The following is a 72,089-nucleotide window of genomic DNA, read 5'->3' on the forward strand; positions in this document are numbered from 1 at the left end:
TTTGCCTTTCTTTTTTGACTGATTTCTCTGATTCTACTTGACTATACTTGAGAACAGTACAAAATTAGGCCCTGGTTTTACTGCACCATCCTCTGCTCCACAACTGCTAGTGTCTCACCTGCTCTAGAAAATGTCTTTATTTTGTACATACTTCTATCTTTATATGTTGTTTTCCCTATTAGAATATAAGCTCCTTTAGGTGAGTGACTGTCAACTTTTGCAGTGGTATGTATACTCGCCTTTTAGCATAGCGCCTGACTTATAGGTGATGAGGAAATGCTTAAGAGCCTATTATTTGTCAGTCACTCCCTTTGAGGAGGCCATGTTTTCAGAAGCAAAATCCTCAGTCCTTTCATCATCCTTGCTAGAATCCTTTTAGCTAACTATTCTAGAGAATTGCTATAATGGCCAGTGTAGGCACTTAAATGGTTTTTTGAATTGGTGGTCAACTCAGAAATTATTCCTCTTCTCACTTTAGTAGCACCTTTGCAAGCCTGCAGATTCATTTGATAACTCCTTTTCCAATCATATATATGTCCTTGACATTTTATACTTTTACCCAAAAGTTATCTGTAATATGGTGGACCTACATTGATCAAGAATGCTTTTCTACTTTCCCTTTTGGGCAACCTGCAATTCTGACACTTGGTAGTTCAAGTTGTTCAATAAGTTAAAGCCATCAATTAATCTCTCCTGTTATCCACTCATAGGGAGAAAATGTGGTTCATTTTCTCCAGCGTGTGTCAGTCCATTGGCATTTGGGCAAAAATCTCATGATGAATATTGAGTTAAATAATCATTTATACTCTTAAAACTATATTTTCCTCTGTCCCCTTGAAGTAGTAGGAGTTGCGCAGGTCTGAGGGTCATTTTATATTTTCTCCCTTCACTTGTCAGCAAAGCCAGAGGATTTATTATTTGGCTCTACACAGATGGGAATGAGTCTCTCCCTCTGTACTTAGCTAGAATGGTCCTCTGATAGTAGTTATTACCTGTTTCTGGTACCATACTTAAAGCCTTTCCATCTTTTAAAACCAGCTGTAGTTTGTACACAACTGGCATAGTTGAGAACCTAGTTTTGATTACTTTAATTATTCTTTAAAGTCAGAAAGTGCTATATGAAAGCAAGTGAGAAAAGAGAAGACTTGACTCCATGTTGGACAAAAGACCTGAATTAGCAAAGTGACCTTATTAGCAGTATCAGCTAGAAATTGTTTATGAAGCAGAACATACTGGGAACTATTCTTCTCTGTTCCTTGATATGCTGCCAAACCCCAAAGAATGTTTTAATTGTTGTACATATTTTTCTTATTGATAGAGTAATTCACACAGACAGCAATAAGTGTATGTAGGCTCTGCATAATTAGAACAATAGTCAGAGCAATCTGCTGTCTCTGCTTGTTAGCAAGTAAAATCTGTTTGGCTTGTGATGGATCTTGGTTTGCTTTCCGGTCACAAAGAAGGTGGTATTTTGATTTACAATAATAAATATGCTGAGATACACAAAGGTATTTTACATGTAGGAAATCAAGACACAAGCAAGAAAAGGAAGCATAATTGTATGTGATGTCAGGAGTGCTCTCTGGCCAGCATTCTTTCTTTCAGGCAATTGGGGTTAAGTGACTTGCCCAGGGTCACACAGCTAGTGAATGTTGTGTCTGAGGCTGGATTTGAACTCAGGTCCTCCTGACTTCTGGGCCGGTGCTCTATCCACTGCGCCACCTAGCTGCCCCTGGACAGCATTCTTATAGAAAACTTCTTAGAATATTCTTAATTTACATGGCATATAGTAAAAACTACGTATTAAAATAAGCATGTAGGACATTTAACCAATTTCTTTCTCTCAGTTACTAACTAAACTGCCTTTATTTAGGATTCCTACTTCTGGAAAGATATAAAGTAGATTGATGAGACTGAATATAGTACAAGAAAAGAGTAACTATAAAATAAAACAAGGATAGCAACAGGACAGAAGCTACCTAAAGGTGACAGATGTTGCCTGGCACCTGTGATGAGGTGACTACCATATCTGGGCAATGGATTTGGGTTAAGTTTCTATCAAGCCAATAAGCTCATAGTGTATAAAGAAGTAAATTTTCTGGCTTTCATAAAGTTACAAAGAAAAAATAATAGTTTATAAAAATAAGAACAAGAAGGCATAAATTTTCATGTGTTGATGCTATGAACCCATGAAAGAAATGAAGGTTCTCTTTAAGAATTTAGAAGAAAAAGGAAACAATATATTTATGCTGAATACAGAATTATTTTCCTTTTCTTGCTAGTGCCAATTTCCAATGGATGTTTTGACTACTCTAGATACAGCCTGTTTTTCATTTCAGCTACTGTAGTTTCCTGTGACAAAAGGACAAATGGAAAACTTATCTAAAATATCTTCAGTTTTAGAATGAGGAAATATAAGAATTCTTATATTAAGATAGGCATCATTAAATAAGGTCAAGAAAGATGAGAATGTGCTTTTGTAAAATAACAAACTATATTCTACCATCTTATAGTTGTAAAGTTAACATTTTGTACCTAAGTACAAGACTTTATATTTATCCTCACTGAATTTCATGTTTTGTGACTTCTGCAAATTTGATGAATGTATCATTTGTCTATAAGTCATTAATAAAAATGTTAATGAGCAGTGAGGCAAGTACACATCACCAGAGCACTCAAGTGGAGATCTCCTGCCATGTTGACACAGAACCATTAGAAACTACTCTTTGAGTCTGGAAATCCAACCACCTGACTGTATCATTATATAATCCCTATCCGTGAATCTTCAAAAAGAATAGCATGATTTACACCAAAAATTTTGCTGAGGTCTAGGTAAACTACTACTATAGCATTACCTTTACTGCAATTTTAGATGTTAATACAGACATTTAAAAAAAAAATCTTAGTCTGGCTAGGAAAACCTTGATATCCAATGAATTACTATGTAGTACAGAGTCTTAGCTTTTTAAACTGTGGGTCAAACTTTTGTAAAGCTTTTATTTTTCCTAAATTCTAATGCCTATATACAATCTATATTTCCCATCTTAAAATGAACATATAAAAGATTTATATTTTGATGTTTTTCTTGAGGTGGACAGTTTTACATATGATTTGTTTGCATATTTCTTGACCTAAACCAGAAAAAGGCTTGTCAGATTATATATCACATTCTATTCAAAATATTACATCATCTTTGGGTGCTTTAGCAAACTGCTTTAAAGTCTATTGGCAATCTTTTAATTTTCCTATATCTTATATCTAGGACAGCACACAAAACACATGTAAAATGATAAAGATGGCATTGGAAAGGACCTCAAAAGTCAGTGTCCAACCATCTCTTTTTACAGGTGAGGAAAATGAAGCCTGGAGAGGCTGAGTGGTTTATCAGGGTGACACATGAAGTACTAGAACTGGGATGCAAAGCCAGATTGCTTCACCTCTGATTCATTTTTCTTTTCACTGAAGATTATACAGACTTACTTGATGTATAAAAAACTATTTTCTGGATATAAATTTATAAAACTTTGGATGTGCATTAATATAGGCTATTAAGGTGCTATTCTAAAATAGTTGTTTCAATATATAAGTATAAACTACATTTTTTTTAAGCAACTTATTTCCAGAAGCTTAGCTCTAGGGCAAGAGTTCTGGAGTCTGTGAACTTGTTTATAAAAAATTTTGATAACTATTTCAATGTAATTGATTCCCTTTGTAATCCTACATATTTTATTCTACGCATTTGAAAACCTTATTCTGAGAAGGGATCAATAGTATACCAGAATGGCAAAGGAGTCTGAGATTAAAAGAAAAGGTTAAGAACCCATGCTTTAAAGTATCCAACATGTCAATAAACTAGCCACTGCTACTCTTCACTGCAGTTGTCCCTTCCACATTGGGACTTTTCCCATCTTAGTTTCTATATATATTGTGGGTTGGCATAAGAAATTAAATAGAAATTTTTGGGAGAGTTTTGTAGAAGAAGCAGTTGACACGTGAAGGTCAGCAGACAACTCAGAAATGCCCAAAATATATGTATAGTTTTGTATAATATCAACATATTTTATCTTTTAATACCATAATACCACATCTTCTCTGGTATGAAGGGAGGGGAGGGCCAAAAATTTTTATGCAGATTTTCCAGACCATAGAGGCACTTTGCCACTAACCCCTATGATATGGAAGGGATAACTGTATTATAAAAAACAAAAACAAAAACAAAAAACTGAGTAGAAGGGAAGGTTGATTATTCTTTTTATAAAATTTGGCTTAAATTTTTATAGATTTATTTGGAACCAGCTATTGGTCTAAGCAGGCACGCACAGAATTGGCTACGTGGTAATAAAAAGCAGGGAGACTGATAACTGATTCTGTAAAAAAAAAAAATAAAAGATTTGTCTGTTTTAAGAATCCCATTAGAACTGTAAATGGACATTTCTATTTATATAGTTTTTTACAATTCTTAAGGATCATAGATCTTGAGATGGGACTTCAGAGGCTATCTAGTCTAACCTCCTTCATTTTATAGATGAGGAAACTGAGGCCCAGAAAGGTAAAGTCCCTTGCCCAATGTTACATGAGAATTGCATTGAAAGAAGGATTTGAACCGAGGTCCTCTGACTGCAGGGCTATTTTTTCCACTAATACCATACTGATTCTTTCTGTGACAGTTTTAAGTATGTCTTAGAGTATAAAAATGTCACTCTTCTATTTTCAAAGATAACTGTGAACAAAAAAAAAGGTAATGATATAGGCTGCTGCCAAAATTAAATATTAACTAGAAAAGTCAAACTAATTTTAACACAAATTATTAGGATTATATTTATGTTAATAAATCTGAACAACAGAAGACGTTCTAGAATTTTTGAAATCTTGATCAGTGTATAAATAACATCTCCGCTTATTTTTTTCACATTATCACTGGGAAGAAGAACTGGATGATTGTGGAACAGAGTCTCCCAGTACAATACTGCTTCTGTCACTTAGAGTTTTGATAACATTTGTAGCTGGAGCCTGAAGCACTTTTCGTGAAAGCCTCATTCTCCCATCAGCAGGGTCACGTCCAAAGTATTTCACCTGTTGTGGATAATGACAGAGATTTACTCTTGACTTAAAAAACATATTTTCAAATTAAAGAAGTTAAAATTTAAGAAGCCTTAGATAAACATGGTATTCTAGAGATAGTGACTTAGGTGTTCTACAAATGAGTAATTAGATTTTATTATCTTCTATTTCTAGATTAGAGCTTTTCCTTATTCTTGTCTCCTCTACTAAAGATATAGAAAAGTTCTTATTTGTTCCTGTCAAATGGTTCAACTTTAGAAACAGAGATGATTTTTATGAATGGAAATGACACTAAGTTAGATGCATTCCTGGTAAATCTCCTTTGTGAATATAGTGGGGGACCATGGCGCTTTTCCATCTGGCTTGAAGATGAAATCACTCATTTGTGTTTTCTGTGAACAACTTGAGAGCGGGATTGTCTAGCTTTTTTATTTTTTTCCTCATTACTTAGCTCAGTGTTCTGCATGTAGGAAATATGCACTGAATGTTTCTTTACCTATTCATTCATTTTCTACTTTCTCTCAGACTCCAAACCTAGTCATTACTTTGGGATGTAGTCTGGTTTAACTATATTATGCCCTTATCAGACTCTCAGGCTTTCTACCTCAGTGGAATGACATAAGGCTTGATCAGGAAAGTCATCTTTATCTTAGGTCCCATGGTCTTCTAGCCTTTGGCTTGGTATTGCTTCCCTTTTACTAAATTTCCTTTATTATTATGGAAGGAATAACAGAAATATACTGTCTCAGGTGCCATATTTCTTTGAGGGTTGCTAGGTAAATTGTGTGGCAAGGATGTATTTACCCAAAGCATTATGAAAAAACCCAACTATAGACTTGAACATGTCATGTATATTAATACCTATCCTTTGTCAAAAAACTTCCAATAGTTTCCCTTTGCTTACAGAATAAAGTCCAAATAGCCTGTCTTTTGAGGACTTTCATAATCTAGCCCATCACTCTCCTACTAAACATGTCAAAGCAGATTACATATTGTCCCATGAGTATGTTTTGTGCTTTAAAAATTCTTCCAAGCTTTTGCTCACATCATTCCCCTTGTTAACTTTTCTATATCTGTCAAGGTCTGGCTCAGTTCTTCTGTTCCATGAAAATTTTCCAGGTCATGGAAGCCTAAAAATGAAATTTTCCCTCCCTAAATGCATAATACTCATTGGATAATTAATTATGGACTGCCTTATGCCATCTTCTTTTCTGGTATTAACTCTCATACTGTTTTATTTTTAAAGTGTTAATGCCTTATTTCTCCTACTAGATTATAAATTCCTTGTAGGCAGGGAATGTTTATTTCTTATTTGTTTGTATCCACTTGAGTACCTTGAACATAACAGGCTGTTAATAAATAAATGAATTATGTTTATTTGATTTAAATACAGGCTGTTCACATAAATACAAAGAGGATATACACATATACTATTACATATAATAGATATATAATTTAAAGAAAAATCTGCAGGAACACTGAATATGAATAATATCCTCATTTTCTCCCTTATCCTTAATATTTTTTTTTAGTTTTACTTTCTTGAAAGTAAGAGGTGTTATACATATGAGTTATAACTTCAAGACTAGAATGGCAATATACATACCTGAATTTCTTGACCAACTTCTAATCCCAAGGCACTTGGATGTTTAACCTGAAAAAGAAGTCTTTGTGTGTTTAATTGTCAATATAAAGTTGTACTGAGGTTTAAATGGAAAAAAATTTTTTGTCTCAACTTAGTGAAAATAAAATAGAGTTGCAGCTAGGTGTTCTGGCACCTGGCATGCTTTCTGGGTTTGATGTCTGTCTGTTTTACCTAAAAGGATACTTGGGATCACACCCATAACGTGGATATGCATAGGCAGTAAGTGTTGGGAATATAAGCACGTTTTTCCGTTAGCAGCACTTCTGCCTTATTTTATGTACATTTTCCAGAGGTATTCAGACAAAGTGTATGAATGATAATAGCCCCCATCAACTGGCGCCCCCCCCTTACCTTTCTTTGATCAAGCTGGGTATTATGAAGGAGTACTGCAGTCATATTTGGATAAAGTTTTATCATTACTCCTGTCTCTCTGAAAAAAAGAACCAAGCTGATTACAATATTGTTTTTTTGTCTGTTAACTGAAAATGAAATGGGGGCTTTCCAAGGGATAATCCTAATCTTAAAAAAAAAAAAAGCAAAGCTTTTCACAGCATACTTTGTAAACATCTTGGTAGTATGTCTTCAAAAACTTAGTTTATATATGAAAATTTTTTAAAGGACTCTGTAATTTGCCATTATTTTTTTGTGAAGCAAAGGAAAGAGGGAATGGATCCCATAGGAAAAGCACAGAGCATCAACGAAGGCTTTCAGAAATATATTCCTGTGGTTTTTTTTTCTGTTTACCTTTACAATAATATGCTTTTTCTGGGAAAAAAAATCAAATATAAGAAAATTATTTCAAGAAGTTGTACCTTATAAAATTAACCTCCTTATATTTAATATTTTGAAGTTTAGTGTAAGATTATGAAACCTCACATTAAAAAAAAAATCCCACTTCTTTCCTCCATTCACCCTCTCACATTAAAAAAAAAAGATAAGAACAATCTCAACTCTTCATTTGGAGAATGAAGTATTTAAAAAGGATCTTTTATCACTCATTTAAAATACTTTTAAGTAAATAAAATATTGGGTTTTACTTAGGTGCTCTCACTTTTCCAATTCTCTTACAAAAATATTCCACATATAGGTATTTAGTAGTTAGTACTTGGAAATGTTGAGTGCTCTTTGAGTTATGCTCGCAGACAAAGCACAAACATTTACACACAAAAAGAGAAAGGAAAGCAAACTCCATTATGATGAAAAGAGCTATTGACAGCTTAAATGTTCCAAATGCCTTAATATTCAAATTCATAAAGAAAAAATTAATTGAACTACAAGAAGACAAAGACAGTACTATAATACTGGTGGAAGATTTCGGTGTTCCTCAGTTTTGGATATGAAAGATAAACAAATGGGAAAATATCAAATTGAACAAACAGCTGAAGAAATTAGAGCTAAAAGATTTATGGTGTCTTCCAAATAACATATATATATTTCTCAGTACTGCACTGAGATTGTTTTACAACAAATAACCATTCTGATGGGCAAAGACAATACATAAAGTGGTGCTGGCAAGTTGGGGAAGGGTATTCCTAAAGTACAGTTTAAGTTTTGAGTAGAAAGTAGGACCACAGTGAGGAGGTGGCTTGGATGGCATCAAGGCCTAGGCCACAGCAAGATGAAAATATTTACCTATGAAAGTTGGGGGATGAAAGTGTGAGTACAAGTTTTGGTGGATTAGATAACTGTTAGTCAGTTGAAATTGCTCTTTTCAAAGTTAAGAATGATGATCTGACAAATCAAATGGCCTTAGTCTTTATCCACGTTGACCTCTCTGCAGCCATTCCATCCTCTGTTTTTGACACTGCTTTCTCCTGATTCTCCTCCTGTCTGACTTCTCTGTCTCCTTTGTTGGCTCTTCATCCAGGTTATGCACGCTAACTGTGAGAATTCCTCAAGGCTCTGTCCTGTACCCTCTTCCCTTCTTCCTCTATTTCTTTTGGTGAGAGGTGAGATATTTCTCTTATTAGCTCCCATGGATTCAATTATTATCTTTATGCATACAATTTGCAGATCTACTTGTCCAGCCCTAATCTCTCTACTGATCTCAAATCTCCAGCTACTTATTGAACATCTTGAACAAAGTAGCTTATAGACATCTCACACTCAACATGTCCAAAAGTGCACTCATTATCTTTTGCACTGAAATCTTCACTCTTATTAACATCTTTGAAATTACTGCGAAGGGTACCACCATTCTCCCAGTCACTCAGGCTCAAAAACTAGGTGTCATCTTGACTCCTTTCTTCCTTTCTCTCTCTCATCCCTCATATCCACTCATTTGCCAAGTCTTGTTGATTCCACTTTCACAATACTTCTCCTTTGACATTGCCACCACTTTGGTGCAGGCCTTCATCACCTCATACCTGAAGGTGCAGCAGCCTGCTGGTTGGTCTCCCTGCCTCAAGTCCCTCTCCACTTCAGTTCATCCTCTATTCAGCTATGTCAAACTGATTTTCCTAAAGTACAGGTCTGACCAACCCCCCCCCCCCCCATCTTCTCGACATACTCAATAAACTCTAGTGGTTCCATGTTATCTCCAATATAAAATACAAATCCTCTGTTTGGCATTCAAAATCCTTCATAATCTGTCCCCCTCCTAACCTTTCAGAATTCTTATACTTTGCTCTTCTCTATGAACTCTGTGATCCAGCAAAAATGGCCTCCTTGTTGCACATAACACTATCTTCAGAACTCTGGATATTTTACTTGATTTTACCCTATATCTGGCATTCGTTTCCTCTTGTTTCTGACTTCTGCCTTCCCCCAAGTCTTAGTTAAAATCTCATCATATACAAGAAGGCTTTCCCTGTCATCCTTAATGTTAGTGCCTTCTTCTGTGATATCCTGTATATAGCTTGTTTGTATGTAGTTGTTTGCATTAGACTGTGGACTCCTTGAGAGCAGGGACTCTTTTTTTTTTGCCTTTCTTTGTATCCTTAGTGCTTGGCACTGTGCCTGGCACGCAGTCATAAATACTTGTTGACTTTACTACTAATAATGGTATTAAGTACTGCATTGAAAGCAAGTCCACAAATTATAATTAAACATTTCAGAAAACAAGAAGTCAAAGGTCAAAATAGAACTGGATATACTAATACTTTGTAGGGAACTCTGCTATTCCTTGTATCCTTTCTGCCTAAGACTTCATGGAAATGTTTAAAGAACTATAGAAATTCATGCTAAGACAGTATCCTGACTCTTTTGGGAAGATTAACATTTAAAGAGATAAATATAATCTCAAGTGTGAAGGAATGCTATTTGTTGTAATTATTTTTTATTTTTTAAATCGTGAGTTTTACATATGAAAGGAACTTAGAAATCAAGTCATCCAACTCCCTATTTTACAAATGAGTAAAGTGACTTAGACACAGAGTAAGCAGCTTTGTCTGAGGTCATAACACTGGTCTGAGACAGAGCCGAGCCTGTAACTCAAGGTTTCTGGATTCCCCATTCCATTCTACTTTCTAGTACATTCTAATCTTTCTAAGAACATTCTAATTCTTTCTACTACATGACAGTTGCCTTTACAACCAAGAACCAGAGGTTACTAAAGCTTTCTCTATTAATTTCAGTTGGCTGAGTATAAGGAACAAACCTGTAATATATAGAAGCAGAGAAGAGCAAATAAACAATGTATGCTAAAAAATATACAAAATACCTCTGATGTCAGCATGTGGACTTTTCTCCACAAAAATAGATCTCAAATTGTTACTTAGTAGGTAAGTCCTGGGAGTTGCCTGATGTATGAACAGGTTAAGTGACTTGTCCAGAGTCATGTAGATAGTAAGTAACTGAGGAAGGATTTGAACAGGTCTTCCTGATTCTAAGCCCAGTACTCTCTCTATGGTCTCATGCTACATGCGCACACACAGATATTGCCATCTGTGTACATATGCACACACATGTCTAATATATGTAGAATATCATGGACTATAGTTAAAGTAATGTAAAAACCACCATTCTGCATAATATTACCAGAGTGACTTACCTAATTTCAGTTATTGTGGCAGTATAAACTGCTCCAAATTCCAACTGATGCTCTTGCTGCAAAAATAAAATAAACCATAAAGATCATATTCACAAAGTAAACAAATATAAAGTATATAAAATAAATAAAAAAGATGGAGTCTTACATCATCTTTGCAGATTTCAGTAATGAATTCTCTTGCTTCATTCATAGCACTAGGTGTTGGTGCAAATACTGAAAATGTCTCTTCATCCACCTGACTAACAGTTACCCCTTTCATAAAAAGATGAAAAATTGAACACTTCAAAATAACATTGAATTTTTTTTTAAAAGCATAGTTTAACTGTTTATGTTAGTAAATGCCAGTCTGCTAAACAGAGCAGAGTAGCAGGAATCCAAAAGGAGTTAGGCATAGTTGGGACAGTACTGTAAAGTGTATTAGATGAGAGAAAAGAAACTAGGTGGGTGGCAAGCTATAGTTGTTATCAATCAGTAACAATCAATAAGCACTTATTAAATGTTTATTCTTTTTAAACCTTTAATTTCACTCTCCTACTGAATGATTCAAGAACTTCTACCTTTCCCTCTTGTTTCTCCCTCCCTCTTGCCCACAAAGTGGTGAACAGTCTGGAGAGGGGACATGATCAGGTTGGTACTTAAAACCCTCATTTTAGTAGCTCTTCTCAAATTCTTTCCTTACTCATATACAGATTAAAGGAATCTCAGGTAGGTGGCAAATTGTAATATATTAAATATAAATAATCTTGTATTTTTTTAGATGTATATACTCTTCTCAAATAGGATAACTTAAAATAATCTTTAAATGTGGGAAAAAAAGCAAATTTAATGTCACAGTGAAAAAAATAGTAATATTTACCAGTAAAAGAAGAATTCCATGGTGGTAGGATAACTATGTCAGTTGTTAATATTCCTTCCCTCCCCCCGCCCTGGCACTCCTCTCCCCAAAATCAAAACTTAAAACATCCAAAGAACGGTCCACTAAATTGAACGATAGAAGTTCAACATCTTTGGAAACAGTCCTGAAATCTGTTATGGCTAACCAGCATTTGTTATTTTGGGATACTTCACTATTATAATGAAAAACATACAGCAAAGAAAACTATTTCACATGCCACTTCTCTATTCTTTCATTTTCAAAATAGAACAGAGATTCAAAGAATGAAATTATACTCCATAACATTTAAAACAGAAAACAAGTATCTTACCTGTTTCAGCCTGAAGTTTTTTTAAGTTATATCCACCTGGTCCAACAAACTTGGTTCTTTTTGATAAAGGCACCTGAACTGTTTCTAAAATGCACAGCAAATACAAAATACAAATATTCCAAAGACAAAAAACTAAAGGAGATCTAAGTCATTTCATTTTACTGCAAAGATAGGTAAAAAAAATTTAAATATAAAAACAGAAAAATGTTTTATTCATTGTTTAAGAAACAGGCCAGTGGTGTTTTCCTAAACAAATTACCTCTTAAGGCTTATATTTTAAGTCATAGAACTGGAAAGGTTCTAATGTACTTTGGTGGAAATGGTTCTAATACAGAGAGTATGCCAAAGAAGTCACTGAACCTTTATATATTCATGTAAAAAATTTCTTAAAATTCAAGGATACCACCAAATTTTATGTTACCTAAAATAAAGTGTAAAATGTTTTCATTAAAAAATTTTTTTTCAATCTTTTAATTCAGTGAAGTTTGGTATAACAGTAAAAATATTTTCAAAGTAAAAATTACTCAGAATGTTTAACATGCTAATATTAACAGTAAAAGATGAAATTAATATAATTTTTGTATATTACCTACAACTGGTCCATTTTCTTTTCTACTTTCTCGAGGTTTTGAAATTGTCTTGTTCATAATCTGTAATATTTCTCTCTTTGCCACTAAAGAGGAAAAATAAAATTATAGTATTGCAAAAATGGGTGCAATTTCCCACTGATATGTTTAGGATATCATATATAGGATTATTATTATTATGTATAGGATAAAGTCCAAATTACTCAGGTTTCCCACATTTTGGCCTCTACCTGCTTCTTTGGTAACATGATACAGTGGGCATCAAACCTGCCTGAAGGCAATATGACCTGGGTTCAAGTTCTGTTTCTGACGCAAACTGGCTGTGACACCAAGTCACTTAACCTCTCAGGGTTCTACTAAGCAAATCTCTAAGTTGTAGAAAAGGTGCTTGGGGCAGCTAGGTGGTGCAGTGGATAGAGAACCGGCCCTGGAGTCAGGACAACCTGAGTTCAAATCTGGCCTCAGACACATAACACTTACTAGCTGTGTGACTTAACCCCAATTGCCTCATGCAAAAAAGAAAAGATGCTTATGCACATTGGTAGGTAGGCATTTCCTTACATGGGGGTTCCCAATGATCAATGAAATTATAGGTTTAGTTCTCATCCCTATCCCCTATTTCTTAACTTAAAACATTTTTTAAAATTAATTTTTAATTTTTTTTCAATCAGCAAAAAAATCACATTTTCTTCCCCCCCATTTGCCCCTCTTCCATATTAAGAAAGAAAGAAACGAAAAGCCTGTTATAGTTAAGCAAACCAGATTTTCAGAATGGTAAAAAAAAAAAAAGGTTCATTCTGCTATAAATATATTTGTATATTCTTAGAGTTTGTTTTGCTTAGGAGTAAGCTCTCCCTTAATGTACTTTCCTCTTTGTTCTCCCTTTTCCCTTCTGTTTCCTTGTTGAGTAACATATATTTATTTCTGTACACTGTATGCTTCTCTTCTTTGACCAATTCAGATAGGAGTGAGGTTCAAGTGTTACTACTCTTTCCTTCTTGTTTGTCTAGACTTCTACTTGAGCTCTCAGTTGAAGAGATAATTTCCCCTAACCTTCCGTTCCCATTTTTCTTTTAAAATCTTTAAGATATAATAAAAACACTCCTAGGCTTTCTGTCTAATCAGATTTTCTCTATAACCCCTGATGATGACGGGATTCAAAGGGGACACATCTATCATCTCCCCATATTAGAATGTAAGCATCTTGTACTTCTTTATTCTTTTATCATTGTTCATTTGTGTTTACCTTTGTATATTTCTCTTAAGTCTTATGTCTTCAGTGTATTTATGCAGCTCTGGTCTTTTTAATCAGGAAAACTTGGCAGTCCTCTATTTCATTAAAGGTCTATTTTTTCCTTGTAGGATTATAATCAATAAGTAATTTTATTCTTGGTTGTAAGCCTATAGCTGTTGCCTTCTGGAATATTGTGTTCCAAGCTCTCTACTCCTTTATGGTTGTAGCTGCTAAAACATGTGTGATCCTGACTATAGCTCCTTATTATTTGAATTCTTTCTTTCTGGCTACATGTAGTAATTTTTTTTTGACTTGGGGATCTCTGGATTTTGACGATAATGATGTTGGTAGTTATTATTTTTTTCCCCAGGAGGTGACCAGTAGATTCTTCTATTTCTATTTTGCCCTCTGGTTTTAAGAACTCTGGGCAGTTTTCTTTGATAATTTCTTGAAATATGATGGCTAGGCTCATTTTGGTCATGGTTTTCAAGTGGTCCAGTAATCTAAAATCATCTCTCTTCAATATATTTTCCAAGTCAGTTGTTTTTACTATGAGATACTGTACATTTTCTTTTATTTTTTTTAGTCTTCTGAGTTTTATTTTTGGTCTCATGAGCCATTAGCTTCTATTTGCTCCATTTTAATTTTCTGGGAACTTGTTGCTTAAGCAAGCTGTTGTACCTCTTCTGCCAAGCTGTTAATTACCTTTGCAATTTATTTTTTTTTGCAGTTCTTGTTTCTTTTTAAATATTTTCTTCTAGCACTCTCATTTCATTTACAAAAATATACTTTCTGGACTCCTGCTTCATCTCTTCCAAGAATTCTACTTAAACCTTGTGCTCAAGCTAAATTTTCCACTGAGGCTTTGCTTGTGGGTATTTTGGAGTCATATACTCTTCTGGGTTTGTGCCCTTTTATGGTGGGATTCATATTTGCTTGCTCATTCTTCTAGCCTACTTTCTGACTCTGATTTGTTATAGTCAGGCTCTGGGCACTTCTGGAGGAAAGGTCTGGGCTAGTCCTGTTGCTTCTTTTCTTGAGATATTGAGTATTGTGTTATTTCTGGATCTCAGGTTCAGGCTAGAGATCTGCAACATTTCAGTGATTCTAAAATGGTCCAATCCAAGGCAAAGTGTGATTGCTGGCCTTCTAATCTGAGCTCTGAAAGGTCCTGACCTGGCTTGGGGTCTGAGCAACAAACCTGTGGGCTTGCCCTATTTGGAGTTTCAGTAAACTGCTGTCAGCCAGCTGGAAAGCTCTGCAGGTTCTTTTTTTTTCTTTCCAATTCTTTTTGTTTGTTTTTGCTTTTTTGGTGAGGCAATTGGGGTTAAATGACTTTCGCAGGGTCACTCAGCTGGTAAGTGTCAAATGTCTGAGGTCACATTTGAACTCATGTCCTCCTGATTCCAGGGCCAGAGCTCTATCCACTGCGCCACCTAGCTGCCCTGAAAGCTCTGCACGTTCTGAGTGAAAGAACAGGCTTCTTTTTAGTTTGGGATTCCTGCTCTGGTTATTCTTCTATGGGCTTCAGACTGATACAGAAACTGGGAATGAGACCCTGCTCCACTCTTGGGGTTAGAACCACAGGGCTGCTGCTTGCATCTGAATTTGCTCCTTGCTTGGTACACAGCCTAGGGTCTGTGACTGCACCTCACCTGGAATGCCCCCTTAGGTGCAAGTCCCCTGCAGTCTGCCCTGGATCTATGACCTGAAACTGGCTAGTGAGTGATAAAGTTGCCAGTTGGTTCCAGCACCCTACACAAGTTTGGAACCCTCTATGTTGGATCTGGGATCTTTTCTTGTCCTGGGATGCAGATTTTTCCTGAATAGGAATTCTTTATGTGTTTTCCGGCCAGAGCCCGTCCTCAGTGTCCATAGATTTCACTGTCTGCCTAGATTACCTCAGGCTGGAAAAATGACTCACAATTCTTTGTCAATTTCCCAATAGGGATTCAATCTGGTGCATTTTCTAAATCAGTTTGGGGGAGCTGGGAGCAGGGGGAAGCTTGCTGAACTTCATCTTGGCTCCACTATCTCCTAATTTTTTTAAAAAAACATTTTCCATCACTCCTATATGTGACTTTTGATTTGGACAAAGTACAGGTTGCAGGGACTGTTTTTGTCTTTGTATCCCCCAAACCTAGAACAGTACCTGCCAAGAATAGTTGCTTCATGATTGTTTGTGAACTGATGAACTATTATTAGACTGATACTTCAGGGAGTTATCGTCACAGAAATCAAGTATTCCCTTAGCTTACTTCCAACCATAATAATAGCTAACATTTACATTACAATTTAAAGCCGGGGAAGTACTTTTCAAATACTATCTCATTTGATTTCTTTCAACAACCCTAGAAGGTGGGTGCTGTTATCACCACTTTACAGAGAAGGCTAAGTAGACTTGTCCAGGGACACACAACTGGTAAGTATTTGAGGCCAGGTTTGAACTCAAGTCTTCCTGACTCCAGGTCCAGTGTACTATCTACTGCAGCACTGAACAAACATCCAATCTGGGTCTCAGGCAACTGGCTGAAAAGTTTTGCAGTGGGATTTGATTATGTTGTATTGCTTGCCATTCTTATGCAGGATATCTATGCTTTGGTTAGTATCTGCCATGCCAAGCCCCAGATCCAGTGGCAATGGTGGCAGTCTCTCTGTGGGTCTGCTCTGATGCTTTAATTTGGAGAGTTTTTTGGGGGGTGAGGGTGGCAGGCTGTGGAGTACAAAGAGAGAGCACAGTACTGTACAGTAAAGTTAACATAGGGTTTTTTTAATGCTAATATCTTTCAGAATTCTTTAGGTAAAGTTGAATTTATATAATGTGAATTTACATAAGGTGAGAACTGTCTATAACTCAAAAATTACTTACAATGAAAGCATTAATACAAGCAAGAATTCCTCTGATGAGTCTGCTTATTAAAACCACGATATATTTTCTATTAGTTAACTCAAAACTGAAGAACAGATTATCTAAGGAGAGTTACGGAGAGCACGTTACCTGTAGCTTGTTGAATTGCCTCCATTACAATTTTTATTGGTATTCCTGGTAATTTGATATCAGCCTGACATAAAGAAACCAGAAAATTTACATACATATTGAATCAAGTGACATCTATCACTTTGTTGAAATGTTTCCAAAATTAATTTTAAAAAAATACCTGTAATGCAGTTATTCCCTTATTTGTTCCAGCCATTTTGAAATCCATGTCACCATTATAATCTTCAATTCCCTTAAAAAATTTTAAAAGTTATATTTTGAAACAAAATTCATAGTATAGTCATAGAAGTTTAAAAGAATAGTTTTACATGTGTCCTCTGAGAATATGCCTCCTTTACCTTTCCTTTATTAGCTGTTGTGTCTTAATGCCTAGGCATTGCTATGAACCTTTAAACTCCATATATTTTCACATAATAAACATATCTTCACTCTAAAAATCTCATTCTCCTCTCAGATTTGTTACTGGTAACTCATTACTTGTTTATAAGTACATTATGAGAAGTTATACTATTTATGCTATAAAATTTTAGTATAATTTAAAAAATCTAAGCAAGTCTTCTAAATAAGTACTTCTATAATTTCCTAAATACATTTTAGATATCATAAAGGATATTTAACCTTCACCAATAACACTAAATATTTCAAAAATTCATATACTTCCTATACTTGCCAGGATATCTGTCAACAAACGATAATCTTCAATTTCACCTTCTTTCTCAGAACTGTTTTTGGCAATCAGTCCTATTGCCACACCTGCAACAGCAGATGAAATCGGAACTCCTGTAATTAAAAAGAGAATTCATAAATATGTATGTGTATCTATAAACACACAGTGACTCCATGAAAACACATATTAGGTGAAACATGGTTTCAGAGGAGTAGTTAGTTCACACGTGGGATTAAAATGGAAAGGAGTGGACCTGTGATTTCATTAAGGAAACCTCTACCAATGCAGATCAGCACTAGCTCTACAACTTACAGTTTTAGGGGGTTGCATGGGGCACTTCCAGAGGTTAAGTGCCTAGCCCAGTAGTTACTAGCTGCACATATGTCAGAGGCAGGACTGGATCACAGGTCTTTCTGATTCCAAGGCCATCTCTCTATCCATTATACCACATTTGCTTTCTCCCCCTGTGTTTCTATCAATGCAAAATATTAAAGGGTCTCTTTTAAACCAGGGGTTCTTTACCTGGGGAACACGAACCTTCCTCCCCTATTATGATAACTGCATTTTAATAGAATTAAGTTTCCTTCACAATCCCATGTTATTTATTTTATGAGTTTAAAAACAGTATTCTGAGGAGGGGTCCATAGGCTTCGACAAATGGTCAAAGGGGTTCATGACACATAAAGATTAAGAACCTCTGTTTTAAACTGTTCAGGAAAATTAAGGAAAATAAATGGTGAAATATGCCTATGCATTATACACTATCTAGGACAATACATACTATTACAATGTTGTCTATTCTTTATCACATATGTATATTATTTGTAATGTGATTGGGGTTTTTTTGGTTGTTCAGTCATTTTCAGTTGCAGTTTATTCTAAATTCAGTGTACACACATATACAAACACATACGGGAAATATATACATTTAATATGTTAATAACACAATACATATTAATATATAAACATATTATATATAAACATGCACATAAACACACACATATAAATAAAAGAGAAATACAGACTATATATCACATCTCTGAATACGCACATATACTTAGATACACATATATACAGTATGGCACAGCAGATAGAAGGCAGGCTCCTGAGTCAGGAAGACCTGGGTTAAATTCCTTCTCTGAGACATTGTAAGACTATAATGTTGCAGAGGAAGAGCTTATCTGTATTTGCAGAGGAAGTTCTTTACCAGAAACCATCTACAATGACGAAATTATAAGTACAGTGAAAAAAAATGATAAAGTTATCAATAAGTATTTATTAAGCCCCTACTACTATGCACTGTGCTAGGAAATATTGCTGCAGATAACAAAAAAAATCCTAAACTAGTCCTTATCCTCAAAGAGCTCAGATTCAATTAGAAAAGACAAAATGTACACACACACACACTTTCCTGAATTTAGAGTAAACTATTCAACTGCATTAAAAATAACAGACACATATTCAAATAGGATTGGATGGTTTACTCCAAAATTATTCAAATTGAGGACATTATAGACCAGTTTAAAAAAAACATATTTTTTTATGCTCATTAACTAAAGAATGCCAGATACTACGATTTTTCACCTGCATCCATTAGTGCTAAACTTCCACCACATGCAGAAGCCATAGAAGAAGAACCTGCAGAAAGAAAAATTTAAGCTAAAAATTTAAGAATATCCATTTTAATTAAAAAATCTGTCATAATACTCATCATCAAAGGTTTTTTAAAATTTTGAAACAAACCAAACACAACCTTAACCCTCCCCAACAAGGCTGACTTTTCTAGCTTTGAAGTATAACAAGAATTATAATGATTGCCAGAATCATCAGGGAGGTCTGACACCTCTACCTATGCCTCAGGCACTTAGAAACTAGTAATATTTTTGAGGCTGTATTATCCCAACAGCAGTAAACATCCCTGCTGGCTCTGGCCCACCCACCACACTGCATAATTTAAAGAGAGAAGAAAGCAAACAGACTGTGCAGGACCAGATGTTAATTGTATGTCTTTCTTATTTTGGGACCCCCACTTCTGATTCCAATTTGTTGAAATATAGACCCCTTAAACAGAAGAATCTTAAGACATGCCCAACTCATCTTGTTTTAGCAAAATTTCCTAGAGTTCTCTTATTTTTGGGACTGGCCTTTGCCAGATCCTTCCTACTCAGCTTATCTTTATTTATTCTCACCATCCCTATTCAGAAATGACAGCTCCCCCAGCCTTAGTTAAAGACACTTCTTAGGTCCACTCTCCTGGATGTGGACTCTCTAAGGCTACAGATCTGGTGTCACAGGGATGCTGACTGAAAAGTTAGACTCTAAGAGATAAACTCTGTCTTTTGCACTAAGAAATAAAAGAAAGATCAGAATACCATTTGACTCCAGAACTTCAGATGTAACTCTTATTGTAAAAGGAAAATCTTTGGGAATAACTGGATACAAAGATTTTTCAGCAAGTGCACCTAAAATACAGAATATAATAAAACATTATTATATTATATGTAATAAAAATAGTAAAAAACCCATTAAGAATAGAGCATATAAGGTATTTTTGGAATAATACATAAATATAGTTTTCTTACCATGCCCAAGTTCTCTTCTATTCACACCACTGACTTTGCCAGTTTCATTAGTTGCATAAGGAGGAAACTTTAAAAAAGAAAACAAACACACAAAACTAAGAAATTCCTAAATGATATAATTTAATGCTTGTATATTTTTCACTTTTATAAAGCAAGCACTAAGAAAAAAATTCACAGAGTTCTCCAGTACTAAGTACCTAAGTCTTTTTGCTATTGGTCCACTGAATAATAATCTAATATTTAAGTATCTTGTAGGATGAGCTTACTAGAAAGGTGAAAATGTTTTGTCAATCCAGATATTTTAAATAACCAGATGTCCCAATTCTTTAAGGTAGGAACTGATCTTCCTTCCTAAAGCAATGTTTTGAGGAACACCTTATCTGCTATTCAGATCTCCAATTTTGTTTATGAAGTAAAATATGCAGTTTTAGATTACAGCACCATTATCTTCCTGTTTATATTTCTGATACATAAAATAAAACTTTAGCATTAAAGAATTACCTTACCTCATAATGAAGCATGAAATTTTTCTCCTTTATTCCACTAAAAATTAAAAAATATAGTCTTAAAAAAAAGTCATGAAATGTGAATACACTTGTTTCAGCATGTTATCCCTATCCTCCTCAATCCTACCCACCAAAGTCCCACTCTAGATCTACCCATCCTCTTCCACTGTATCCTCTGGAAAACTTGCTCCACAGTTAAGAAACTTACTTTCATCTTAAACCTTTTCCCTTCTCGCTCCCTATATATATTCTGACTCTCATTGAGACCTGGCTCCCTCTTGATGATAAAGCTTCCCTGGTCCCCCCTTTCCAGCTCTGGTCACACTTACCCTCATACCCTAAGACTCACTAGTCCCTACTTAACCCCATGCTTCCCAGTGCTACTTCCAAACTCTCTTCTACCACCATCAGTCAGTAATCTCTCCTCCCTTGAGATTCCCTATGAAGCTTCTAGTAGTTATTTACTGACTCTTCTTCAAAGGGTTCAGTACCTGGCTCATACTCTTCCTTTCTTCCCCAACTCCTGCCCTCATACTAGGCGATTTCAACATACATATGACCCTCCCTCAACCATCCCATCTTTCCAATTCCTTTATGTACTCATTACCCATGCCCTACTCCTTCATCCACTTTAGCTAAATACATATATGGTTATATTCTTCCCATCAACCACAAGCTAAATCCATAGCCTTGAACATACTCTGCCAAGCCCCAAGCTTAGATTATTCCAACTATCTGTGGCCTTTGCTCCTAGCTGAGTGCTACTGAATGGAGTTGAAGAAAAGTACAATATTGGGGCAGCTGGGTGGCGCAGTGGATAGATCACTGGCCCTGAAGTCAGGAGGACCTGAGTTCAAATGTGACCTCAGACCAAACACTTGACACTTACTAGCTGTGTGACCCTGGGCAAGTCACTTAATCCCAACTGCCTAAAACACAAAAACAAACAAACAAACAAACAAACAAAAAACCCCACAGTATTGTGCTGACTGGGTAAAGTACAAATTTATTTTTTATAATCGAAACTGGGCCCTCACTGGGCCAGCCAATCCTTTTAACTCCTCCCTAACAGATTCACTACACCACCACTCACCACAGTGGATTTTTCATACTTTTTCATTCTTCTTCAAACCTCCCAGTGCTTCCCTTCTTCCTCAGGGGGGTGGGGAGAGAAGAGAACAAGCATTTATACAGTGCTTACTACATGCCAGGCACTGTACTAAGTACATTACAAATATTATCTCATTAGATTCTCACAACAACCCCATGAAGTAGATGCTATTATTATCCCTGTTTTACTGATGAGGAAACAGGGGCAAAGAGAAGCTAAGTGACTTGCCTAGTGTCACACAGCTAGTAAGTGTCTGAAGGCAAATTTGAACTCAGATCTTCCCTACCTCCAGGTTCAGCGCTCTATCCAATGCGCCTTTTAGCTGCCTCAACCTGACACCACTTAGATGCTGCCTCCCACTATCTCCTCCTGTCTAATTTATCTGTCTCATATAAAAGAGTCTTTGCCAAGGCAAACCTCCCTACACACACGTGATCTAATTCCATTTTCATCTCCTCTAACAGACTGCACCCCCCACTATCCCTACTCCTTCACTGATCTTCAATCTCTTATTGTTACCTATTGCCTAAAAACACACTCATGTCTCCCCCATCCTCAAAAACCTCTCACCTGATAAGTCTATCCTTACTTGCTATTTTCCTTTATCTCTTTTCCTTTTCGTGGCTAAACTCCTTGAGAGGCACCTACAACTGGTATCATGACTTCCTTCTGAGTTTTGTCTGAACTCCTTGCAATATGGCTTCTGATCTCATCATTCAACTGAAACTGTTCTCTCCAAAATCATCAATGATCTCTTAAATGCTAAATCTAATGGCCTTTACTCCATCTTTATCCTTGCTGACCTCTTTACAGCTTCTAACATGGCTGATCACCCTCTATTCTTTGACCCTTTATTTGCTCTAGGTTTTTATGACACTGATCTCTCCTGCTTCTCCTCTTATCTGCCTGACCATTCCTCAGTCTCCTTTGCTGGATATTTGCCTCTTTAGTGTGGGTATCCCCCAAGACTCTCTCCTGCATCCTTTTTTCTTCATGTATTCAGTTGTCATCTTTATGTAGATGATTCTCAGATCTATTTGTCCAGTCCCAACCTAACTCCTGATCTTCACTCTCCTATCTCCAACTTCTGTTGACATATTGCATAAACATCTTAAACTCAACACATCCCAAACTGAATTTTCTTTCCCCCAAAACCTTCCCCTCTTCCTAACTTTCCTGTTACTGTCAAGAGTACCATCACCCTCCTAATCACTCAGGCTTGAAACCCTGAAACCTTAGTGTTACCCTTGTTTCCTTCCTTCCTATCTCTCACTACTCACATCCAATCAGTTGCCAAATTCTATTGATTCAAAGTTCATAACATTTCTGCATTGACAATGCCACCACGATGGTGTAGGACCTCATTATCTCATGCACGCACTACTTCAGCAGGCTGCTGCTTGATCTGCCTGCCTCAAGTATTTTACTACCCCAGTCTATCTTTTACTCAGTTGTCAAAGTGATCTTCCTAAAACACAAGTCTGACCATGTCACTCCCCCTATTCAGTAAATTTCAGTGGTACCTCATCACCTCCAGGATCAAATATAAAATCCTGTTTGTCTTTTAAAGCCCTTCATGACATGGCCCCCTTCTACCTTTTCAGTCTTCTTATACCTTACCCTCCCATTTCTCATCCTCCCAGCCCCATACCTCTTCATGGCACTGGCTTCCTTATTATTCCTCTCTTATTCTATCTCCTAATTGCAGGAATTTTCAGTGGCTGTCTCCCATGCCTGGAATTCTTTTGTTAGTCATCTTTGTCCCCTGGCTTCCTTTAAGTCCCAGCTAAAACCCCACCATCTATGAGAAGCCTTTCCCGATTCCCCTTCATGCCAGTGTTTTCCCTCTGTAGATTACCTCCAATTGATACTGTATATATTTTGTTTGTACATAGCTGTTTGCATGTTTTCTTCCCCGTTAGACCGTGAGAGCTCATCAAGGGCATGGATTGTATTTTACCTTTCTCTTAGCACAGTGCCTGTCATGTAGTAGGCACTTAATAAATCCTTTGCCTGATTGACTACTTAGGCATGACATGGATAATGAATAAGTAAGAGGGACTGAGAAGTAGCCAGAAAGACCCATGGAGCTCTGTCCAAACAACAACATCCACAGAGAAAGCATCCAGAAAGAGAGGATAGTTAGCATTGTCTCACACAGCAGAGAGATTAAAGCTTAAGGATTGAGAAAACTCCACTAGATGTGGTAATTAGCAGATAACTGGTAATTCTGTGAGAAATTTCAGCTGAATGATGAGGTTGGAAGCCAAATTACAGAAGGTTTAGAAGAGAGTTAGAGGAGAGGAAATGGAGACAAAGATTGAAAATTTTCAAGGAGCTGGGCTGGGAAAAGTAGAAGTGATACATAATGATAGCTGGTACAGACAGTGGGATCTAGTGAAAATCTATTAAGAATTGGGGAGACCTGGGCAAGGTCTCCCCAGGGAAGGGAACCAGTCACTAGGGAGATCCTGAAGATTAGAAAGAGGGGATAATAATGAGGGCAATCTGCCTGAGAAGATGAGATCAAAGGACATATTAGGAGGATTTAGTCTTGTTGAGGAAGAGTCACCTCTTCACACACTAAAGGAAGAATAGTGGAGGATGATACACAGGGGTTATGACGTAAGGAGGATCAAAGAGAGGGAATCTTCAACAAATAGACTCAATTTTCTTGGTAAAGTGTGAGACAAGAACCTCAGCAGAAAGGGTGAAGAGAAAGGTGTGAGGCTTGAGGAGAGATAAGAACTTTGGAACAACTATTATGAACAATGGGACAGAAAATCAATTAGGAAGGAGTAACAGGATTGCCTTTCTGTATCGAGGACCCAGATGAAATTAGATAACATAAATTTGTAGTGATTTAGATATAAGAGTTATTATGACTTTCTGCAGTTCCATTCAACAGCACCCAAGAAGGAGTGGAAGAGATGGACAGCAGGAACAATACAGGGTTGGGAATGTGGCAAGGCCAAAGAGGTAATGGGAAAAGTGATAAAGGGATCTGACAGCAGAGGGTAGTGCAGAATGTTCACTAAATGGTCAAGACTAGGAATGAAGGAAAGGGGAGCCAGAGCAGGAATAACGGTCTGACAAAATACTGAGGGGTGGAAGAACTAGAGCTCAAAGTGAGGATAAGGAACGGGTTTAGGAAAAGCAAGGTATGGGGAGAGAAGGAAAGATAAGCAATTATGACTGTTATCAGACAGAGCCATTAAATACAGAAATTGATTTTAAAATAATGTCTTTTAGTGCTTTGCATAACTGCACATGGATGGCCCTGTATTGAGTTGCTTGCCTTTTCAATGAGGGTGGGTGGGGTGGGAGGAAGGGAGAAAATTTGTAACCCAAAGTTTTAAAAACACATGTTTAAAAAAAAAAGTTTCCACATGCAACTGGGAAATAAGAAATACAGCAAATGGGGTACAGAAATCTATCCTGCCCTACAGGAAAATAGAAGGGGAAGGGGATAAGAGAAGGTGGGGAGAGACAGAAAGAAGGGCAGACTAGGGGAAGGGGTATTCAGAATGCACATGCCATCTTGGGGTGGGGGGAGGGGCAAGATGGGGTGAAAATCTGGAATTCAAAATCTTGTGGAAGTAAATGCTGAAAACTAAAAATAAATAAATTTATATATAAAAAAATGTCTTTTATATCAAGGGCCCCACTGAATGATGATGTACCTCTCTTCTGAGATACTTCACTTGTTATACAGGAACAACACATCTTCCAGCTTACCTAATAGCCGTTGTAATGGGATCAGACTTCACACTGGATTCTAAAGAATCAAATGTAACTGTACAAAGTACCTAAAAAAAACCAAAACATGATCCTGCTATTGATATGCTAAGTATACAGACTAAAAAACATCTGAGAAGCACAGTAAGCAACCAAAGGACACATCCTGTGTGAAGTAATTCTGTATGAAGTCTACCACTACCATATGTGCACTTAATAATGAAATCACTAATACATTCAACAAATATTAACTGAGCTCTTACTATGTTAAGGTACTATTCTACTTATGGGGGAGAAGAAAGGGAGCAGATAAAAATGAACGCAATCCTACAAATGACTGCAAAATCACTTAACCTCTCTAGGTCTGTTTCCTCATCCATTAAATGATGGAAAGAGACTTAACAATCTCTTAGATCTCTTCTGGCTATAAATTCTGTGACCCAGATCACAATTCCTTCAGTGCCTTAATAGATAATTCTCTGGTTGATGAGTCCAAAATCATTTATTACTTGTGTCAAGATTAGGAGACACCCTGTCATCCAGAGCTAGGGCTCAAAAGCAAGCTGTGCCCTGAGCTGGGCATAACAACAATCCTTTGTATTCACCCTCTGGATGATTTTGCCCTCTAGCAAAATCATATAATTACTATATTGTTTTGACCAGCACCCAGGTGTTCCCTGAGCTTGGACAAGCACCTACTGTGACCATGTTCTGATCATGAAGTTGCACTATGAAATCAAACTTGCCTCACTGTTGCTATTGTCCCTCATGTCAGGGCTGCAGCTCACTGTGTAGCCATTGGTGTAAGTATTGAGATCTCCCCACACTGCCTTGAATTCTCCCCACTAGTGGTGAGGACCCAGTACATGTATCCTTGCTTTCAAGATGTTTCCCTCACTTTGAAATTAAACTTATGTTTGATTCCTGACTCTCCTGTTTCTAGCCTTTTCTGAGTGGCTCTGGACACCCACAAGTTAGAGGCTGGTTCTGTCTGGTTAACACTCAACGGCTTACTTTCTAGTGATGAAAAAAGTAAGATGAGGGACTGGACCTGTTACTGCATTGTTATATACAGAACTCTTGGAGAAGGAAACTTTCTCGTACCATTGAAAGTAAAAGTCTCTCTTAGGAAAGTGGTCTAGAGCATTGAGAGGGTAAATACCTTGCCCAGGTCTTTCTGACTCCAAGACTAGCCTTTTATCCATTGTGCCATGCTGCCTGTCACTTACTGGTGAAGCTACATTGATGAAGTTGTCTTCATTTAGCTAGTCTGGACAGTCCATCCATATTTAAATTCTTTCCAGATTGGTTGGGCCTATCAGAAAGTTTCACTTAGTAGTCAGCCTTTGAGAACCCAAGGCCATGTCTATGCCAAAATGATGCACAGGATTAGGACTTTAATGGAGGTAATTGTACATTAGTTCTTTGAAAAATGGTAATATATAAAATTTAAAATATCTATCTAATAATCAGAATAATTAACCAGACCCCTCATTTACATAAACAGAAATTTATTAAATGCATCCAAATGATAACAATAATAGGAATATGAAGACACACTCATGTACTGCTTATTAGTTTCAGCAATCAGAAGGGATGATGGGATATTACTTTAATTTTAACTTTTCCAGTATGATATATGACAAATAACTGAAAAATATTTTTGAGCTCTCTGACAAATCCTTTTCAATTTCTTTTGCTACATCTTTGTTTAGGTCATACCCACTAATTGCACGTCCTCCAAGACTCTGTCATAGGCCACCTTCTCTTCTCTCTCTATATTATCTCATTTGGTAATACTGTCAGCTCATATGGGCTCAATTATATGACACAGATGATTCTCAGATCTATATATCTAGCCCTAGTCTCTCTCCTGAGCATCACCAATAGTCTTACATCACCAACTGCCTACTGAATATCTTGAACTGGATGTCCCACAGACATCTGAAATGCAACACATCCAAAACTTAACTCATTCTCTTTCCCTTTGAGCCCTCCCCTGTTTTCTACTACTGTCAAGGGTACCTCTATCCTCTCGGTCACCCAGGCTATATTATAACCTTGGTGTCATCTTTGATTCCTTACTCCAACCCATCATATACATCTGATCTGTTGCTGCCATTGTGGTGCAGGACTTCATAGTCTCTTGCCTGGATAACTGCAATAACCTTCTATTTGGTCTCCCTGCTTCAGGTCTCTTGTACTCCTGTTTTCCATCTACTCATTTAGGAAGTGATCTTCCTAAAGTGCAAGTCTGATCATGTCACTTCCCCCATATCTCATGCTCAATAGACTCCAATGATTCCCATTACCTCTACAAACATTTCTGTTTGGCTTTTAAAGCCCTTTACAACCTGGCCCCTTCCTACCTTTCCAGTCTTTTTATACTTTGCTCCCCCTCTCCATGTATTCTACAATCCAACAACATTGGCTGTGAGTATATAGGCACTCTTTGTATACCACACTCCTTCTAACTCTGTGCCCTTTCACTGGCTATCTGCCATGCCTAGAATGTCATTCCTCCTTACTGCTGCCTCTAGGTTTCCCTCAAGACTCAGTTCACCTTCTATAAGAGACCTTACCTGTCCCTAATCCCCCTACTAATGCCTTCTCTCTGAGATGACTTCCCATTTACGTTTATATATCCTACATGCACATAGTTGTTAGAATGTGAGCTCCTTGCAGAGACTCTTGTATCCCCAGAACTCATTATCGTGCATGGCACTTACTAAATACTTGTTGACTTGACTTAATTCACTCACACAGACAGCTGATTCAGTCCCAGTTCCCATAACCTTAAGGAGTCCTTTCCTGTCTGTCAAAATATAACTAATTTTGAGGTAGTGTGGTATAGGGAGAGAGCCTCACTACAGGAAACCCTGGGTTCACAGTCCTACCTCTGTCTACTGTTAGTAAGAGTCTGGCCAAGTCACTTAATGTCTCAGTGGCCTAGGAAAGTTTCTAAGACTGTAAGTTGTAGAACTGGCACCAATTGGCATTGGTGAAAGGAGTTTCCTCATTAAGAATACTGGTTAAATCACAAGTCCATTAAAAAAAATACACACATATAAATAGATAAAATCATTTTCATTATATGTGATGTAGTTCAGTGTTCATTATGTCCGACACCTACCAATTCTTCTTTTTTTTTTTTTGGCTAGGCAATGGGGTTAAGTGACTTGCCCAGGGTCACACAGCTAGTAAGTGTTATGTATCTGAGGCCGGATTTGAAATCAGGTCCCCCTGACTTCAGGGCTGGTGCTCTATCCACTGTGCCACCTAGCTGCCCCCAATTCTTTTCTTTAAAAAAGTATTTACAATAAAAAGGTGTGTATATTCTGTGTAGCCTACAATTGTTCAGCCTCTCTCATTCCTTATTTCTTATCCATGATTTGACATGTTTCTCACTTATCCTTACCTTTGTATTGAAGTTGTTGAATAGCAAAGTGCGTGCTGATTTAATATGGAGGGTCTTATTGACATATAAAATATATGTAAGTATTATTCCTGAACTCTGCCATTTATTAACCTGAATAATCAGGCAATCTTTTAAAACCACAAGTTGCACAGCAGGGGAACTGCATTGAGAGAAAGCTTCCTCTCTGGGAGTTCCCTATATCAGTGAAGTTAAACAAACTAGTGTCTTCCCATCAAAAAAACAAAAACAAAACAACAAACATCACCACCACCACCACTACCACTACAGAATATTAGAGATGGAATTAGGGTTCTCAAAGATTATCTAGTTTAACCTCCTTGTTTTACAGGTGACCTAGAGAAGGCAAAGTGACTTGTCCTAAGGCTCATGGCTATTAAGTAGAAGAGATGAAATTTTCTGACTCTCAGCTCAGGGCTCCCTAAACTAGATTGATGCTGTCTATGGAATATGTGCCAAGGGACAGACAAAGAAGAGACAGGTAACTGCTATGATGGATTTCTGCTTGAATAAAGTAATCATAAATGAGAAAACATCTGCAGTGATTTGCAAATTTTACCTGTGTTTGGCCCCTCTGAAACAGTGCTGATCCATGAAGGGTTCTGAACAGGTCCACTTCACAACTAAGATCCCTGAGTGATGTCAAATCTCGTCCATCACATCTATGATAATAAACAAAATGAAGTATAAAGCATATGAAAGTAGGAAAAAGTCACATTCATACAAGATGTCATTCTCCTCCCCTCTCTGACTATCATGTTCTCTTTCAGAAGTCATATAATAATAATAATAATTTAAATAATAACTATCACTTATATAGTACTTTAAGGTTTGCAAAGCATTTTGCAAATAATATTTCATTTTAGCCTTACAACAACCCTGGGAGGTAGGTGCTATTATCATTCACATTTTGCAGAAGAAGAAACTGAGGCAGAGGTTAAGAAGTTACACACAGCTAGTTAAGTATCTGAGGCTGGATATGAACTCTGGTGTTTCTGACACCAGGTCCAGTGCTCTATTGACTCTGCTACTCTACAAGTATGAAATAAATATCAGCATTCTTTCCTGTGCACTTAGGTAAAAAAAAATTACTCACTTTAGACATATCACAATTTTAAAGTAATAAAAAGTTCAGGTACAGAGACACTATAAATATATTTTATTTTCAGGGAAATGATATATTTACCTTCTATATTCATTCAAGACAATATTTCTAAAAACTTCTTTTGAAACAACGTTGAAGGATTCTATTACTTCAAATGGATCAGCCTCTGGAAATTTTTCTGCAGGTGAAAGACAAATCAGAAGAAAAGATCTATTCAGAAGTCTGGGTTTCTGTAGGTAGATCATCTGTCAAAACAGGATTTTATTTTCCCAACTCAGAAAGTATGCTCTGAACATGAAGTTCTCATGCCAACCTCTCTTTTCAGTTTTATTTAACATTATTTCCCCTCTATTGTAATGTCCATGAGACCAGACTGCTCACACCCTGTGCATTTCTGTACTGTCTTCTCTCTGTAGCTTTGCTCATAACACTACCCATACCTAGGATATAAATGTGAATGATGAAGTGCTAAATGTTCTAGGTCCTGTCTGCATTTTTATGTATTGGTTCCTGGGAACTTGCACATGTGTAAGCTGAAAAATGCTGTTTTAGGGTTGCCTATGCTGTGCTACTTACCAATAACTTCTACTTAACCATATTATGAAAAAGTATTACTAGTCACCTCAAAAGTACTCATCTGTACTTCTTTGTCTCAGTGACTTTATCTTAACCTATAAATTAGGGAATCAATGAGTTCTTTTTATGCTAAGATTCTTAAATCCTCATCTACTGAAATTAACAAAAAACTGAGTGCAAAGTTTTATATGATATTCCCCAAAATGCTCATGTGTTCTAGTATAATAAAGTGACATAAAGTGATCATATAAAAACTGCCAAATATTATTTATTCATAATACTCTAAGAAGTCATTTCCAATATTAGGCTTTATCTTGAGATTTTCAGCTTTTGTGCTGAATTTGGGTAAAGATCTTAGATGCTATAAATAAAACAGAGTTAGAATTCAAAAAATTTTTAGATGTCCCCTCATCCCCAAGGTGCCATAGAAAAGTTGTTCACACACACACACACACGTATACATATAGTTCTGTATAAATGGGAAACCTTTATAAAAGACTTCTTAAATAAGGTAATATATACAATAAGTTTATTCCAAATAATTTTACTCTTACTAATTTTTAAGCCACATAAGACCTAACGAAACAGAATTTTTCCTTTTCTTTTTTTTTTTTTAGGAGAGACAATCAGGGTTAAGTGACTTGCCCAGGGCCACATAGCTAGTAAGTGTCTGAGGTCAGATTTGAATTCAGGTCCTCCTGACTCCAGGGCCAGTGCTCTATCCACTGCACCACCTAGCTGTCTCCTAAGAATTTTCCGATAGCAATTATAGGTGATAGCCTCAATTCTGACAAGACAGTGACATGATAAAAATTATTCTAACAACTATTCTGCTTTTGAAAACAGCAAATAAATCAAACCACAGGATATTTGTCTATTTAGAAGAAATTTAATATTTTATGTTGAACTTAGTTTATTTTCAAGTGGTACAACAGATTTTTACATTAAATGCACAATTTAGATTCTGGGGAGCAAACATTATGTATAATTCAAATTTGTATTTCATTCCATATTTGTTAAGTACCTTCTATAAACAGGCACAGAGGAGAGATAGGCAAATGAGAAACAATTCTTGCTCTCAATATGTTTACAATTTAGGAGTGAAAAAGTATTTACATAAGTAACTATAATACAAATCTGAGTATCATTAAGATAGTAAGGGGGAGTATCTTGGTATTCCATGAGAAGAAAGTACAGATTATAAGCAGCACACTGAGCTGTTTAGTTTGGCTAGAAAGTGCAACCGAAGGGAAATAGTGTGAGATCAGGCTGAAAAGATAGGCTGAAGCCAGACTGTGGAGGCCTTGAAAGCCAGGACTAGAGTTTAGGGTTTATGTGATAGATAGTGGGAAGTCAGTCACTGATGGTTTTTTTTTTCAAATGGAGTAGCACTATTAAAGATAAGCCTTAGGAAGATTCACTTGGAATTCACAGTGGGAAGCAAGATATAAGGGAAGAAAAGTCAGAAGGCTGCTGCCATGAGAGGTAAAAAGAGCCTGAATTACAGTGGTGACAGAGGGAGAGGACACAGGTATTATTATGAAGCTATTATTAAAAAAAAAAAAAGATTGACTAGATATGTGGCACAGAGAAAGTGCCCAAGAAAATAATTCTAAATAAACCTGGAATTTCCAGATTGTGAAGTATAGAATTATACACCTGGGAATTAGACCTTTGCGCAAATAAAGATTAACAATGGTCAAATAATTATAAAATTTCATTGTTACTAAAATAAATCAAAACCATTAATAAAAATAGCAGAGTACCTTTTAGTAGTTCCTCAACATCTAATCTTATCTTGTTAATAGCATCATCTCTGGAAACCTAAAAGAAGTTACAGTTGTAAATAGGAACTATTTACAGTTGTAAATAGCAATATAACAGAAATATTTTTATGTTGCTACATAACTATGACCAAATTGTGAAGTATGCATAGAATTCTGGGATTCTATAATGGGAATCTTTTTTCAAAGATTAGTAGCTGACACAGAAAAATAAAATCTTCCCTGCGACATTCATTCAGATACATTTACACATACCCAGATATTAACAATGTAGGAATGGGATGAGGACATCAAGAAAAAAGAAAGTTTCAAGATATTTCAATTAATCAATCAAGAAACACTTATTAGGTGGCTAGTATATGCCAAGACTAGGGATACAAAAAGGGGCAAAAGACAGTCCCTGCTGTCAAGGAGTTTATAATTTAAAAAGGTAGACAGCATGCAAACAAATATATGCAAAGCAAGGTACATACAGGATAATTAGGAGATAATTAACAGATGGAAGGCACTGGGATTAAGAGGGGTTGGAAATGGCTTCCAGTAAAGAACTGAGATTTTGGTAGGGACTTAGTAGAGTATCTGGCACAGTGGTGCTTGTTTAATAAATATTGATTGACTGACTAACTTAAAGAAAGGAACTCAGGGCATGAGGGACAGCCAAAGGAAATGCTTCAAGCATTAAACATTTTATACACACACACACACACACACACACACACACACACACACACACACACGTTTCATGAAAAAAGATGCAAAATTCGCAAACGCTATTAGGTAAAATATGCTATTGGAACTCTTTTACATATAGTATTCTTAAGAGATATTTCAAGTATACTTACTTTGTCATGATTAAAATCTGTAAAAACAGCATAGATCCTTTCCATGGCATGTCTATTTTAAGGACAAAAAAAAATATATAAGTTGTATCATTTGTAAATATCATTTGTTTATTACACACACACACACACACACACACACACACACACACACACACACAATTGCCACCATACTTGGCCTTCAAGGACAGAAGAAATAAATATAAAATTGATGAATCTGAAAAAATAAATGTCTTTTAAAAAGAGAACAAGAATATGACATTTAAACTAATACAAGCAGACTCAAGATAATGACAACTGCTACTTATGTAGCACTTTTAAGTTTTGTAAAGTGCTTTACATTCATTGTGTTAGTTGAATGGTTGGATGGTCACTTTAAGCTGTTGTTAAGTGAGTGATCTCATGTAAAATAATGCAAATAAATCTGGTATGCTGCTGCAATCTATTTCTTAGTTAAGTGTTTGTTTATAGTTATACTTTGTATCTGGCTGCAAATGACTGAATAATAATGTATCTTATTATTAAGTTGGCAAAATCAACCTATGATAGATTTCTTTCCTAAATTTATATATATCTTAAAAGCATTATTAACATAAAAATTTGTTTTTAAATTCAGTTAAATTCAATTCATATTTATAAAACACCAACTATGTTCAAGGCACAATAAATCTGCATTCCCTTGCTAATTAAAGGCAGTTCACAAGTCATAAATGCCCAACTTGTAAATGCTTTGAACAAACAAACAGGCAACTATACACTATCCTCCTCTTATTCCTTTTGCAAGTTCAAAAAGCATTTGGAGAACCTACTCTACTTATTGAACCAGCTTAGTGAGGAACAGAAATATGGGGCCCCATTGAATCCTACCAACACCACACTTGCCCTTTTGTAGGTTCCATGCTTATTGGTATGGGGAAGAAAAAAAGAGCAGTTGGGGCAGGAGTTTGGATGCAGGCCATTTTGCAGGCAAAATGTGAGTTTGCCCCTAAAAATTTTTTTGTTAAGATTGAGAACAAGTATTTATCACAATAGGACCAAGGGCAGCTAGGTGCTGAAGTGGACAGAGAGCTGGGCCTGGAGTCAGGAAGACTCCTGTTCAAATCCAGCCTCAAACACTTACTGTCTGTTTGACCTCAGCTAAGTCACTTAATCCTTTCTGCCTCAGTTTCTTCCTGTGTAAAATGAGCTAGAGAAGGAAATGGTAAATCAATCCAGTATCTTCACCAAGAAAACCCCAAATGAGTCCATGAAGAGTCAGAATGAATGAAACAAGTGAACAATAACAGCAAACTTAAGACAATGACTATTAGGACAGAACAGCGCTGGTTAAAAGACTGTATAAATATAACCATAGTTTCTACAGAAAGTTTTTTTTTCTAATAAAGAGATAAATCTGGCACTAATTCCACAATTTATATGGTATGAATGGATGTACTTACTTATTGACAAATTTCACCATCTCTGGTGGTGCAGAAAATAGCTTTTGAGGGGTCCGCTTAGCACCACCACTCTCTTTCACCAATTTCTGTATGCCCTGGATTATCTGTTGGGTGTATTTCACCCCAAGTTTGATGGCATGACAAAAGTTCTGCTGCAACACATTCTCTGCAGCAGCTTCCAACATCACTGTTAAAACAAAAAACAGGGAGCCAATTTCCATTAAATCCATTAACTGTCATTTACTTTTAAAATCAACATAATCAATGTTAGTATACAATTCTTGAGCCATGTCCTAACACAAATTTAATATAAAACAATTGCCTTTAGTTCCAAACACTATAGCCACTTTTCTTATTCCTTTCTTTAACCAAAGTCAAAATAGTTTCAATTTTTAAACGACTAGCAAAGTGTTGATGAACCATGAGGTCCTCACATTTGAATTAAATTCCAAATGGAGATTTCCTATAAGTTTCTCAGAAAATGAAAAGGTATGCATAAGATAAAGTTTAGTATAAATATCTTAAGAGATATTTAATTTGAACTGTTAACTCACTAGGTTTTAGATTCTTGCATGTGTCCTGCATAGGAACAGAGAAGCCTAATCTTATTTCGGGCAGGCTTTTATTATATGGACCTTCTCTACTACCAATTTTTTTTTAAATTACATGGTTTTTTTTTCTCCTTTAAACAAAGCCCCAAACAAAAAAACCCCACAAAATAAAACATTGCATCTTGGAGAAGGGAGATTATCTAAGTCATTAGATATAGACTGATTTTAATGAAAGTGTTCTACTTAGAGTTAATGTGAATCACTCTAGAATCCCTATTTACTTCTGACCACTCCTCATTGTTCATTTTCTCTACTGCTAGTCTTTTCTTCCAGTTAGCAAGGAAAAGCTTTAATCCTCCTTTCAGGAGAACGGGACTTCTGAATCTTTCATTTTTACTTTTCAGTAAAGTAGATTCAGAAGATCAATAAAAAAGGCAGAGCAAGGAATTATATCAGACAAGTGACTAAAACGTCTTCATCCTTTGACCCAGAGACTGACTGGTAGGGATATGACCAAGCAAGTCAAAGATAACAGAAAGGTACCCCACATGCTAAAAATATTTATATCAGCACTTTCTGAAGTAACAAAAAACTTGAAAGCATATGTCCATGTTTTGGGAAATGTCTAAAGTTGTGGTACATGAATATAATGAAATATATATAATGAAATATTACTCTTCTGTAAGAAAGGACAAAAATGCAATATACAGAGAAGCATGGGAAGACATAAAATGACATAGTGAAGTAAGCAGGACCAAGACTACACACAAAGATTGAAAAATAAGTAAAATAAAGAATAGCAAAACTAAATCAGAATGCTATGTAATTGTAATGACCAAGCTTGATGCTGAAGAGAATTTACTTCCTTCATTCTCTTCAGAAATGAGGGGGCTACACAAGTGGAACACTGTGTATATAGACAGTTTTGTCAACCTGATTTTGCATCTTCTCTACCTCCTTTTTATTCTATATTGTAAGGAATGACTCTCTGGGAAGTGGAAAGGGAAAGGATCTATTCAGAAGTGAAGGCAATGTAAAAACAAAGGATATTAATAAAAATTTTAGACAAGAAAGGAATAGCACCCTGGATCACTGCCAATTATGAAGGAAAGACTCAGAAGCATTTTATTCTCCTAGTGTATTGCCAAGAGGAGGACATTAAGCCATGATGTAGATGCTGAATTTGGGACAAATAGGGGGCAATTTTATCATCTCCAGATCCTAGAGTACATTCACATAACAAAAGCATAAGCTCTGAGGAGTGGTTGCAAAATCAATTTCAGATTGTTAAAGGAGATTGAAGGTATCATTTTACCCATGTATCTGGTCCAGGAATGACCTCTACAAAATCTCTACATGGGGGGCAACTAGGTGGCGCAGTGGATATAACACTGGCCCTGGAGTCACGAGGACCTGAGTTCAAATTCGGCCTCAGACAATAATACTTCCTAGCTGTGTGACTCTGGGCAAGGCGCTTAACCCCAATTACCTCACTTAAAAAAAAAAAAACTCTGACATGGTCACCCAGCCTTTGTTTGAAGATCTGTAGTGAGAAGGGACCCAATATGCCCCTCCCCAAGGCAACTTATTCTACTTTGGCATAGCCCTAATTGTTACCAAGTTTTTTTCCTTATATTGAGCCTAAATTTATCTTCGCAACTTTGTCACTGTTCATGGTTTTGCTATCTGCTTTTGATTCTTCTTCCACATAAAACCCCTTTAAATACTTGAAGGCAGTTATTACATTCCATTCAACCCACCCCATAATCCAGTCTAAACATGACCTCCCAGGATAAGTTGATCACTAGAAATCTCATCATGCTATTTAATTCAACCTTGGATACTTAGCACCTTCTAATTCCCTCAGCCTCCTCTCCCCTCTGATTGGAAGTCCTTGGTGTCCTCTCTCTCTCTCTCTCTCTCTCTCTCTCTCTCTCTCTCTCTCTCTCTCTCTCTCTCTCTCTCTCTCTCTCTCTCTCTCTCTCCTTACCCCCCTCCCTCCCTCCCTCTCACTCCCCCCCCCTTCTAGCTTCCTTTTGTGGGTTGTCTTCCCCTATTAGATTGAAAACTCTTTGAGGGCAGGGATTCTTTCTCTTTCTTATCTGTATCCCTAGTGCTTTGCATAGTGCCTGGCACATAGTAGGTATTTAATAAATATTTACTGAATTGAATTACCTTCAAACAGTACTTATGTGGCCTAATCTTGTGGCCCATTTATCATCCTGGCTCCCTCCAGCTTACCAATGTCTTTTCTGTATTGGCACCCAGGTGACTCAAGATCAATTCATTTCTCATCTTTCTGATTAAGCTTCCTTACACCAGACCACCCTTTTTGTCAAATCCAATCATAAAAAGTTGGAGAGAATGAAATGGACAAATAAATACTACTACATTTACAAAACAATCCAGTATTAAATTGTTGCTTTCTAGGCTCTAAAAATTATTTTAGAAATAGTTACCAAAAAGTTTTTAATAATTAAACACAAAATATATACATATCTAGATTTAAAACTGTGAACTTAAGAAAATATCAGATTTCTAAAATACTTACCAATTTGACTGCTAGGTGCTCCGGTGACTACTAAATTTAAAGTACTACAGGACATTTCTTTTCGAGTTGGGTTAACAATATATTCTCCATCAATTATTCCTATTCGTACTGCACCTAAAAAGGACTTCAATTATTAATGATATTTTAAAACTCAAGATCACTGATATAAAAATATTTTACCTATTACTTTCTGGAAAACAAAAAACTAATAACTATCCATACTTTCAACACCTGAAAGTATTATCATAATGAAACCCTACATATGCATTGTATTACTCTGTCTGTATGCTTAATTCTCAGCCACAAATAAGCTTTCCTATAAAAACTGACAAAAAGTAAACATATTTAAGGGAAAAAAACCTTTAATACTAGTATAATGTTATCATTAGAATCCAAACTTGATTCCAGCAACCTTGAAAGTAGCAATATTTGAAATGATTATACTTAAGTGAGGCAGCTCTACATAAGATATAGGATCAACAGAGGCCTACTTCACACCAACATCCTAACATCAACTTTGGGACTTTATCTACAACTTCTCCTTGCTGAGCAATCTTTTGCCCAATGTCTAACAAATTCCTGCTTCCGGTTCCTCTGATCCCTGTGATTCAGAGCAGATACCTGGCTTGGCAAAATCCTCAGCCCCTGCTATCTCTCCTTGAATTCCTGTCCCCATCTAATTCAGCCCAATCCCTGATCCACTCCTGTCTTCCTCCACTAGCCCCTGCCTTGCCTTTGTGCCTTCTACTGTTATTAAGTTCTTGTTCACTTTTCTTATTCCTGACTCTTAGAGAAAACTGATAGCTGGCTTTCTCCTGAAAACACTACTCTTCAATGCTGGTACCTCCTTTTCTCAATGCCCACAGGTCCAGAAATCTGCATATTTTATGCAATTTACAGAATCTCCTCAGAAACCTACCTCTTGAAGTTTATACCATTTGATTATAGCATACTTTCTGGATCCTTATTACTGTTTTCCACTGACTTCCAAGTTATCCTCCCTCTTTGCTCTATGAGGACAGCTCACAACTTTCCTCTACCCCAACTACTGCCCTAATCTTTGCTGATTTTGCTACTTATGTAAGATCTCCTAACACTCTGGCTTCCTAATTTCTTCAATGGGGATGATTCCAGTCTATCTCTTGTCACTGTCATTCTCACCTTATGCCTCACCACCATCTGTAATTGTTCTACTATCACCAAAATCTTGAACTCTAAAATGTCTCTTTTAGATCACAACCTTGTATGATTCCACTTTTCCCAATGCCTCATTCCTAAACCTGCTCTTTGTCCTCACAATGTCCAATTTCTCAATCTCTATCCTGTTATAGTTTACCAATTCTGTTCTGGCCTTACTGATGTCCTTTCACAGTTGGGACTCAGTCCAACTGGACTCTCATTGCTTGCCATCTGAAGCCCTTATTCTCCGTCCTTTAACATGTCCTAATAATCCTCAACCATGTGTCATCCCTACTATCTAATTTTTCCATGGATACTCAGGAGTTGCTAAACAAAGGAGGAGTCACAAAATCATGCAAAGTGAGTCCATTACAAATTCACTCTTACCACTATATGGCAACCCTTATCTCTGCTGTTCCTAAGTTGCTCTTTTCAAAGCCTTCAATATAATTTTCACCATCTCAGAGATGACTTTGCCTTCTTTTGAGAAGTCTGAGCCTGCCACGAAAGGCCTCATCTCCAAATCTCTATGTTTTTATTTATCATCTCCACTTATGATCTAGTTCCAGAAGACAAACTGATATTTCTTCTTGTCAAGATGGACTACTCTTCCACCTGCACCTTTGAACACATTCCTTTCTATCTCCTTCAAAAGCCTTCTCCATTGATCCTTCCCTCTCATCTTCAAGCTATATTTGACCCTCTTTTGCCTAAGAACATGCTTAGTTCTCTAGCCTTAAAAAAAAAAAACTTCCCTTGACCAGCCATTCCTTCAAACCTTAGGCCTATTATGTTTCCTACTCAATTCTAAATGCCTAGTCCGGGGGAAGGGAACCTTCAGCCTCGAAGTCTCTAGGTCCTCAAGTGAGGCCCTTTGACTGAATCCAAACTTCACAGAACAAATCCCCTTAATAAAAGGATTCAGTCCAAGGGTCACATTTGAGGACCTAGAGGACCACATGTGACCTCACGGCCAAAAGTTCCTCACCCTGCCTATACCCACTGCCCCTACTTCCTCACTACTAATTTGCTCTGCAACCCTTTGAAATGTGGCTTCTAATCCCACCATTTACTGAAACTGCTCTTTCAAGGGTCCTCAGTAACCTCTTAAGTGCTAAATCTAATGGTTTTTCCTTAGTTTTCTATTTCTTGACCTTTCTGGAGCATTTAAAACCATTGACTACACCCTCTTGCTAGCTAAAAACTTTATAATTTGACTCCAAGTTATCTTTCTAGCCTTTTCACCTAACTTTTCCTTATGTACCCTATATCCATGCTCAACTGGACTACTAGCTGTTTCCTGAACTCAGCATGCTGTCTCCTGCCTCTGTGAATTCATGCAGGCTATTCCTTGTTTCTGGAACACATACTATTATCTTTGCTGTCTAAATCCTTCACTGCCTTTAAGGCTCAGCAGGCAACATATCCTTTGTAAAATTCTATCTATTTTATTCTACCTCTCCTCACTCCTATCACACATTGTTTTCTACCCTCCTCAATTTTCTTAAGAGTACTTTGAATAGATTTCTCCTCTGCTCTTATCACATTCTACCTTATATTATTTTGTTAAAATGGATTATTTCTCTATTATGCTCTAAGCCCCTGAGGGCAGGGAATGTGTAATCTTTTATCTTTGTATCCCCATCTGCTAATATAGTGCTGTGAATACAAAAGGCATGTAATCATTGTACAAATTACATATTACTTTGTAAAAGTAACCTTAGTTATATTTCTTACATTCAAATCTTGACTTACCAATGGGACCATTCCAAGGAATATCTGATAATGAGAGGGCTGCAGAAGCTAAAAACAAGCAAAACAAAAAAAAACTTTTTAAAGCTGTTGGAATAACTAAAATATTAATTGTAAAATCTCTAATTTTGGACTTACCACCATTAATTGCTAAGATGTCGGGCTCATTAACACCATCTACTGCTAAAAGATTACAAAGAACCTGATATGAAAGAAAAAAAATGGAAAACTTTTAAAAATCAGTGAGGAATAACATTTATGTCAACATCAGTTTAAAATCATATAACAAATAACATGTCTTTCATAACTGATTATAACTGAATAGGTAACACAGTATTAATAACAGATTTACCTGAGGCTGAAACATCCTTGCAAAGGATGGGAAAAGAAAATAGTGGAAATCCTTTTGTACAAAACAAACAACTGTCTGAAGAGTCATTCATGGTCATTCAAAAAGGTGACATACCCAAAAGGTGTACGTTTATTGGAAAAATCCAATAAAAATTGTTATCGGAGATCAGATAGTAAGAAGGGGCTTGACTTGTGCCATTTAATTTATTTACATCATTAGTAGAAAAGCCCTGGGCTCTAGTGATGGTTGCACTAAGTTAATCACACTCACTCATTACCGTTGTGACCAAGGACCATATACTTTAGACATCTAGCTAGGCTGAGAAATTCAGCCTACAGCCAAAGAACACAGCAAAACTAAAGTGGAATCAAACCTATAATTATGATTTTATTAGACCACATTCCAAGATAAACAAGCTAGATCAACCAACTATCTATCCAAAGTACGAATATCTACGGACATGGTGCTGTGTTAAAGTTTATACAGTAAAAACAAAAATGTTAAAAATTAGACTCAGAGTAAACAAATACTTAGTATATTACTTGGAACATAAATAGCTAACAAATGTTTATTGACAGATGGATTGAAACAACAAGATTAAAAAAAATACCAGACATCTATTAAGCCAAATAATTCTACTGTAATTATAACAACCCCATAGACCTTCACTGGTATTTTGATTATGTAAAGATTGAATTCAGTATGGGGCATCGGGGCATCAAAATATATACTTTTAAAAGAGACAAGAAATCCTTCTTTTCTACATAAATGTACTGTGAAGAGTTTTTCTAAAGGGAAACATCAAAATTCTCTTTCTTACTGTTCTATACTCACTCTAACTTGGCAAGAATTATTTCAACAAATATTACTGAGATGTTACTTAAATTAGTGATTAAACTGCATTACTAACAATAAAGCCTATTACTAACAAATTTATTTGTAAACAAAAGTGTGATGAAATTTTTTTCCTCCAGGAAGAACTATAAGACTTAATAGAAAATAAGCATTAAATTGTGTTTTACGTTATACCTTAAAAATTCTTTTTAAAATTTGTTCTGCTGGAGAGGCACTGTGGTATAGTAGAAGGATCCCTGAACTTAGTGAGAGGAGAAGGCTAGGTTTGAATCTCACTTTTGAGTTAGTACTTCGGTTAAGCCATCATTTCCTCATCTATAAAATGAGAAAAATAATTCTTGCAACTCCTCATGATGTTTATTTAGAATTTTAAGCATTTTGTAAGTTTATGGACAGGTGAGTTACAATTACTGATCAAAACATCTTTTCAGTAAATCTCCAATTACCATTTGGAATAAATGTTGTACTTATTCATTATTCATTCAGCTTAAAAAGTAATATTACCAAGAAGAATCTCTGTTTTCTTGTGACCAGTACAGTAGATACTTAAGAAATATTGACTTTAAAAATACACTAAACAGAACTTACCTGTGTATCATAAAAGTAGCCTGATGGGAAGAGAGGCCTGATTGAACGATCTGAGGTGAACAAAAGAGGTTTTAAAATAGTTTTGTGGGGATATTTGTTCATCATTAAGTAATAATTAATAGATTTTTTCCCGCTTTTTTGGCCAGGCACTTGGGATTAAGTGAGTTGCCCAGAGTCACACAGCTAGTGAGTATCATGTGTCTGAGGCTGGATTTGAACTCAGGTACTCCTGACTTCAGGCCCACCCCAAAAGCTATTTCTTTCTTTCTTTTTTCTTTGATGAGGCAATTGAGGTTAAGTGACTTGCCCAGAGTCATACAGCTAGTAAGTGCTATGTGTCTGAGGCTGCATTTGAACTCAGATCCTCTTGATTCCAGGGCCAGTGCTCTATCCACTGTGCCACCTAGCTGCCCCTTAACAGACTTTCTGTATTAAAAATATGGCTAAAAACAAGAGTTGTTCAATATGAAGAATTTCCTTTTTTCTCAAGCTGACTTACTAAGCAGAACACAAATGAATGGGATGATATAATTTACATATGTTTATTCCATCCCTGGTAATAATGTAGGTGCCTAAGTGCTCTGTAGAAGTATGATGCACAAGCACTATAGTAGTCTTACAAGCAGCTAAGAAGTGAGAAGATATAGTTTATAGTTTTTGGCAAAGGCCAAAAAGAGTGGAAAGGGGAAGTGATCTTCATTATGGTCCCAAAGCCATTACTTCAAAGTAGAAATAGGGGATAAAGACATATAAACTGAACATCAGTGGAAAAGTAAATCCTTCCCAGTACTACTGCCAATGCCACTTGAGTGTGGTTATAGCTATTAGCCTGATGTTACTAAACCACTCTTACATCCCTCCCACCCCATTCCAAGAAATGCAACTTAAGACATCTCAAAAACAGCCCTAATTGAAATATCTGGGTATACTAAAGAGTTTGGGAATCAATCCACAGAATTAATCTAGTAGGCAAATACTACAAAATTTTTGGAAATCATTCAGGTGAAGACTACTGAAAAACATGGAGGATAAAAACATCTCATTCACTTTCTTCTTGCTTCTACCATCTTTTCTATTGTGGTCAGAATAATCATTCTTACAAATACATATGTTCACATCACTTTTCTGCTCAAAAATCTCTAGTGGCTCTTTGCTGTCTACTAAATAAAGTTAAAACTCCTTTGCTTTCCATTCAAAAACTCCACAATCTCACATTATTCTACCTTTCTGTCTACATTCTCTCTCTCAGTATCCTCATTAGCTTCCATCCAGCCCTCGTCTCTTCCCTATGCTTCAATTATACATCAACAATTCCCTACTGGACATTTCAAATTGGATGTTCCAGAGATATCTAAAACTCAACATATCCACATCTGAAATCATTATCCCCACCTCCAAATTTCCTGGACTCCCAAGTTCGTAACCTTAGCATGATCTTCTCTTCATTCTCCCTCACTTCATGTACCCCAAGAAGTAATTCAAATGATCATATGGAGTTATTTTTGTATTTTCTTATCTTACCTATAATTCGACTTGTGAGAATTTCTTTGTCAGAAGAACCAAACTCTCTTCTAAGATGGTTTGTGGGGATTCTACCTGCTGCAGCAGCCTTCTGTTTATAGTCAACCTTAAGTGAAAATGGAATCATTCTTATGAATTCCAACAGTAGCTATACTATTACAAACTCTAGTCTAACACCTACCATTGCCTTACAAATAATTATCTACCTGGGACAGATAGCAATTTATTCTTTGGAGCAAATACAGTGTTACTTTATTTTATGTTTACAAGACAAAGGTTTTATAGAACTTGAGTTGAAGGTGATCTTAAAGGCCATCTAATTTAATGTTTCATCCAATAAAAAAATCTCTTCTAAATATCTTTAGGGCAAGAGGAATTCCTACTGCACTACTTTGCTAACTTCTAGAACAACTTGTCGTTCAGCTGTGTCTGACTCCTTGTGACCTCATTTGGGGTTTTCTTGGCAGAGATAGTGGAATGGTTTGTCATTTCCTTCTCCAGCTCATTTTATAGTGAGGAAACTGAGGCAAACAGCATTAAGTGAATTGCCCAAGGTCACACAGCTTGTAAGTGTCTGAGGCCAGATTTTAACTCAGGAACAGGAATCTTCCTGACTCCATGTCTGGCATTCTATCCACTGTGCCACCTAGCTGCCCCTCTAGAGTAACTAAGGTTCCATTGTTTCACCATGCTATATACGAAAAACTTTTATAGGCTGAAATAAAATCTGCCTCTTTGCAAATTTGTTACTATATATGTAAGGAGATCATTAGAGTCTATAGATAGCCACTTACTGTCATGAGTTTAATGACTCATTTAAAAAAGTGACCTATACTCATCCCTAGTCAAGACACTCCATCCAAAGAATTAAGTAATATGGAGGTATTTTTCCCTTTCTATTCTTCAGAAGCTATCACAATTTCAAACAAATTATCTGGTACTTACCACTAAAGGCATGAACTGAGAGGGTGAAGGCTTTGTTTTACTGACTGCTGTGACCATCACAGCTGTTTCACCTGACTTCAAAAATACAAAAATACAACAAACAGTAAGTAGCATTAGCACTAGGAATTATCAATATACCAACAGCTTCCAATTATTTAATAGAAAGATTAAAAAAAAAGAATGAGTTGCTACTTTACTTCAATTAAACTCAATGGAAGATTACTGTTTTTCATAACAGTGACTTTAATTAATCTTAAGTGGCCAAAAGCAGACTCCTGCTATGCAACAATGACTGAAACAAGAACAAAGTCAATATGAAACAAGAAAACATAGTACATTTTTCTCTATCATCAATAGAAGCAGAACAAGAGATATAACTATAGATCAATAAAACTTCCTCCATAAAAGTTCATAAGACACTAGAATATCTAACTTAATTAATGCAGTGAAATAATTTTTTTTGAAATCTCAAAGATAAGAAAGGGTACCTATTCTGGAACACTTTTGATATAAATATTGGAAATAAACTAGATAATCCCTGAATTGACTTCTACTACCAAGATTCTTACATTATCCATTTAAATCATCCATTGTTATGGAAGAAATTAAAACCAGGTCCAGTAACCATTTTTTAAAAACTGAAAATTAAAAACCATAATGTTTTACCTGTACTACAGCACAGCCATCTGCAAATCTAGCCAGTTTTCCAGAGGATATTTCTAGTTTTCTGTTTAAAACAAAACCAAAAGGACTTAAGTCATCAATTCAATTGACAGCCCTGATTCAGAGAGCCTACAAAGTTCTCTTGAAGAGAGCAGGGTGTTCATTTAATGTGGTAATAACAACACTTTATGTAGAGTTTTTATAGAATTTTTAGAGAGCGTTAAGGTTTGCTAAGTGCTTTCCTTATGTTCTCTAGTTTGAACCCTAGAAGGGAGGTGCCATCACTATCCCATATTATATAAGAAGAAACAGAGGTGGAATGAGGTTAAAGTGATAAACTGCAATTCCTACTAAATCCTTTGAATTTCCAATTCCAACCACTTCTTCTTTGAAAAAGTCTATGGTATCCACCCATTCTCTTTCACGGCCACAGTTACACCTTTAATTCAGGCCTTCATCACCTCACACCAGAATTACAATGGTATTCCTAACAAGCCTCCAAGTATCTAGTGCTATAAGTAGTTGTAGGATTAATAATAAACTGTACACTACAGGTTCTTAACCCTTTTGCAGTAGGGCGAAGAATATGGATCCCTTCTCAGAATGTTTTTAAGTGCATAAGAAATGCATTTTACTATATAGGAGATCAATTATATTGAAATACAATGATCAAAACAGTGGGGAATAAAAAACAAAACAAGTTCACAAACCCCAGGTTAAGTACCTCTAGATTACATCAAGTATGTAAGCTGACAAACCTACAAAAGTTTCTGTATCAAGTCCAAATTTCTCTGCCTGGCTTTAAACATTTTCATATTTTGGCACCACCAGCCTCACTTCCCAACATGCCCTCAATGCAATCTTTGTTCCAGCCTTCTCTGTTCTACATGTTATGGTACTTTCTTCATGTTTTCTCTTCATTGACTGCCACCTCTCTCTTCCTTTCTGCCTACTGAAATTATACTCATCAATCAATCCATCCACAAGTATTAACTTCAGTACCTACTATGTGGGAGGCACTAGGCTAGATATTAGAGGTGCAGAAACAAAAGGGAAAGAGTCCCTGTTCTCAAGCAGCTAACATTCTACTGGGGAATACATCATGGTCACACATAAGTAAAAACATGATATATGAAATACAAAAAAGACATGGAGGTAGGACATTAACAACTGGGAAAATAAGGAAAAGCCTCTTGAGCTGAGTCTTGGAGAGGGCTAGGGTTTCCAAGAAACAGAGGTATGGTGGGAAAACATTCTATATGTAGTAGACAGATTCTGTAAAGGAATGAAGGTGAGTAAAGGAATGAAGGTGAGAAGATGGAATATTACATACGAGTAACAACCAGGTTTGTTTGGTGGGTGATATAGTACGAGGAGGGGGAATAATAACATGTAATTAGCTTGAAAAACTTTGACTGATGCCATTATGAAAGACTAAATGCTAAACAGAAGAATTTGTATATTATCCTATAGGGGAGCCACTGTAGTTTCTTGAGTAGAGGAATAACATGGTTGGACTTGTTCTTTAGGAATATCAAGTAAGCAGTTATGTGCAAGATATTTAGAAGTGGAGAGACTTGAGGCAGGGAGACCAATAGGAGGCTACTAAAACAGTCCAGGTAAGAAATGTTAAGGGTCTGGTCTAGGTTGGGCAGCTAGGTTGCACAGTGGATAGAATGCTGGGCCTGGAGACAGGAAGACCTGAGTTCAAATCTAGCCTCAGACACTTACCAGCTGAGTGACCACAGGCAAGTCACCTAACATTGTTTGCCGCAGTTTCCTCATCTGTAAAATGAGCTGGAGAAGGAAATGGCAAACACTCCAGTATCTTTGCCAAGAAAACCTCAAATGGGGTCAGGAAGAGTCAGATATGACTGAACAACAAACTAGGATGGTTGTGATGTAAGGAGAAAGAAGAGATGGATGCTAGAGATGTTGACACGGTAGAACGACTGAATATGGGGGAAAGTGACAGTGAAGAGTTGAGCACAACTTCAAAGTTGCAAACCTTGTCAGTGACATGCTACCCCAGAAGCAGTATGGTATAATAATAATAATAATAATAATAATAATAATGATAATAACGATAACAACTAATATTTATATAGTGCTTACTATGTGCTAGGTACAGTGCTTTACAACTACTATCTCATCTGCTGTTATTATCACCACTTTACAGATGAGGAAACTGAGGCTGAGAGACATGAAATGACTTGCCCTGGGTCACACAGTGAGTGTTGAGGGGGATTTTAATATATACTGGTCCCACCTCAGATACTTAATAGCCATGTGACCTTCTCTCAGCCTCAGTTTCCTCATCTGTAAAAAAGAGGGGGTAGACTCTATAGCTTTTAAGGTTTGTTATAGCCCTAAATCCATGATCTTATGAAATGGAAAGTTAGGAGGAGGAAAGGTGAGTTCTCTTTTGGATATATTTAGTTTAAGATGACTTTGGAACATCTATGGAGATGTCTAGTAGGCTGTTAGAGGTGGATGGGAGCTTAGGAGACAAATGAAGGATGGACATGTAGCTACATCATAGATCTAGATCTAGAAGGGAATCTCAGATGTCACTGAATCCAACCTCCTATGGAAATACAGGACCAAACTGTTTAAGTTACTTGCTCCAAAGTCACACAGCTAGGAAGTATCTTAGGTAGGATTTGAATATAGGTCTTCTTTGTTCCCAAGTTCACTGCTATCTACTATAGTTTGATGCTTTTCAAATCATCTGTATAGAGATTGCTAGTTGTCTCCCAAGCATGGAAGGTGTTCCTACTTTACTTCTGGCTCTTAGAATCCTTGGTTTCTGAATCTAAATCACTACTGATTAGAGAAATGCAAATCAAAATAACTTTGAGGTACCACATCACACCTATCAGGTTGGCTAACATGACAAAACAGGAAAATGATAAATGTTGGAGAAGATGTGGGAAAATTGGAACACTAATGCATTGTTGGTGGAGTTATGAATTGATCCAACCATTTTGGAGAGCAATTTGGAACATGCCAAAGGGCTATAAAAATGTGCATACCTTTTGACCCAGCAGTAGCACTTCTAGGGCTGTATCCCAAAGAGATCATACAAATGGGAAAAGGACCCACATGTACAAAAACATTTATAGCAACTCTTTTTGTGGTGGCAAAGAATTAGAAATTGAGAGGATGCCCATCAATTGGGGAATGGTTGAACAAGTTGTGGTATATGAATGTAATGGAATACTATTGGGCTGTAGGAAATGATGAGTAGGTGGACTTCAGAGAAACCTGGAAAGACTTACATGAACTGATGCTGAGTGATGCAGGAGAATGTTGTATACAGTAACAACCACACTGACAGATTTAGCTCTTTTCAGCAATGCAAGCATCTAAGACAACTCCAAAGTCTCATGATGGAAAATGCTATCAACACCTGGAGAAAGAAAGAACTATAGAGTTTGAAAGCATAGTATTTGCTTTTCTTTTCTTGTTTCTTCTTTCTTGTGGTTCCTCCTATTGGTTCTAATTCTTCTTTACAACATGACTAACGTGAAAACAAAGTTTAATAGGAATGTGTATGTAGAGCCTATATCAGATTGCATGCTGTCTGGGGAAGGGAGGGGGAGAAAATTTAAAACTCAAACACTTATGGAAGTGAATGCTGAAAACTAAAAATTTAAAAAAAAAAAGAACCCTTGGTTTCCTTTAACACTCCCCTCAGTAAATGACATCTTCTACATGAAGCCTTTCGTTTTCCCCTGCCAGCTTCCTTTCCCACCCAAAAATTTACCCTGTAAATAGTGTGATTTTGTATTGATTTAAGTTCTCATTGTAAGCTCTTTGAAGACTGGGACAGTTTCATTTATTTCTTTGTATCCCTAAGCACTTGGAACATAATATGCATTTGTTGACTAACTGAACAGATTACCAAGAGCTAGCAGAGAGAGAGGGCCCAGGACAGGGCCCTTTGGCACACTCACAATAAGGTGCTGGGCATGGATAATGATCTTACAAAGCAGATCATGGTCAGACAGGTAGGAAGACATCTAAAAGAGAAAAGTAGTGTTCTGAAAACCAAGGATGAGAGTCTTTGGAAGCACAGAGAGCTCAATAATGTCAAATACTTCAGAGGTCAAGAAGGAAGAGGATTAAGAAAAGATTATTAGATTTAACAATACAGAAAACCCTGGTGACTTTAGATAGGGCAGCATCTATCAAGTGACTGAGAATGAAACTAGATTGTAAGAGGCTGAAACTGAAAACTGGTGGTAGGCAAACGGAGGCAATGAGTGTAGACAACTTTTTCTAGGAGTTTGGCTGTGAGTGGGAGATATCTATAGATATATATGTGTATGTATGTATGTACGCACACACGCGCACGCACGCACGCGCACACACACACACAAGAGCTTGGAGGAACCACAGGGTCAGGTTTCATCAACCTCTAACTCTATTTCCTCTCATTCTCTTCAATCTAGCTTACAATCTTATCATTCAATTGAAACTGCTCTCCCTTAAATGTCCAACATAGCCAAATTCAAGGCCCTTTTCTCAGTCCTCATTTTCCCTGACCTCTCTTCAGTGTTTGGCACTTCTGACCACCTTCTCCTCTTCTTTAATTTCTGCTTTCTCTTTCTTCCTGCCAGCCTGATTATTCCTTAGCTTCCTTTGCTGGATCATTATCAATGTCTCTTTTCCCTTCCCTCATCAACTGTGGCTGGAACCCAGGTTCATCCTGTGTCTTTTCTTTCTATACTCTTATGGTGAGTTCATCAGCTCCCAAAGGTTCATCCCTATGTAAATGACTCTAAGATCAAAACCAGCCCTTCAACACTAACTTCCTAATGGACGTTTCCAAATGGATGTCCCAAAGGCACCTTAAATTCAACAAGTCTAAATTAAAACTCTATCTTTCTTCCACAAAACTTCTTCTGGCTTCATTCTATACCACTTGATTGAAAGTTTCAGGATTCTCTTTATTGCTAAATCTAACAGTGGTCTTTTCTCAATCCTCTTCCTTCTTGTCCTCTTGCAGTATGAGACTACTGACTACCCTGTTCTTTCTTTCTTAGTTCTATCAAGGGTACTACTATCCTTCCAGTATACAACCCAGAAATCATCCTCATTTTTCACCCCCCTCCCCCAAACCCAATTGGTTACCAAGTCCTGAGAATTCTATCATCATACTCTCACGTTCTCTCCCCTCACAAGCACTCTAGTTCTGACTTTCAGACCTTTATTATCTCTTAACTGGACCATGGCAAAAGACACTCCTAAATCAGTCACTCAGCCTCTGACTTCTCCCCTCTAATCAATATTCTACCCAGGCACTTAAGAGATATTCGTAAAGCACAGGTCTGATTATGTCACTCTCCAACAAAAGAAGCTCCAGTGTCTCTTTATTGCCACATATCCCTCGAATTTAAAGTACTTTGAAATCAGGCTCCAACTTACCCTTTCAAACTTTCTATCCATTATACTCATTCACACACTCTACAATTCAGTCAGACTGATGTCCCTTATAGACAGCAATCTATCTCCTATTTCCATGCTTTTTTGTAAGTGCCTGGAATGTAATCCCTCCTGATCTCTGCCTCTTACTTAGATCTCTAGATTCCTTTAAAGATCAGTTTAAGTTCAAATTCCAACAGGAAACCTTTCCAAGCGCCAGTGCTTCCTACCATGTCCCAAACTGCCCAATACTGACTATGTATATATTTTATGTATAATATGCAGACATGCTATTCCATGCTCTTCCCCACAGAATGTGAGCTCTTTGTGAGCAGTGGCTGTTTTGATTTCATCTTTGTATTTCTAGTGGCCTACCACAGAGCTTGGTAAACAGTAAAAGCTTAACATATAGATACCTATTTGACTGCTTGATTGTTGAATCTATAGGAGGGCAACAGAGCAGAAATATTAAGAATGTGGTTTGAGAAAAAGTCAATGAATGTGACAATTAAGAAGTCATCTGAAACTCTGAGGCAGCAACCTGCATACCAAGGGTGAACCAGAAACATGGGACTTGAGCAAATAGCACAGGACAGAAGCAACAGGGAAAGAATTAGAGGATTCAGAAATGGAAAGAGCATTAGAGATAAGGCAGTTAAACTCACATTTTACATACGAGGAAATTATTAAAGTCCACACAGCTGATAAACAACAGAATACCACTTAGTCAAAATCCAGTACTCTTTCCATTATATTCCATTACTGAACGCCAGGCTCAATCAAGAAGCACTGATTAAAGACAGACACTGTGCTAATCGCTGCTCTCATTAATATAGCATTTTAAGGTTTGCAAATCACTTTTGATCCTCACAACCACCTCAATCTTAGTTTTATCTCAGTCGATCTTCTCGACAGTCTTGTGAGGAAGATTTTATTTCGCAGTCACAGATTTGGTGCTAGCAGGCACCTGGGAGGCCATCCAGTTCAACTCCCTCATTTTTACAGATGAGGAAACTGAGACTAGGAAAGTTTAAGTGCCTTACTTGCACAAGGTCACAAAGCTAGAAAGTATCAGAGGCAGGATTTGAACCCGGATCTTCCAGTCTCCAGCGCTCCATTTTGCAAACGGAGAGGCCGGGGCTCAGCGAAGTTAAAAGACTTCCCCAAGGAAGGATGAGAAAGAGATGAAGCCCTCCAGCTCTCAATGCGCCCTCGCCCCGGGGGGGTGCTCAATAGCTCTCCTGGGGTTCAGAGGGGGCTGGGGGCGGGGCCGTGACCTGAGAGGACTGGAGTGGGAAGGGCCCCAGGTGGGCAGAGATCCACCCAGGGAAGACTAGGGGGTAAGGAGGCCCAAGACGGAGCCGCTCGGCTGGGCAATCAGAGACCCGAGCCCGCGGCGGAGACAGAAAATGCTGGTGCTCAGAGGAGCTGGCGACGGCGCCAGGAGCTCCCGTACCTGCTGCCCAAGTCCACGGCCACGGTCCTGGGCTTCGTGCTTCCCCAGAGCGCTCGCGCCTGTCTCGGAGGGAGCCGCTGGGTCCGGCCCGGCCCGAGTAAGGGCCGGCTCTTCAGCGCGCGGAACCGCAGGCATAAGCAGCAGCGCGTGGAGGCTGCCATGACACCCCGGCGGAGGACTGCCCCGAGACACGTCCTGATTGGCTGGTCAAAGCAGGCCGGAAGAACGGGCGCCCCTTGGTTTCATTTCTGCTGCTGGTGGGGAAATCCGAGAGAATTACATCCCACAGGGGCCGGAGAGGGACAAACTTAATTAAAAAGCGAACTGGGGCACATCTCTCTGGCTCTTAGTGAGATCTGAATCTGAATGGTACCCTAGACAGTTGCCAACTGTGTGACCCTGAGGAAGTCATTTGACTTCGCTGAGTGTCAGTTTCCTCTTACGCAAAATGGGGATGTTTAAAATCTTTAAATTTTTAAAAATTTAAATGTTTTTAGACTTTGATTAGAAATTTAAATTAACTAACAATTAAACATTTTAAAGGCTATAATACCTGTAATATCTATGTCACTGGCTTAGTTTTGATGATCTCCTGAGATAAGTTTTGTATAGCAGTTTACACACTTTAAAGGCTGTGGAAATGTCCATAAAACTAATGGAACCAATAGTGGAGCTTAGAAAAGTGATATAATTTGGGGCAGCTAGGTGGTGCAGTGGATAGAGTACTGGCCCTGGAGTCAGAAGGATCTGAGTTCAAATATGACCTCAGACACGTGATACTCACTAAGTGTGTGACCCTGGGCAAGTCACTTCCCCCTGATTGCTTCATCAAAAAAAAAAGTGATATAATTCAAGGAGGCAGAGAAAAGGCAGGAAGCTGGCTGAGCTCTCCCCAGGTTTCCCTGGAACAACTTTAAATCAATTCTCTAAACAAATTCTATAGCAGGCCTGAACAACATACAGCCTAGCCTTCGGGCCACTTGCAGTCTGACAAAGGGTTGCAGGCTGCCAGGAAAAATGTAGGATTGCCACTGCAGATTTTCCTGTTTGTCATGTGACTGGAGGCAACCGGCTGTCCTCAATCTTGTGCAGCTCAGTCCTAGAGCTAAAGAACCCACGAAAAGATGGACTGAAACAGTTTTCCAGCCCAACTTAGAAGGACTTCAGGAAAGGCCTGTCTCACTCGGGTAAAAGAGCAGTGCAGAGAGGGCAGTCAGGGTCCCAGCAAGCCGAGGGAGGCTGGTAGCCCCAGCACAGATTAGCAACCAAGGCTCTGAGGTCCTGGCTCAGCAGGCCAAAGGCATGACAAGCCTGCTGTGAGGCCTCCAGCCCCAGAACCCATGGCTCAACAGCGCCACCAGGCCTGGTGACCCCAGTGCAGCAGGCAAGATGCCCGCCCCAAAGGCCTGGGCTCAGAAAGCCAGTAACCAGCCTCAAGGGGGAATATGAATTGGTCTCAAGCCCAAAAAGTGCTCTAGGAAGAGCTCAGAAAGGAATCAAATAAGAGAGGTAGAAGAAAAGTGGAAAAATAAATGAGAGTGATGCAAGTGAATCATGAAAAAAAAGTCAACAGCTTGGAAAAGAAAAGCAACTCCTTAAAAAGTAGACTTGATCAAATGGAAAAGGAGACATAAAAGCTAAATGAAGAAAATAATTTCTAAAAAATTAGAATTGGGCAAGTGGAACCTAATGACTCTGAGACATCAAGAATGAACCCAACAAAATGAAAAAAGATGAAAAAGTCTGTGTACCTAACACTGTAGGTAGATAATAGAATACTAGAGGGAACATAATAATGGAAATTACTTCACTACACATGAAGTCTTTAAATCGGGGTTCAAGTTTTGCCTCAGACATAGTTTTGCTGTGTGATCCCGGACAAGTCAATGACCTACTCAGTGCTGTAGGCTGCTTTCTAAAACTAGAGATACTGGATTTTGTATCTGCTGCTCTTTCTGGTTTCAACTTCTCAGAACAAGATGCCCCTCCCATTATAAACTCAACTTTGAAACCTGCCACCACGGTTAACTCAAGCCTTGACTGACTCCAGCTCCCTCAGCCTCCTTTGCCTTCTATTGGAGGGCTGGAGGGTAGATTACCAAACTCCTCCCAATGTCTTCCTTTATAGAGGGCAGAAACTGGAAGATCACTTCACTTTGCATCTGCTTCCTTGCTTGGTTTGAACTCTATAGAACAAGATACCTCAGTTCCTCATACCCTTTGGTGTTACCCTCCCCTTCCCTACCTCTTTTTGCTTGTTATCATAGTCCTTTGGTTTGTAAGGTTGTTAAGGACAGGGATGGTCTTTTTATTAATTGTATTCCCAGTGCTTAGCATAGTAGCCGGCATATTATAGGTGCTTAATAAATGTTTGTTGGTTTGTATATATAAATTACAGAAATGGTGCCAATTTACATTGGTAGAGGGAGTTTCCTTACCCAGAAAGTTCCCTGTATTAATGAAATAACAGATTCAGTGCCTATTCCTGTTTAACTAAACATCAGCTTTCTTCTGGGTTCCAAGGACTGTTACAGAATCTTGAAGCTGCATGTCTCTCTGTTCAGAAGTCTTGTTCTCTGAAGCTGCCTTTCTTCAACATGTTTAGTTTGTCCTATCTCATCTCCTGGGCGTGTGTATTCCTTGTTACTGGAGACCTCAATATTTTATGCTTGGAACCAAATGATAGTGTCTTTTATGTGGAACATCAAGGAGGCCAGTGTCACAGGATCTAAAAGTATATGGCAGAGAGTAAATGGAAGAAGACTGGAAACATAGGAGGAGGCTAAGTTATGAATGGTTTTATACACTAAACAGAGGATTTTGTATTTGGTCCTGGAGGCAATAGGGAGCCACTGGAGTTTATTGAGTAAGGAGGTGACATTGTTGAACTTGTGCTTTAAGAAAATCACTTTAGTTGTTTAATGAAGGATGGGTTGGAGTAGAGAGAGACTTGAGGCAGGAAGAACCACCAGCAGGCTATTAGAAAAGTCCAGGCATAAGGTGATGAGGGCCTACACCAGAATGATGGCAGTGTCAGAAAAGAAGGGATATATTCAGATATTGCAAAGGTGAAATCTACAGGCCTTGGCAACAAATTAGATATGGGCAGGGTTTGGGGGTTATTGAGGGCTGGTGGGAGAGGAGAGTGAGAGGTAGTGAGAAATGGAGAATGACTCCTAGGTTGGGAGCCTGAGGGATTGGGAGGATGGTAATGCCCTCTACAGCAACAGAAAAGGTAGGAGAGGGGAATAGTTTAGGGCTGGGGTGGGGAACCGGCAGCCTTGAGGCCACATGTGGCCCTCTAGGTCCTTAAGTGCAGCCCTTTGATTGAATCCAAACTGTATAGAACAAATCCCTTTAATAAAAGGATTTGTTCGGTAAAACTTGGACTCAGTTCAACTTGGTTCATGGTTTAGATATAAAGGCTGATACTATAAGCAAACTGGGAGAGCAAGGAATAGTTTATCTATCAGATTTATGGAGAACAGAATTCATGACCAAACAGGAGACAGAGAACACTATGAAATGCAAAATGGATAATTTTGATTATATCAAATTGAAAAGTTTTGGCACAAACAAAGCCAATGCAACCAAGATTAGAAGGAAAGGAGAAAATTGTGCAAGAATTTTTACAACCAGTGGCTCTGATAAGGGCCTCATTTCCAAAAATATAGAGAATTAAGTCAAATTTGTAAGAATGCAAGTTATTCCTCATATCAAAGGATATGAACAAACAGTTCTCAGATGAAGAAATTAAAGCCATCTATAATCATATGAGAAAATGCTCTAAATCACTATTGATTAGGGAAGTGCAAATCAAAACAACTCTTAGGTACCACATCACACCTATCAGATTGGCCAACATGACAAAACAGGAAAATGATAAATGTTGGAGAAGATGTGGGAAAATTGGAACACTAATGCATTGTTGGTTGAGTTGTGAACTGATCCAATCATTCTAGAGAGCAATTTGGAACTATGCCCAAAGGATTATAAAACTCTGCATACCCTTTGACCCAGCAGTAGCACTTCTAGGGCTGTATCCCAAAGAGATCATAAAAATGGGAAAAGGACCCACACGTACAAAAATATTTGTAGCAGCTCTTCTTGTGGTGAGAGGATGCTCAACAATTGGGGAATGGCTGAACAAGTTGTGGTATATGAATGGAGGGTAGCTATCGTGCTATAAGAAATGATGAGCAGGCAGACTTCAGAAAAACCTGGAAAGATTTACATGAACTGATGCTGAGTGAAGTGAGCAGAATCAGGAGAACATTGTACACAATAACAGCCGCATTGTTCGATAACTAACGTTGGTAGTCTTGGCCCTTCTTAGCAATGCCAGGATCTAAGACGTCTCCAAAGGTCTCAAGAGGGAAAATGCTATCCACATCCAAAGAAAGCACTATGGAGTTTAAATGCAGATTGAAGCATACTATTTGCTATTTTTTTTCTTCTGTTTTGTTGTTTCCTCTTTCTGGTGATTCCTCCTATTGGTTCTAATTCTTCCTTACAACATCACTAACGTGAAAATATGTTTAATAGAAAAAAACCCCCAAAAGTTGAACTCAGTTAAAAGGCCGCACCCAAGGACCTAGAGGGCAACACTTGGCCTCAAGACCTCAGGTTCCTCACCCCAGTTTAGGGGGAAAGATAATGAGTTCAGTTTTGGACATGTTGAGTTTAAGACTAAGATATCAACTGGACATCCAATTTGAGATGTCTGAAAGGCAGTTGGAGATGCAAGATTGGAGGTCAGCAGAGATTTTTGAGCAGGATAAGTATATTTGAGAATTGTTAGCATAGAGACTATAATTAAATCCATGGGAACTGATGAGATGATGGAGAAGAGGCTCAGGACATGGAGAAGAAGCAGATAGGTAGGAGGAGAGAATGTCCCAAAAACCCAGAGAGAAGAAAGTATCAGGGAGGAGAGGGTAACCAACAGTATCAAAGACCAAAGGTTAAGAATGAAGATTGAGCAAGGGCCATTGGATTTAGCAGCTAAGAGATCACTAGTAAATTTGGAGGGAGCAATTTTGGTGGAATGATGTGTTTGGAAGCTGGATTGTAAGGTGTTAAGAAAAGAGTGGGAGGAGAGAAAGGGGAGACACTTATTGTACTCAGCCTTTTCAGGGAGTTTAGCCACACAGGGCAGAAGAGATATAGGATGATAGTTATTGGAGATGAAAAGATCAAGTGAGGGTTTTATTAAGATGAGGGAGTCATGGGCATGTTTTAGGCAGTATTAGGGATGAGTCAGTAGCCAGGCAGAGACTGAAAATAAGTGATGGAGTGGGCACAGCAGAAGGAGCAATATGTTGGAGTAGATGGGAAGGAATGGGATTGCTTGAGCAGGTAGAGGGGTTAGCATTGGTAAGGAGTAAAATTATTCCATCATATGAGACTTGGGTGAAGGAGGAGAGACTGGCAGAAGGCATCTGAGTGATAAGTGAGGAAGAGGGGAGAAGAGTGAGCTCAAATAAATAGCCTCATTTTCCCCCCGAGCTGTATGAGGCAAGTTTCTCACCTGAGAGAGTAGAGGAGAAGCCATAAGAAATTTGAAGAGGGTTAAAAAGTTTTGGAAGAATTGTGGCCAGTGGGACAGTGAGTTGATGAGGCAGATATAATGGGCTTTCTTAGCAGCAATGAAGACCCAGTTGAGCTTGTGCAACATAAATTTATAGTGGACCCAGTCAGAACAATGTGTAATTTTCTCATTCTACATTCAGCATCATGTATGTAGGAGCAAAGGTAACTAATGGTGGGAGAGAGCCAAGGCTAAGACTTTGTAGGGTGTAACTGGTGATGTGATAAGGGGGCTAGAGATATAAGAGAAGAGGACAGTGTGAGTTGAATTGGTTCACCAAGGGTTTAAGATGGGGAAAAGAGGAGAGAATGATTGGGGCAGGGGAGACAACCGACTGGAAGAGAATTGAGGGGTCAAGGGACTGGAGGCCATGGTGAGGATGAAAAGTAGTTTTTGTAAGGGAAGGCAGAGGGAGAGGTGAAAAGCCAATAGGTTGTGTCAGATAAGGGCATGTCAATTCTTAAATGCAGAGGTGGTACATTTGTGGGTGATGGGTGATGACCATCTTTGCGTGTGGCTGAAGTGAGGTGGAGGAGTCAAGGGAAGTGAGTATGTTGAGGAACTGAGTGGTTAAGGAGTTTGAAAGTTTTAAAAATCAACATGTATGTTAAAGTTCTAGTGTTAGAGCAGGAATTGGAGAAGAAAGAAAAATTGTGAGCCATGTACAAAGTCATTCAGGAAGAAAGCAGAGTGACCTGGAGGTCTGAAGACAATAGCCACCAGGATTTTTATTGGGTGAATTGCATGAATAGCATGAACCTCAAAAGAAGAGAGATTACTGAGTGATGGAGGTAGAGGAAAAACCTGAAAGTGTCATGGGGGGAGGAGCCAGTTTTCAGTGAGAGCTAGTAAATGGAAGGAGTGGGAGAGGAAAAGGTTAAGGGTGATAAGTTTATTGCCTGTTAAACAGGCATTGCAGAGGATACGGTGGAAGGACTGAGTAGTGTTTGGTTGAAACTTTGGAGCAGAGGGGTTGAGGGGGATGGGAATAAGGGGTTGGAAAGTGGGGAATAGTGCTTGAATGATGACCTACAGGGGTTCAGAATCAATCACTGCAATGTGAAGAGTATGACTAGGTGTGATAATATTCATCACTGAGTAGAGGGCAACACTTCACTTCCCCAAGGAGGATGGAGATTGGACTGGAGGCAAATGCAGAATGAAATTGGAGGGACATGTGGTCAGATGACCAAATGAGAGGCCTGGCTTCATTATTCCTCTTCCCTCTGAAGGGTAGAGATTAAGGAGAAAAAAAAGGCATAGGAGGGGACAGAGGTTGAAATATGACAGGAAAAATAAGTCTTGTTCCCCACCAACGTTCCTATTCCTTTTCCTTCAAAGGATAGGCCCAGCAGGAGAGGCCTGATGTCAAAGAGAAGATTGCTCTTCTTCGCACTAGAGGTTCTCTACATCCATATTGGGGGAATAGACTGGCAGCAGAAGGTGGAAGTTATCTCATGCTGGTACAGACAGAAGTCATTACTTTGGGGCAAATGGAAGATGCCCAGCTCAAATCCTTGCTGCCTTTCCTTGGGAAATACCATGCTCCCAGCAAGAGACGGAAGGTGCAAGGTACTTGATCAGAGGAAGATTAGGCTGTTCTCTCCTGAGGAGATCAGGTGGTTAACAGGAAATGGTAGATTCCCTGCCCGTATATTATCTCATTTGATCCTCACAACTCTTTGAGGTAGGTGCTATTGTGAGAATAATTTTGATACCCCTACTCAGTTTGATCAGCATCTACTCAGTTCATTGTGATTCATGGGTATTGGTGATTGTCTGTAAGTAAAGTAAGTAGAATAAAATTAATTTTAATTGTTAGAACAAGAATTATATAGGTTGGAATTAATTTACCCACTATGTGTTGATGATAATACCCATGTATTGATAATTATATTGCTTTTTATTGATACATTAGTATTCTATAGATTTATAGTTATTTTATTTTTATTTTTAATTTACGGAATAAAAGAAGCATTCGTATAACATAGTACAATAAAAAGATGATTGCATATGAAACTATAAATTTATTTCATACAATTTGCTATTCCTTTCAAATATACAACAAAATTATCATGTAATTTTTTTTCTTCCCTCCCTCCAGATGGCTATCATTAGACACAAATAGGTATATGTGTGTATGTGTGTGTATGTGTGTGTGTACACACACACAATTATTCTATCCATACTTCTCTTCATTAGTTCTTTCCCTGGATGCAGATAGCACCTTTCTTCACATGTCCTTTATAGTTAATTTGGGTATTTATAATAGTCAAAGTAACTTATTCTCTCAGAGTCGTTCTTAAAACAATATTGCCGTTACTGTATAAGATCTTCTCTTGGTTCTGCTCATTTTGCTCTTAGTTATTTTGTGCAAATCTCTCCATGTTTTCCTAAAATCATTGAGCCCATCATTTCTTATAGCACAGTGGTATTCCATCACAGAAGCTTGTGTTAATCTGTGTTAGGGATAGTGACAGAGATGTGCTATAGTCCCCACTACTCCCCATGAACGTGCTCTGAGAGCTGCTGTATTCCAGAAAACCAATTTCTCCTTTTACTTTGTTCTTTTACACCTAATGTTTGTAACACCCTGGTACAAAGTCTCAGAATCCTGTTGCCTAGCCACTGACTAAACATGTGTGATTGATGACATGTGTAAAGTTTGATGACTAAATTTTGGTGATTGATGTATATTTCCCTTTGACTAATCATGTGGATTTCCTCTTTTTGGAATTGACCAAAGAATTGTATACCACCTCATCTATTTTTGGAATCCCATGAGTTGCAATAAAAGAGGCAAAACCCAGGGTAGAGGCATCCTTGACTGCAGAGGAGAGTCTTGGATCCATTGCTTAGGGACCACCAATTTCCCTAATAAATTGAAACTGCTTGGAGCCCAGCCTCAGTTTACCATTTTACAGGTAGGCAAACTAAGGTTAAGAGAGGTTAAATGACTTTTCCAGGGCCACACAGTTATTAAGTGTCTGAGGTGGGATTTAAACTCTATTCTTCCTGACTCTAAGAACCACACTTTGCCCTACCTTACTTGTGGGGATTAAGTCCTGATTACTATATGTTTGGAGCAGGTGTTGATACTTAGGCCTCCTGGGGTCATATAGCAGTCACCATTATAGCAGGAAATTTTTGTTCATTCTGTCTTTGTATTTAAAGTCTTTTGCAAATTCCCTGTCTCTCACAGTTATTTGTCACTTTAAAAAATTTTTATAATTTTTAAAGTGCAAGCATTGAGGCATGACTTACACATTTGTACATAAGAAGAAATATTTGTAAACATATACACACATGTTGTTCAGTCATTTTTCAGTTGTATCTGACCCTTTGTGACTCCATTTGGGTTTTTTTGGGCAAAGATAACAGGGGTGGGTTGCCATTTTCTTCTCCAGTTCATTTTACAGATGAGGGCTCTGAGGCAAACAGGATTAAGTGACTTCCCCGGAGTCATGCAGGTAGTAAGGGTCTGAGGCCAGATTTGAAACCAGGAAGATTCTTGCTTCCAGGCCTGGCACTCTGTCTACTGTGCCACCTAGCTGCCCCATAAACACACATACATGCATACACACATATGCATATATATACTTACATGTAATCCACACATATACACACATATCAGAAAGGAGTGGAGAATTCTCAAAATCTCATTCACTGACACTATTGTTAGGCACATTTGGAGCAAGAGGGAAGGGGGCAAACAATGAAAGAGATGTGAGTCCTATTTACAAAGCAGAATCCCAGCCAGTTACTGGGGAAATTCCAAACTCCCTTCACCCCTTTGGCCTTTTTTCCCTCCTGCTGGCCTGAAAGCAGATGGACAGAGAAATAGATGTAGTTAGATAGTTAGCTAGATAAAGCATTTATTAAGTAGGTACTAAGTGCTTGGCACTGTGTTAAGTTCTGGGAATATAAATACAAGTATAACCCAGGTTTATTTGGTCATACCCAGCCCATCCATCATGGAAGTCCCCTTGAGGGGCCTTTGGACAATGTCCAGGTGGCCTAACAGAGAGGCATGCATCCCCTGCCACATGTGTGGGGTTAGCCTCTTTTGATTGGCTTCTTGCATCTTTATTTTTTTTTAATTTATTTTTAGTTTTCAACATTCACTTCTACAAGATTTTGAATTCCAGATTTTCACCCCAACTTGCCCCTCCCCCACCCCAAGATGGCATGCATTCTGAATATCCCTTCCACTACTCTGCCCTCCCTTCTACCTCTCCCTGTCTTCTCTTATCCCCTTCCCCTTCTATTTTCCTGTAGGGCAGGATAGATTTCTGTACTCCATTTCTTGTATTTCTTATTTCCCAGTTGCATGTGAAAACATTTTTTTTAAACGTGTTTTTAAAACTTTGGTCCCAAATTTTCTCCCTTCCTCCCTCCCCACTCACCATCATTGAAAAGGCAAGCAACTCAGTATAGGTTATACGTGTGCAGTTATGCAAAACACTTCCATAGTAGATATGTTGTGAAAAAACTAACTCTATTTCCCTTAATCCTATCCTGCCCTCCTTGTTTATTCTGTTCTTTCTTTTGACCCTGTCCCTCCTCAGAAGTGTTTGCTTCTGATTACCCCCTTTCCCAATCTGCCCTCCTCTCTATCATTCCCCCTGCTCTCTTGTCCCCTTCTCCCCCTATTTTCCTGTAGGGTAAGACAGATTTCCATACCCAATTGAGTATGTATGCTGTTCCCTCCTTAAGCTAAATCCTACAAGAATAGGATTCACTCATTCCCTTTCACCTTCCCGTGTTTCCCCTCCACTGTAAGAGCCTTTTCTTTTCTTTTTTTTTGTGTGAAATAATTTACCCCATTCTACCTCTCCCTTTCTCCTTCTCCCAGTATAATCCTCTCTCACCCCTTAATTTTTATTCTCCAGATATCACCCCTTCATCTTCAATTCATCCTGTGCCCTCTATCTATCTATCTACCTACCTATCTGTCTATCTATCTATATCTATATACATACATATAATTTTTTCCCTCCAACTATGCTAATACTGACAAAGGTCTCATGAGTTATAAATATCATCTTTCCATGCAGGAATGTAAACAGTTCAACCTTAATAAGTCTCTTATGATTTCTCTTTCCTGTTTACCTCTTCATGTTCCACTTGAGTCTTGTATTTGAAAGTCAATTTTTCTATTCAGCTCTGGTCTTTTCATCAAGAATGCTTGAAAGTCCTCTATTTCACTGAATACCAATTTTTTTTTCCCCTGAAGGATTATACTCAGTTTTGCTGGGTAGGTGATTCTTGGTTGTAATCCTATCTCCTTTGCCCTCTGGAATAGTATATTCTATGCCCTGCTGTCCCTTAATGTAGAAGCTGCTAAATCTTGTGTTATCCTGATTGTGTTTCCACAATACTTGAATTGTTTTTTTCAGGCTGCTTGTAATACTTTCTCCTTGACCTGGTAACTCTGGAATTTGGCTACAATATTCCTAGGAGTTTTCCTTTGGGGATCTCTTTCAGGAGGAGATCGATGGATTCTTTCAATTTCTATTTTGTCCTCTGGTTCTAAAATATCAGGGCAGTTTTCCTTGATAATTTCTTGAAAGATGATGTCTAGGCTCTTTTTTTGATCATGGCTTTCAGATAGTCCAATAATTTTTAAATTCTCTCTCCTGGACCTATTTTCCAGGTCAGTTGTTTTTCCAATGAGATATTTCACATTGTTTTCTAATTTTTCATTCTTTTGGATTTGTTTTACAGTGTCTTGATTTCTCATAAAGTCACTAGCTTCCAATTGCTCTAATTTTTAAGGAAGTATTTTCTTCAGTAATCTTTTGAACTTCCTTTTCCATTTGGCCAATTTTTCTTTTTAGGGTATTCTTCTCCTCATTGGCTTTTTGGACGTCTTTTGCCATTTGGGTTAGGCTATTTTTTAAGGTGTTATTTTCTTCAGTATTTTTTTGGGTCTCCTTTAGCAAGCTGTTGACTTGTTTTTCATGATTTTCTTGCATCACTCTCATTTCTCTTCCCAGTTTTTCCTCTACTTCTCTTACTTGCTTCTCAAAATCCTTTTTGAGCTCTTCCAAGGCCTGGGACTGATTCATATTTTTCTTGGAGGCTTTGGATGTAGGAGTTTTGACTTTGTTGTATGTTGTATGTTTTGATCTTCTTTGTTACCAAAAAAAGATTCTATGATCTGACACTTCTTGCAAGGTTTGCTCATGATTCTGGCCAATTACTTGAGTTATAAACTCTTTATTAAGGTAGAGGTCTGCTTCCAATGTGGAGAATGTACTATCCCAAGCTTCGGGAGTTTGTAAAGCTATTTTCAGAGATACTTCTAGGGACCTGTAAATTTTCAGTTCTTTCAAGGTGGTATGATAAAGGGCGAGGTGTTTACTCCTTTCCTGGCCTGTGCTCTGGTCTGTAAGTGACCACAAGCTCTCTTTTCTGTCTTGGAAATGTGTGAAGGATTTTATCTCCACAGCCCTACAAGCTCCACCATGCCAGTGCTCCTCCTTGCTCCAGGACTGCCCCTCAGAACTGTGACCCAGATCCAAGCATGGGCAAACCAAGAGATTCCTGCCTCAGCACTGGAAAAGAGATCCCTGCAGTCCCACTCTGATCAGCCACCCTATTCCCCCTCAGTCTGTGGGCCAGAAGCTCAGGAGGCAGCCGCCGCTTGGGGGCAGCACTCCACGCTCTGGGGAACTGGCTCTGAGACCTAGCTCCTCTCTCACCACCAGAAACAGACGTTTCCCACTGACCTTGTAAGGTGTCTTTGGTGTTCGTGGATTGAGCAGTCTGGAAACCACCACAGCTGCCCAAGATTCAGTGCTCTGAGGCCTGCTCCAGGTTCACTGTGGCCTGCACACCCACACCAAACTGCATTCCTCTCCCTGCCTGGCTTGATATACCTTTCTGATCAACCTTCCAGGTTGTCTTGGGCTGGAAATTTGTTTCACTCTGTCTTTTTGTGGGTTCTGCTGCTTTAGAATTTATTTAGAGCCATTTTTTATAGGTATTTGGAGGGGTTTGGGGGAGAGTTCAAGCAAGTCACTACTTTCACTCCGCTTGGCTCCGCCCCTGGCTTCCTGCATCTTTAAAACTGTCAAGACCGAGTCAGTCACTCTCTTTTCCACTATTCTTTCTGCTGCTCTCTTTTCTTAGTCTGCTATGGTGTCCCAAGAGTAAAGGTACACTCACTTGGGCACCATCAACTGAACTGGTAAGAAGGGAAGGACTTTTCTTCTCCTGCTCTCTCTTTTCTCCCAGCTTTGAGAAATGGGCCTGGGAGTGTTGGTTTCTGTTCTGTGGTATTTGTCCTCCTCCGTTTCGGGTTCTGGAAGTGATTCTCCACATGGGCCCACAGGTCCATGATGACCTTGTAGTCAGGATCGGAGATGAGATGGTACAGCCAGCCAGCCAGCCTTGTGTAGAAGCCTTGAGAATCCAGGGTGACTGGGACTTGAGCTTGAGGGGGTTTTGGACTTGGAACTAGGACTATGTTCAATGGGATTTGAGCTACTGCATGAACCTAATCCCTTCCCCTTCTCCAAAGACTGAGGTGGTACAAAGGAGGATTATGCCTCCCACTTGTTAGGGGGAATATTGTGTATTATGATTATACCATCTGAAGTGTGCTTAAAAGCTAATCTCAGTGGTTAAATGGAACTGGGGTACAAAGGATCACCGCCCTACAATTGGAGCAAGATCATTGGTGGGGACTTGGGCCATTTTCCAAGAGCCTAGACACCTTCCAGTTCTCTTAAGGATACCAGAGAACCCTCAGGAAAGGGTGAAATCTGATGCATCTGACCTTCAGGCAGGGAGGGCCAGGGTGGTCTGTGTTACACAAGATAAAAAAAGACCATTGCTACCCTCAAAGAGCTTACTTTGTCCTTAGGGAAGACAACGCATAAAATGGAAATGGAAAGAAGTAGATAATTTCAGTGGGGTCTGCAAAGCCCTAACTCTTTCCTTATTAGGCTAGATTCCAAGAATCTTCTCTCTTCTCATCTCTTTAGCCCAGGAACCAATTCTTCCCTCCCTGTCCTCTAGAGGTTCCTGTGGAACATAGTATTCTAAGAATTAATACTTAGTTTTGCATCTGGAGGTAGGCCAACCTAGTCTGCAGCAGTGTGATCTCCCTTAACATTTACCTCTGAGAGCAGGGACCAGATCCTGCCCCAACCCCTACTAAGGAGAGCCTTAGTAGGGACATCAATTGGTAGAGAGATTGGTTAGAGCTGGGACCAGAACTCAAATCTGACTTCCCACCCACTGTCTACTCCAGTAAATCATACTGATTTCCATCATTATTGTAGCTTTTAATTTTATACTATTGCTACTACTGCCATCAAAGGATAGATAGATTTGTCAAGACTGGCCTTTACTCATGTTCAGTTCTTGATGCTGACGTATATTTTTGAAACTTGACATAATCACAGACTTTAAAGATAAACAGACTGAAGTCATCATAGACCTTTGAGTATATTTGAGGATATTGAGCTCCCATTGTGATGTTATGTTTATTTTCATGTTAGTGAATTGTCTTTTGACAGTAGAATTATTGTTACTTTATACAAAACACAGCAGTTCCTTTAAATGTCAGCATGAATGAATAGTACCTGAACAGAAAAGCACATTCTTGCAAACACTGAGCCACGTTTAGAGTCAAATTAGCTAAAATTATTGTGGTTAATATTAACTTTGTTTGTCATTTGTCATTCATGTGGATTAAAATTTAGGGTAGTTTTTGGTTGACTTGGTTCACAGCATGAATGTCATACTCTATTTTAATTTTTTCTTGTTGCTCTGTTTCCTTAAGGGGTAATTATGTCTTTGATCAGAATTTGGACTAGGCTGGTTCTTGTTTTAGCCAAAGTACCACTTATAAACTGTCCCTCACCCTATTTTCTACCTTGGGGCTTAGAAGATTTCTTCTTCTTTGGCAGATCATGCAAAGGCTTCTTCAGAAGAGAAGTGATAAATAAACTTGAGCTTATGGAAAAGGATGATGGTTTTTATCCAAGTTCAGAATGTTTTTGTATAATAAAGTTTTGTACAAAAGTACAGTTAAGGTATCTGGAGCATGGAATGACACCATAGAGTTCTATATTTAGGTAGACTCTATTTGCTAGTAAATGAACTATAGAAAAGTGGCATTGGATTATCATCTCTATGACTCACTTAAACCATTGCCCTTTAGCTGGTTACATACAAGTTTCTCTCTTTTTAATTGGAGCATGTTTAAAGGTCATTCAATGTGCTTTGTAATTATTTCTTTAAAAATTAAATAGTTTATAGGTCAAGAGCTGGAAACTGAGGCCCAGAGAAGTTAAATGATTTGCCTACAGTCATTCAGGTGATAAGGACCAGAGAGGCATGATTTGAACCTAGATCTTCCAACTCCTAAGTCTTTCTACTTTTTCTACTATTCCATCTTGTCTCCCTTGTTAAGAGCTTTCACATATATACCCATCAGTGTTATTAGAAAAATGTGTATGGTGTGTTCAAGGCTTGTTTGGCCATTTTCAGGTCTGCTCGTCCACCTTTGGTGTCTATCTGGCACTCAACTTTCACCTGTGGCACCAAGAAGCTGTAGCATGCCCAGTGGCCACATCCCACTAAACTGTTTCAGCAGATGGGCTGAACCAGTTGAGGGTAACCAGGAGGCCTCAAACTTAAATTGAAGAGGTCTAGGACTTTTGGGGTGCTGCTGAGAACCCCAAGAATGCAACGCCAGGCCCTGCCTGAAATAATTCAACTCAAACCTTCTTCCAGCCAGAGGAAAAGTTTATTAGTGATAAATCACATAGGCCAGGTAACACCCGTGAGGACAAGCAGGCATGAGAAAATCTCAGCCTTTGGGCATGAGATTCTCAGCCCTGAATAGGGGCCAGGGTAGATCTTATATACTAAAGTGACTCTGGGTGACCAGGGAAGGGTCTGGGAAAATGGTCTGGGTAAGAATTCTGATTGGAATATCTAAGAGATTGAATAGACAATGGGAATAGATAATGAAGGAACTGAGAGGCATCTGAGTGAGATCAAACAGGTGGGGCTAGGGCTTGTAGTTTCCATTGTGCTGTAGACAAATGGGAGCCCGATTCCCTTTGGGGCAAAGGGGGAAGACCTGGCTTGGGCCATACCCCATCAAAATGACTCTGGAAGAGAAAATGAGGCTGATGACTCTGCCTCATTTAAATCCAATTCCAGTGCAAGTGGTCTTTAAAAACAAAGGATGGACAGCAACATTAGAGAAATGTGGTGTTGGGGTGAACAAACAATTTTAGCTCAATGTTTGCTCCCTTTAGTCTTTCAAATAGTCTTCAAGAATCATGTAGTTCACAAAAAAAAAAATCCCTTTGACCTTCCAAATTTGTATTGGGATCCTCCTAGACATTCTTAGCTCTTCTTCCTCCTCCTTTGTTTGCTGAAAATGTGTTCTGAGTTGATCTACAAATAGATTTCCATGAATGCCAAAGAAAAAGAACAGGGTGAAAGGAGAAATAAATTTTATTTTAGGCCTAATGCCTGGTTCTCATTAGGATGGTTCTAATTTGGTTTTGGCATTAGATACTTGATCAAATTCAATTTTTTCACAGATGGTTTGCTTTGACCTTCTTTCCATTGACGTAGGTTTTTTCTTCTTCTCTGTTGCAAGATCATCTCCTTTTCCTTCCTTTCTTTTATCTTGAATGACTTTAGTGTATAAGTAGGTTCAAGGCCAGAAAAGGTTTTGCTGATACATATACATATGAAAACTCAGGAATGTAACTAGGTGGGAAAGACAATGGCCTCTTGAGCTTAGCTTTTGTGCTTTCTTAGATTCATTTATGTAGCTGAACAACATGTATGTTTGGTCATCAAAAATATTCTGTAAGAAACTAGACTCAGAGTTCTGTGGGGTTTCTGTGGCAGAGCTCCCTGAAATGTACTTAAGAGCACAGGATTCTCAGTTGGGAATCAAACAGGGAGCCCTGAGGATTTATTGGTGCTTAGCTAGGACCAATGTGAAATAGTGACCTGGAAATACAGTTCAAAAAAATAGAATTAAGACTGTAAGCCTTAGCTAGCTGAGAGTGGCTCTGTTGTTTCCCTCTTCATCTCGGTCTCTTCCCTTCCCTGGCTTCCTTTAAGTCCCAGCTAAAATCCCACTTCCTTATCCTGATATCCCTTCTCTCTAGTGATTACTTCAAGTTTATCTTGTGTATATATATTATTGTACACAACTGCTGGCATTGTCTCCCTCGTTAGACTGTGAACTCCTGGGGAGCAGGAACTCTCTTTCTGCTTTCTTTGTATCTCCAAGCACTTAGCACAGAGTCTGGCACATAGCAAGCATTTAATAAATGCTTGTTAATTGAGTGACTAATTGACTGATTAAAGAACTTGTGTGGAGGGGGAATGGGTAGCATGCTGGGCCCTTATTACCTTCAAGATCTAGGATTTGTCTGGGGCAAAGGGGCAAAGAATATTTTGGAGATGAATGCTGATTCTAGTCAATGCTTTGAAAGAAATAGACACATTACTCCTCGAGGGGAAAAAATGGGAATTTTTTTTTCTTTCCTTAGGAAGTGTTATTCTCTTCCCTCCCCCCTCCCCCCTCCCCCCTCCCCAGTGGGGGGATGGGATTCAAGCTGGACCACTGAAAGGAAAAGACCATGTCTTAGGGACCTGGACCCCCAAGGCCTTGAACCCAGATCTCTGGCTTTCACCTGGGGCACCTGGCCCAGCCCAGTCAATAATCCTTTTAACTGCCCTTTCTCTGTGGCTCTCTGGACTCTTAACTCCCTCAGTTGTCTTCACCTGGGCCACCCCAGGCTACTTGCCACTCCTTAATCCCATCCAGATCTTCCCACAGTCTTTCTGTATAAAATATCCACCTTACCCCCATTAAATGGTATAGATTCTTAAAATCTGGCCCACTTGTATTGTCATCACAAATAGCACAGACTCACTAGTAGTCTGGCCCATTTGTCTTGGCGACACAATAAACCTTGTCTCTGAAAGAAGGCCTGAGTGGTTGAATTCTTTCGAGGCCGACTTCTGCCCTATACCCTTGCCTTTTAGTGTTCTTAGCACCTCTAGACCACAACACCCCCAATCTGATGAATGTTTGCTTTTTTCTTTAAAAGAGAAAAAGCTTATGTGCTTTAAAATGAAAGAATGTGGCATATCCTACTCTTTCTGTTAAGAAGAGATTAGAGTTGAGGTAGGGACTTCAGTTAAAGCTAGAGGCTGCAAGCAGAGATTGAAATTACACATGCCAGTGGCAACCATGGGGCCAGGAAAGAAACACTGTGAAAAAGAGAAGCAAGGAGAAATCTATTATGTAGATCACTTGTCCAGGGGACACTATGTCCATTGGCAACACTTAAGACTTCCCAATTTGGGGTTTTCTTGGCAAAGATACTGGAGTGGTTTGCCATTTCCTTCTCCAGCTCATTTTATAGATGGGGAAACTGAGGCAAACAACAGAGTTAAGTGATTTCCCTGGGGTCACACAGGCCAGATTTGAACTCAGGAAGATGAGTCTACCTGACTGTGAGCCTGGCACTCTATCCACTGTACCACCTTGATGACAAAAAGCATCTCCAAAATATAACAGGAATCCTGTGGCATTGGAGTCATGAATTGCTCCTTTCACGTGTCTCAGCTACATGTATTCCCTATGTGTGTCTCTACATGTGCACCTTCACCACATGTGTGTTCTATATGTTTATTCTTCCTACGATGGTGTGTGTATTTGTGGAAAAGTGTGCCCCAAGTTTATAGGGAAAAATGTTTTATTTCTTCCTGTGTGTAATACAGACCACCTTGGCCTCTATCATCTGAAGGCCAGGTAGGTTGCATTTCACTCCTTCGTGGTTCTCTGATGCCCTTAAGGGGATTTGAAGGTATGTAGGCTCTCTACAAATGGCTCTAGACCCCACTGATGGTGTTCCTCCAATGGTAGGGGGTCCCTTGCACCCCACTTTCACTTAGCAACTAACATTCAAGTTAACTATTACACAGAAATATTTACTTCAGAAGCTATGATCACAAATATACCCCTCCAGTGCTTGGGAAGCATCATCCCCTTCCTCCGGTGCACTATTTCAGTCTCTAGGAAGGGTAAGCAGATGAGATTCATAGCTTAATTCAGTTTCTATAGAGAGCAGTCTGGGTTCCAACTCCAAAACCTTTCTTTAGCTTAAGTTCTAGATACTTTGGCTTCTCAGGGCTTCCCTGCTGGGATGGCTGTTTCATGACCCTACCTACAATCCTGGCTCCAACCGAGGAAGAACAGCGCTGAAAAGAAACGAACACCCCACCCTCCCCAGGCCCATTTCTTGGAGTCAGATAAAAGAGGTAGAGCAGGGGGAAGTCCTTCCTCTCTCACCCAGTAGGTCCTGGAGCCCTCTCCCTTCCTTTTCCCCCAGCTGTGCGTGCACTGCAATCTTCACCCTCCAGACTGCAGCAGGAAAAAAAAAAGAAGTGAGCCAGAAAGAGCAGCAGAAAAAGTGACAGGCTCAGTCTTCCTGGTCCTCCCTAGGTCCCCCCTTTTTTCCTGATTTTAGGCATTTTTTTCTAGCCAACTCCTCTATATTATTAATTCCTACCCTAATTCTTCCCTTGCTCCTTATTCCATGTCTTTTCTCTATAGTCAACATCTCCTATCTTGGTCCTTTGCCTCCTGTCTCCTACCACCAATCCATATGGCCCCTAGTTGTCTGTCCCTCAATTTTCAATCCACTTGAACTCAACATGTATCTACTATATGTTAGGGCATTGTGCTATATATTTAGAATACGAAGGTAAATGTCACCCTGGCAGCTAAATGGTGCAGTGGATAGAATGTCTGGTTTAGAGTCAGGAAGACTAGAATTTAAATCCAGCCTCAGAAACTTACTAGCTGTGTGACCCTGGGTAGGTAATTTAACTTCTTTCTGCCTCAGTTTCTTCAACAGTATCCCCAAATGGGGATAATAATAGCACCTACCTCTCAGGGCTGTTGTGAGGATCCAATGAGATAACTTTTGCATATAGTACTTAGCACAATGCCTAGAACATTGTAAGCATTTAATTAATGCTTGTTTTCTTCTGTCTTCACCTTCCCTGCATGCAAAGAACCAATATTCTATTGGTGTACAGAATGCATATACAGAGAAATAAATACAAGATAATTTGAGGAGGC

The 72,089-nt window shown here is 38.2% G+C and overlaps 1 protein-coding gene across 2 annotated transcripts; it reads right to left on the reverse strand.

Annotated features, from left to right (window-relative positions):
* Nucleotides 1-4,234: 4,234 nt before the first annotated feature.
* PNPT1 (polyribonucleotide nucleotidyltransferase 1) lies at nucleotides 4,235-52,544 on the reverse strand. 2 transcript variants are annotated; one of them, XM_078149527.1, is made up of 29 exons: nucleotides 52,348-52,408; nucleotides 48,743-48,873; nucleotides 45,465-45,525; nucleotides 44,799-44,873; nucleotides 43,854-43,959; nucleotides 42,333-42,382; nucleotides 40,676-40,739; nucleotides 40,541-40,588; nucleotides 37,607-37,720; nucleotides 34,505-34,691; nucleotides 33,069-33,120; nucleotides 32,209-32,266; nucleotides 29,948-30,044; nucleotides 29,321-29,423; nucleotides 25,326-25,396; nucleotides 20,477-20,513; nucleotides 19,971-20,037; nucleotides 19,761-19,850; nucleotides 18,973-19,026; nucleotides 17,392-17,501; nucleotides 16,882-16,953; nucleotides 16,722-16,785; nucleotides 12,492-12,575; nucleotides 11,903-11,986; nucleotides 10,843-10,949; nucleotides 10,698-10,753; nucleotides 7,058-7,136; nucleotides 6,668-6,715; nucleotides 4,235-5,073 (listed from the first exon to the last, which is right to left on the reverse strand). In XM_078149527.1, exons 4-29 carry the CDS (start codon nucleotides 44,853-44,855, stop codon nucleotides 4,915-4,917), a joined length of 2,118 nt encoding a protein of 705 aa, XP_078005653.1. In that variant the 5' UTR covers nucleotides 44,856-44,873; nucleotides 45,465-45,525; nucleotides 48,743-48,873; nucleotides 52,348-52,408; the 3' UTR covers nucleotides 4,235-4,914. The 2 variants fall into 2 exon arrangements, with proteins under 2 accessions (XP_078005653.1, XP_020851884.1); XM_020996225.2 differs by lacking the exon at nucleotides 48,743-48,873 and having other exon boundaries at nucleotides 52,348-52,544.
* Nucleotides 52,545-72,089: the final 19,545 nt, after the last annotated feature.

This window comes from Phascolarctos cinereus, unplaced genomic scaffold (genome assembly GCF_003287225.1).
Source record: "Phascolarctos cinereus isolate Bilbo 61053 unplaced genomic scaffold, phaCin_HiC Scaffold_2;HRSCAF=192, whole genome shotgun sequence".
Lineage (NCBI taxonomy): Eukaryota > Metazoa > Chordata > Mammalia > Diprotodontia > Phascolarctidae > Phascolarctos > Phascolarctos cinereus.

Bases quoted from the DNA above. Each gene is read 5' to 3' on its own strand.
- PNPT1 (XM_020996225.2), bottom strand. From the start codon at position 52,508: ATGGCAGCCTCCACGCGCTGCTGCTTATGCCTGCGGTTCCGCGCGCTG. The intron at 10,754-10,842 runs GTAAGACTCCAT...TTATTTTTGCAG, and splicing joins CTGAAATCTGCAAAGATGAT to CAAGAGCATCAGTTGGAATT. The intron at 6,716-7,057 runs GTAAGGGGGGGG...CTTCTTTTTCAG, and splicing joins CCCAGCTTGATCAAAGAAAG to GTTAAACATCCAAGTGCCTT.